Source organism: Phacochoerus africanus, chromosome 2, assembly GCF_016906955.1.
Source record: "Phacochoerus africanus isolate WHEZ1 chromosome 2, ROS_Pafr_v1, whole genome shotgun sequence".
NCBI classification, from domain to species: domain Eukaryota; kingdom Metazoa; phylum Chordata; class Mammalia; order Artiodactyla; family Suidae; genus Phacochoerus; species Phacochoerus africanus.
The window spans coordinates 112,493,315-112,565,403 of NC_062545.1; positions in this window are offsets into that span (position 1 = coordinate 112,493,315).

Here is a 72,089-nt window from a genome sequence, read left to right on the forward strand (position 1 = left end):
ATTAGGCCATTTTCAAACTCTAAGAAACAGAGCTACCACCCTCTGAGAGGTGGCATACTGTTTGAACATTCAATCCTGCTGGGAAGTTCAGCTTGAGCCCAGGTGCGATTCCTCCAAGATAGCGATAACCCTGATCCTCACCTCATTTCCTTCTGTTCTCCCTCTGGGGGAGCACTTACTATTAACAAGGCCCCATTGTAGGCCAAAATCCCTGCCCTCTTAGAGCTGTATTCTGGATAGCTCAGTCGTGGGACTGGTGGATTTGTGCTGGAATTCATCTACCATTAGGAATAGGCACCTTGAGTCTAGTTGGTGAGCCCAGGTGCTTGGGTCCATGGCACCCATTGGTGAGAGCATGCCTGAGGGCAGGGTATAGTTCATGAGTATAGACACTGAGAAAAATGAAGATATAAGCCCAGGGCTTCTTAAGCAGCAAGTAGGCACTCTCTCATGCATTCTCTCACTGGCCATTTTTTAGAATGCTTGCTGTGTGCCAGGGGATAGAAAAGGGAGTAGAACTCACTCCATCCCCATACGGAATTTCAGTCCTTCAAATCTTGCACAACTACTGTGATAGAAATGGGTAATGAGAGCTCCAGGAGCACCAAGTAAGAAGAATATGCTAACCCTCTAGGTCTGAGTGTCATCTGAGAAGACTTCACAGAGGAGGTGATTTTTAGAAGAGGAGTCTAAATCTACAAAAGGAGCTTTCCAGAAATGGAAGTTGAAAATAGCTGTCATAAGATTGTTGTAGGTAGAGTGGGTGAGAAGAGAAGGCCGGGCTATGAGACATCAATAGAGGGTAGGAGCTTTGATTCAACCATGTTTGGCTTTCATCTCATAGCAGTGGGGCACTACTAGAGCAATGGGCTCAGATGTTCACACTGTTTCTCATACGATGCTGGTATTGGTATGAAGGGTGAACTGAATAACACAAGCCTGGTTAACAGTGAGCCAGATGGAAAGGGCTACAATCATTCAAGTGAGGTACGATGGGGCACTCAACTGACTATGACTGAAGAAATTAGAGATGGCCTAGCCCTGAATTTGCTGTTACTTTGTAAAATAAAAACGCATTAGTTAGGAGTGTGATAATATTGTATGAACACACTTTCTCTGTATTAAAAATTATACCCTATGATTAAAAAGAGGGGCCTTTATCCTTGTATTCTGCTTGAAGGTGACCTGTCAGAACCTGGGATAGCGGCTGCTAGGGAGTTGCAAAAGCCAGTCTGCAGGCCCCTCTTCTCTCACAGAGATTGCCTGAAGATGTATCTGGATGCTGGATAGATCGTGCATCTTTTGCTGCCTCTCCTTAATATGATGAGGTCCCCAAGCACAAGGGGGAAAGTGGGCCATTCGGCAGAGAAGTGATTAGAAAAATTGACTTTTCTGTTGGTTGTAGACTCTCTGACATGCTTCCCACCCCACACTGTGAGAGAAGAAAAAGTGTCACAGGTCTTCCCTGAAGGCAAGATGTGGTGCTTGCTGGGAACTTCTGCCAACCCAGCAATCTGATGCAGTGGCCAAACATGTCCTCCAGAAACACAGAGCCGAAGGACATCACGGCTGGCCCTTCCCTTCCTCCTGGGAAAGCTGCTATTCAGTCCCTCTTCTAAATATTTCCCTGACTCTTTATGCTTAGGTGCGAAGTTGTTTTGCAAGGGAGTTTAGATTTTGCAGCTGGATTTTGGGAGGCCACGGAGGAAGAGTCCAATAAACTCCCTTTTCCTAAGCTACAAACACCAATTAAACAACTATGTTTGCACCTGGAACAGCAGAAATTGCTTTGAAATCCTCAATCTGTTGCCATAATTGCCAGATCATATGCAGAAATGTGGGACTGGGGAGTCGTTATGGATGATAGTGAAATGGCCCATTTATTGCCCTTTCTTGGCTAGGATGTTTCTTGAGTGAGTTGTTTTCTATTTATTGGTTCTGACTGTATAATGCCAAACATCTGATCTGTGGAGCCAGCATTTCAGCCCATTATTTGTGGAACAAAATAAAAATGAAATGATATGAAAATAATTGGGGGAAGGGTACTGCAAGTGAGCTGTCTACACCATTCCAAACATTGAGATTGGCTCAGGTTTTCACTTAATTGAAAAGCACTTTCTTAATGATGTGTTAGGGACACAGCTCTTTTAAGTGTCAGTGACTCGTAGGTCTGGTTTCAAGAAAACTCAGCAGTTCCCTCTCTTCTTTTGGGTCAGGCAATTATTTTGATCTTTCTGCTTGGGCTTTCTGAATATTTGGAATGTTATTCTGATGGTGGTGTGCTAGGCTCAAGATGTGTTCAGTGAGAAATTGGGGAACAAAGATGTGGTTTCCTCCCCATCAGATTCCAAGGAGAAGGCCCAATGGATGTTAGTGTTCTCCCCAGTCCCTTTAAATCCTGGAGATTTATGATAAATATCCAGGAACTTAGTTGAGTGATGTAAGTAGACAGAGTCTGACCCGACCTTTTATCCACCAAGCATCATCTGATCTGCTATAGCTGTCCCTCTTTTGTCTACTTCTAAATAATCCGTCATTTTTCAAAACTTCTTTAAAAATTGAAGTATAGTTATTTTACCATATTGTGTTCATTTCACGTGTACAGCAAAGTGATTCAGTTACATATGTGTGTATAACTTTTTCGTATTCTTTTCCATTATAAGTTATTTCAAGATACTGAGTATGTTCCTTGTGCTATATACAGTGGGTCTTGTTCTTTATCTATTTTGTAGTATGTACATGGTAATCCCAACCTCCTAATTTATCCCCCCTTCCCTTTTAGTAACCATGAATTTGTTTTCTATGTCTGTGAGTCTCTTTCTACTTTGTAAATAAGTTCATTTTTATCTTTTTTTTTCTGATTCCACACGTAAGTGATATCATATATTCGTCTTTGTCTAACTTCACTTAGTATGATAATCTCTAGGTCCATCACTGTTGCTGGAAATGGCAATATTTCCTTATTTTTATGTCTGAGTAATATTCCATTGTGGTTATATATCACATCTTCTTTATCCATTCATCTGTCAGTGGACACCTAGATTGCTTCCATGTCTTGGCTGTTGTAAATAGTGCTGCTGTGAACATAGGGGTGCATGTATCTTTTTGAATTAGAGTTTTCTCCAGATACATGCCCAGGAATGGGATTGCAGATCATATAGTAACTCTACTTGTAGTTTTTTAAGGAACTTCCATTACTATTCTCTGTGGTGGCTGCACCAATTTATATTTTCACCAGCAGTTGGGAGGGTTCCTTTCTCCCCACATCCTATTCAGCACAATCTATCTTTCAAGGTCAGGTTGTTTTGTTGGTTTATTTTGTGTACTAGCATTTAATTGAGCCCTTACCATATACCAGGTGCTGCTTCACATTCATTATTTGACTTAGCCCTTCCTGGTAGATACTATTAGTATTTCCATTTCCTCTGAGTTGAAGATTGGAAAGCAGAGTGTGTTGCTCCAGAACTCTTTTCCTTAATTGTTAAGCTTAAGCGGCCTCATAATTAAAGACCTAACCCTTCCTAAAGCCTCTTCTAAGGACCTTGTCCACAGTGCAGTCTCTGTCCTCTGAATGCCGTTTAGAATTAGTGTGTGTCTGCAGCACATATCTGGGGACTTCTTATCATCAAACAAGTATTGTGTAACTTTGACGATTTCTCTTATTAACTTTACCATTTGATTCTTGTGCTTGGTGAAACTTCTCCCCAAATATATGTTTTAAATTTTGGTAAAGTGCAGGTCATATCTTCAGTGTATTTACATTTGTTGTAGCCCTCCAGATTGCATGCTGATCTGGGAGTAATGCAGAGATGGCAGGCCTACTTTCTCATCCTCAATGGCCATCATTGCAATCAGTTAGTCACATTGAGGCTGACCCTCACGTGGTGGCTAGCTCTCGCAGTCCTTCTCTCCATCTGAGGAGTGTGTGAATGGCTGCTCTGAACATCACAGTTCTGCTCAGCAATTTGGAGCTCTAAGTTAGGGGTGAGATTTACCCACTTAGTAACAGCTAGAACAGTGGACACATTTTGAAGGTCAGAGGCATTTAGATGACTTGAGTGTTAGCATTTTTGTTAAGACCCCTGCCCAGGGTGTTAAATGGGGGCTTGAGAAAGTCGGTAGGAAAGGCAGCCAGTGCACAAATGTGTAAGACTTCTTTTCTGGAGATTACACAGAATATGCAAGCAAAACTTGCAAAGTGGTTTCTGTGTTCTTGGAGTTGTCATTTTTGTCACTTTATTTGGCTGTGAAGCTGATTTTCACACAGGCCTGGTGGTTGTTAAAGTAAACACAAAGTATAGTATTAATATCCCCTGCATATATTTAGGTAAAATGACATCCAGTTGAAGTCAAGAAGTGGTTTGCTTACTCATAGTTCTTGGAAACTGCACACATACTGATTTAATACTCATGTTCTCCACATATACTTCCTGACTAGCAGTATCTTCTCCTCAACTTTAACAAATTTTTACAAATTTAAGCATAAATTTTTATGCTTAAAATATCAAGTGAGTATTTTGCAGCCACTCTACTTTGAGAATCTGCCAGGCCTACTCAGAGCATGATTCTGAAATGTTTTGCCTTGAAGCTTTGGGAATTGGGGAATTCATTCATTCCTTGGGCTTCCTAGGCCATTGACTGCTATTAAGGAGACATGTGTTTCTTCTAATTAGTCACCCCTATTTCGCAAGAATCTTCATTGGCCCTCAACTTCTTAATGGCTCTGGCATATTTTGGGAATGAAGTGATGCCTCAGCCAACATGATATTCAGCAGTAATTGCTCTAGCCAAGAGAAGGCTTACTCCAACCAAGACTGGTTGGCACTTAGATTATTTAGGTAGCCCCCAAGCTTGACTTCCTCACCTGTGACTAACAGTATCTTATTTTTATTCTTTGGTGGTGAACAAATAACAGTTATGTCATCTACTATTTCTATATCACTCCCAGTTCTCTGTAGATGACTAGTGTGTATTAAGTATTGGTGTACAAATATATAAACCTAGTCCTTGACTTCAGGGAGCTTACAGTCTATTTTGGAGAGAAAAAATGGATGACCCAGTAATATAAATTAACCAAAAATTTGATGTAAAGTAGAACTGCCAAACATTGTACAGTAAGTACCAAATGAATGGTAATTATAAGAATTAAAGAAGGAGATCACTGTGGTTTGATGTATCAGAACTTTGCTAGGAAGCAAGAGGAAGTGAGCTAGCATTTATTAAGTACCAAGCTCCAGGCTGTTTATTCTCTCACTTAGTCTTCAAAAAGGACCCAAATAATTTCATTTAAAAAATTATTAGTATTTTTATTGGGATTGCATTAAGCCTATAAAGACTGCTTCCCAAATTTCATTATTCAGCCCAGTCTTCTAGAACTATTAAACATCTCTATATACAACTCTTTTGTATCAGAGTAAAATATTACACTTTTCTTTATATCACATTTCTCACAGAGTCATTTCTAGGTACTTTATATGTTTAGCACTATTATGTATGGATTTTTTCCTTCTATATGGCTAAATGGTCTAAATGGATATGGTTGGAAGTTGTTTTTTTTTTTTTTAAATATATTGATCTTGTATCTGACTACTGTCCTGATTTGATTCTGTTTGATTCTAAGAGAGCTCATCGTGAGGGGAGTGTTTCATCATCTTGAATTTTCTCTGTTTAATGAATGACCATCTTAAAATAACAAATATACCTCCACCAGCTGTATTATATCTCTCCGTTCTATTTCATGACAATGGCATTGCTCACATTTTTCAGAACAATAGTCAACAGTTTGGTAATATTTTATATTCTCTTATTTCTAATTTTACCAAAAATGTCTCTAATTTAGTGACTCTCAACATTTGATATGTATTAGAATCATCTGGGAGAAGCCGCTCAGGAAGGGGTATTTGGATGTAGGAGAGAAGAATCTCCACAAGTAAATTCTGAAGTACGTCGGTTTTATTATTATTACTGCTATTTATTATCCTCATCAAAGAATTTATTTAAAATATTTTATGCATTTGTACAATGTATCAATAACAATGTACAAATACAATGTACAATGTATTAAATAGTACTTAATATAAGTATTTTTATAACACTTACTGAGTACCTCTAAGTTCCAGGTTCTGTACTAAGCATTTAGCATGCATCTTTTAAATTATGCTCACACTAACCTTGTGCGATAAGAAATTATACTACCAATTTTACAGACAGAACTGAGGCAGAAAGATTAAGTAACTTGGTGAAAGTCTCATAGGCAGAAAATGTCTATCTAGAATTTAAACCTAGGCCAGGATGATTTCAGAGCACAATGCCCATAATTACCATTGTTTATGGCTAAGTATGATGATCAATGAGCATATTAAAGATCTCTCTATTTCCAGTTTTATGAAATATACTTTAAAATTTTTACCTACTGCTTGGTTAGTGTTCATTGACATGACTTTTCTCCTTTGTCCTATTGATGATGTTCATTATAGCAATAGTTTTCCTGGTATTAAATCACTCATTCATTCCTAGATTATCTGATTGCAGAGGATAATTCTTTTAGATGCTGTTGAATTTGATTGGCTATTATTTTTAGTATTTTTCTGCCTACATTGATTAGTGTCATTGACCCATAAGTGGGGTGTGTGTGTGTGTGATAAGATTGGGTTTCAGAGTTATACTTTCTTCATGAAAAAACTGTGTTTTTCAGCTTTTCCTATGCTCTGAAACAAATTATGTGGCATCAGACTGATGTGATATAGTTCCCTCAGTGTTTGAAAGAATTCACCCATAAAACCTTATGGCCTCTTGACGTGGTTTGTAGATAATTATTTAATAACTTAAATTTTTTTTTCCATGGTAATTGATCTATGGGAAAACGTTCCTTACAAGTGAAAAAGGTGTCACTGTTATTTTCTGCAACCTGCTCGTTATTGAAAACTTAGGAAACACAAAAAGTAGAGAGAAGCAGAAAAATAATCACCAGGGTTCCACATCTGAAATCTACTGCATTACCATTAATGGATTTTCTTTCTACTTTTTTCAAACTTACAATTTTTGAATTTATTCTGCACACTGAATTTTGTATCTTGCTTTTCTCAATTCAGGTGATAACTTTTCACTTTTTTATAAAAACTGGCTTATAATACTGAATAATATTCTCCCATTTTCAAGGTATTCTATCTGAATATAAGTTCTGCACACTTGTTTAATGATTGCATTCTAACTCAACTAGCTATGGAACAGAGGAAGAAATAAATGATAATATACAAATGAATTATCAGTAGGAACCATCCTGAAGTTCCTGCGTGGCTCAGTGGTAACGAACCCAACTAGTATCCATGAGGATGTAGTTTCAATCCCTGACCTCGCTCAGTGGGTTAAGGATCTGGCATTGCCATGAGCTCCAGTGTAGGTTACAGAGGAAGCATTGCTATGGCTGTGGTGTTGGTTGTCAGCTGCAACTCCATTTTGACCCCTAGCCTGGGAACTTCCATATACTGTGGTTGTGGTCCTAAAAAGAAAAAAGAAAAAAATAATAATAATAAAAAAAGAACTGTCCAACTCGGTTAACAGGCTGTGAGTGCAAGAGAAGAGCCAAGGCAGATTTCTGTGCCCTCCAATTTAACTCACTTCTATTTTAATATTAAATATCCAGTTGATTGATAATTGTGTCATTCTGCACCAGGAAATGGAAATAGAGTGGAAAACGACTCCATTGGTGTAGAGAATTGAGGCAAGAGGATTCCTAGAAGAGGAGGCAGCTGTAGTGTGTTTTAAAGGACAAGTAGAAATTTCTAGGACAGTGGCAAATAGAAAAGTCAAAGACGTAGCAGCATGAAACAGGGATATGTTGGCGGGAAGTATAAGTAGTTCCTGAAACATCAAGAGTGCAGGACATGGAGTTCCTGTCATGGCACAGCGGAAACGAATCTGACTAGTAACCATGAGGTTGCGGGTTCAATCCCTGGCCTCACTCAGTGGGTTAAGGATCCAGTGTTGCTGTGAGCTGTGGTGCACGTCACAGAAGTGGTTCAGATCTGGCGTTGCTGTGGCTGTGGTGTAGGCCGGCAGCAACAGCTCCGATTAGACCCCTAGCCTGGGAACCTCCATATGCTGTGGGTGTGGTCCTAAAAAGCCAAAAAAAAAAAAAAAAAAAAGGAGTGCAGGACAGGTGGTAGAAAGTAGGCCCAGAGAGATGGGTGCTATTGAGATCCATGAATGGCAACCCTCATTAGATAGGGATCTAAGTCAAGGGCATCTTGGTAAGGCTGTGCCTACCAAGATCACCTCAGCCTGCAGGTGCTGTCAATGTCCAGCTTTAAAAGAAAATTTTTTTTTGGTCTTTTTGCCTTTTCTGGGGCTGCTCCCACTGCATATGGAAGTTCCCAGGCTAGGGGTTGAATCGGAGCTGTTGCTGCCGGCCTACGCCAGAGCCACAACATGGGATCCGAGCCGCATCTGCGACCTACACCACAGCTCACAGCAACGCCGGATCCTTAACTCACTGAGCAAGGCCAGGGATCGAACCCGCAACCTCATGGTTCCTAGCCAGATTCGTTAACCACTGAGCCACCGTGGGAACTCCCTAAAAAATATTTTTAAGTAGGAGCCTTTTCAATCCCAATTTCCTCAAATTCTGATTTAGTGGGTAATTATTTTCTGCTGAGTTGGCAGTAATTGGTTGGTGTCTTGGTGTTCTCCCAGAGGCAGACCCTAAGACAAGGGTTTGAGTGCAAGTCATTTGTTTGTGAAGTGATCCCAGAAGGTACAGTAGGGGGGTGTAGGAAAGGGAGAAAGGGAAAGACTGGCAGCCAGTAGCATTACTGTTGTGGGCAATTGGGAGCTTCATCCTACCTGGGAGCTCCCAGAGCATGAAACATGCCCCACCTCCAGTGTTGTCTCACCTGGGAAGCAGGGGAGCTGGGGGAGGTATATACCACCCCCTGCCAATCGTCAATCCAGGATTGCTGGGGAACTGTGGGTGGTTAGTTCACTCCGTGCCTCGCCTGCTATATATGCAAGCAGAGTGGGCTCTGGGGGGCCAGAGAAAGACCTCAGGTAAAAAGGAGTAGGTGGAAATCAGGCTAGCACACACTGAACTAAGACTCAAGGGGATATGAGTGGGGTGCTGACAACTGGATATTTTGTACTCTGGATATAATATAATAAAATGAAATATTTTTAAAGTTGTTTTGTGTCTATAGACTCTTGGTTTTTTTGACAAATACCATAGGACCTTTAAATTCATAGAGACCACTACCGTTTTTGCTCAGACCTCTTAGATGCCTACAGATCATTCATGTAGCCACATTTGAACCTCCAATGAATGCACACTCCCTCCCTTCCTGCCAAGGGAGTCCATCAAATCTGCTGACTGCTCTATGTTTTAAAAAGTGTCTCCTAATAGTCTGCAAAGACCTATCTACTATCTACTCACTCTTGGTTGCATCCTGAGAAAAATCTTATTTCTCATTTACATGGGGTTCCCAGCCCTGGCTGTATGTCAGAATCACCTAAAGGAATTTTTAAGTGTACAGATTTGGAGTCCCAGCCATGGCAAAGCAGAAACGATCCTGACTAGCATCCATGAGGATGCAGTTTCGATCCCTGGCCTCGCTCAGTGGGTTAAGGATCTGGCATTGCCGTGAGCTGTAGTGTAGGTCACAGACACCGCTCGGATCTGGCGTTGCTGTGACTGTAGCATAGGCCAGCGGCTACAGCTCCAATTGACCCCTGGCCTGGGAACCTCCATATGCTGCGGGTGTGGCCCTAAAAAGACAAAAAAATAAAAAATAAAGTGTACAGATTTACAGAGGGAGCTCTCCCTCCTGGACACTTAAATAATCTCTTGGGGGTGGGGCTGACGTGTCTGTAGAATTATTTCATGGTGTTCCTAGAGGACCAGTCCAGCTCTGGTATATGGATTATAGAGTTTGGGACCATGGCTCTAGATAGCATTCTTCAGTAAACTGTAGGTACTCATCATATCCATCTTGTTTGTTTTTTATTTTTCTAATTTTTTAACCATTTAAAAAATTGAAGTGTAATTTACAATTTTGTGTTAGTTTCAGGTGTACAGCAAAGTGATTCAGAGATAGACATAGATAGATACTTTTTCTGATTATTTTTCCTTATAGGTTATTATAGAATATTGAGTACAATTCCCTGCACTATACATTTGGTCCTTGTTGTTTAGCTACTTTTTTATGTAGTGGTGTGTATCTGTTAATCCAAAACTCCCAATTTATCCTCCCTTTACCACCACTACTGCCCACCATCACAGTCATCTTAAGAGCTCCTCTTTCCAAGGAAAAGCTTCCCATTCTGTGCAAAGATCCCTAATAGGACATGGTTTTGAGTCCCTTCACCATTCTTTCCCCTCTTCTGAATATAGCTGTATCTATTTTTACATTAAAATGTGTCACCAAAAACTGAATATAATTGTGATCCGAGAGTGTAGAGCACAGCAAAATTATCTCCTCTTACCTTCTAAACACTATAATTTAATTAATGCAGCCTCAGGTCATGTTAATGCTTTTTGAAGCCAATTTAAGCTATGGATTCAGGATGAACTCACCATTGGCAAAAGCCTCTTAGTCTCCCTTCTCTATTCTGGAGGTTGGGCTTTTAGTTTAATTTGGTTTTGACTCAAGGGCAGTACTCTTACTCAGTTTTCCCTTTTCTTCAGTATTTGTTTATACTAATTCCAAAACCTACTATAAAACAGAAAACAAGTAGATGGATTCAACAGGATTTGTTCAATTAAATATTTAGGTATGATTAAAATGAAGAGTCAAGTTTGCCTCCAAGATTCTAGCTTGAGAAGCTACATGGAGCTTTTAAGACTTATAGGAGGTGAAGCAGAGGATGAAGTAGAAGTGATTTTTTTTTTAAGGGATAAATGGACTTTATTTTTCTCTATGTATTTTTAATAAATTTATGTCTTTTTAAAAATTTTATTGGAGTATAGTTGACTTTCAGCTTTAGCCATGTTGAGTTTTTGGTGTATCATGTAGAAATGCCTGATAGAGAGTTCAGAAAGCAGGCTAGTGACGTCAATTTGGAGCCTACGGGTTTCTGTTTGGTAGTTAAAGCTATAGAACTATTCCTCCTAGCCTAGGTTATTATTCACAGATGCTGTCAATCTATTTTAGTTCTAATACAATCATTGAAAAAGACACAGGACTTCAACATGGTTTTAAAGACCTTCCTGCAGTTTGCCGTGGATTATCCAGAACATGTTTCTGTATTAAGTCCACTCAGATAGCATAAGAAATCTTATCAAATTCTAAATTAAGTTCAGATATATTATTTCTATCTCATTTCCCTAATGTCACAGATTAATAACGAGGTAAGAGGAGTGAGGTCTGACTTCAGGAACAAACCATTAGCAAATTATGTTTCTGTTTACAATTCTAGTCACAAAGTTATTTGTTCATAGTTTTAAGTAATGCCTTTTGGCTTGATCCAAATTCTTTGCATATGAATTGCATTCCAAGCCTGGCTCTCTTTTAAGTTTTTGTAAATTTCTTCAGGACCTTTGGCGAACTAAACATAGTTTCAATGAGCACTCTTTCTCCAGGAAAAAACTTTTAGTAAAAGTCCAGATGAATTAATTTAGAAAATAAAAGTAAGCCCAAACAATCTTAATGAAGGTACCAACTGCTTGTTTTTCTCAGCACTCCGATCCTGAGTTGCGACATGGTTAAAACGAGATAAAGCACTTTGGGGTTTCATTGAAAAATGGTCCCTGGGATGAAATTCTTTGTCCTGACTTCAAACAAAACAGAGCATCAGGATGGGGTTCTCCATGCTTTCGGTATGTATGTGATCACTTCCTTGTTATGAATTGCTTTTAAATTATTCCCTTTGCTCCTGTTTACTTCATTATTCTTTGAGCATAAATCTTACCCTCAAATAATTTATGCGTAAAGGAATCTGATAGAGGAACAGAAAAGGCTCACGTGTCTCCTGCTCATTACAAGTGAATAAATAAATAGGAATACCAAACAATCATTCTCATCAAAAGAATATGGTGGGTTTTTTTTTTCTAGACATCTCTAATAATTACTGAGGGATTAGGGGAATCTAACCACTGTGAAACTTGGTAGAGTCAAGTGAAAATCAGCAGTCAAATATCTGGGATTCAGCCTTGGTGACATTATTTTCTGCCATAATAAGCCTCAACTTCATTAATCAGGAATTTTATGCTGTTTGTAGTTTAGTTCTCTTGGAAATAGCATAAGGTTAGGGGTAAGGTGTGTTTTATTGGGGGAGGGGTGGTCATAGTAGAGCACTGTTTTCTCATGACATGATTTGGGAATTGATATCATCTTTTGCCTTGGAGTATCTGCTAATACATGCTCATCTTGAGTTAATGATGAGCAAAAGAATGAATCTCAATAGCCCACTTGGGTGTTATGCATACAGCTTTAGTCTTATTAGCACAGCACACCAACCAAGTGAGTATTCTCACTTCTAATAGCCTTTTTTCACCTCTGTTAAATCTAAGAGTCAAATGCCCAATCCATTCCAGCCTTAATTTATTCCCATAGGTTGCTCACTCAGTGTCTCTCAAACTGGGAAAGACGAGAGTACCAGCTCTTGACTCTTCTTTGGCATCCAGGGCTCATACTAGATAGTGAGCTTAGGGAGGGCAAAGTATACTGGGGTTCATCCCAGCCTAGATACATTGAATCCCAGCTGAAGTTTAACCACATTGTGTTAGATGAGCCCCTCGGCCCAGATCTATCTTCAGGAATAAAAATAAAATGTTCCCCCAAGTGCTGGGAGTGCTTGCAGAAGGCAGCTCTTGAGCCTTTTGGGGGAACTGCCTTGCTTCAAGAAAGCTCTCACCAAAGCTCACACCTTTGGGCAGCCCACATTCAGTTCAGTGACTGATCCACATAAGAGTATAAAGTGAAGCCCACTTCCCCAATTGAGAACACCTTAAGAAGACCCTCGAAGCTCCAGAGCCTCCACTGGTTCCCTGGGGGCTTGCCCTGGAACTTGATTGCAGCTGGCTTCTCTCTCTGCCCAGTGCTATTTACTTCCTTTCCATTCCCCAGGTGCTTCTCCCAGGAGCTTTCCCTGATAAAACCCCTGTGTGCTAATCTCCATCTCAGAGTCTGTTCCCTAGGGACCCACTCAACTTTGATGTGTGTAAAGTAGCTTTATTTTATGTTATTTCATTGGTTATGTCGCAGCCTGTTCCAAAAAATACTTAATTCCAGTCAAGATAAAGTCCGATTAAGCAAAACGTGGTGGTTTTTGGTGTTACTTTGGTGAGTCAGCATTTGGCTAATAGACGTATGGCGGATCATCAGAATGAATGAGGGAGAAGTTCATGTGATAGCTCAGTGAAAACAAATCTGACTAGCATCCATGAGGATGCAGGTTCAATCCCCAGCCCCACTCAGTGGGTTTAAGAATACGGTGTTGCCATGAGCTGTGGTGTAGGTCACAGATGCAGCTCGGATCTGGCATTGCTGTAGCTGTGGTGTAGGTCACAGATGCAGCTTGGATCTGGCATTGCTGTAGCTGTGGCGTAGGCTGGCAGCTACAGCTCCAATCAATTTGACCCCTAGCCTGGGAACCTCCATATGCCACAGGTGCAGCCCTAAAAAGACAAAAAAAAAAAAAAAAAAAGAAAAGAAAAGAAAAGAAAAAGAAAAAGAATGAGTGAGAGAGATAATTCTTTTAAAAATAGAGGTTCCCAGGCCTTCTTCTTAAATAGGACTCTCCAATGAGGCCCGGGGGTCTGTATTTTGTTCGGAGTCCCCCTAATACTCTGAAGTGCGTTCTTATTTCAGAATCATGGCTCTAGGCCATCCTGGCATCCTGACTTATTGTGGAGAGCTCAAGATACCAAGCCCCTGAACTGGTTCTTCCGGTGCCCTGACAGAAATGTGACAGTTATTAATAAGTTCAGAATGGATCACTCATGTTTTCCTCTTGGCTCCAGGAGAAATGTATCTCTGGGAAGCTTTCCAGGGTGTTTTTAGGTTTGCCCTCTAACAGAGATTCAGATCTAGCCAATAACTGATACACGCTTTAGACCTAGGAGCTCTAGTATGCAGCCTGACTGTGCTGCTCTTAGACAGTGTGGCTCTTATAATCCTTCAGCCACTAAGGAGGCCGGGGTGGTCACAGCTGAGGGCCAAGATTTGCCTGAATGTGCTCCATGGGCCAAAAGACACACACAAGCCCTTGGGAACTTGAAACAGCCTTAGGGCACCTTCTCAAGCTTTGCCAACATGAAGCTGCCCCTAGGAATCCACTAGAAAGAATGCTTGGGCACTGTACTAGGTCTCAAATGCATGCTTCATCTCCTGATGCTGAAGATCCATCAGATGCTCAGTTGGGGCAAATGCTGCCCCTGTTCTTCTGGAAAATCATCTGTTTGCAGGTTTCTTTCCAGGCTCACCTAGGGCTCTTTCTCAACATTATGGCACCCCCATTCTCAGTGCCACCCCCACTCTCACTTCTTTATCTGGTGCTCAGTTGGATAAGCTCTTTATCTTGGAAGCTGTTAAATTAATCCTGTCCTAAGGAGACTTTGGAGACCTTTGGGGATCAATCGCCAATGGTGGAATTTTAGTCACTCTGGCAGGACATGGGAGATATTTTTTTTTAGCACAACAGGCATTCCTAGTTCACCTTCAAATCTTACAGAAAAGGAGACTGCCTCCCATGTCTAACTCTGAAGCTGTCCCAGGAGGACAGGAAGGTGTGCAGGGAACTGGCCTGGGGCGGCCAAGGGAATCCACCTACCAGGCTTCCAGTACAGGGTGCTGAGCAAGGGCCCAGCGGGTGTGCTTTGAAATCCATCCGCATTGGCACCGAGGCTATGCCTTCCCTGGGTTTCAGCCACAGACTTAAGATGGCAGATGTAACACGGCCGACACATTTCTGGGAAGCACAGAATGCCTCTGACGGGCAGCTTGGGTTTGAGGGCTCCCCAGCAACCTTGCATGGCAGTCTGGGGTGCTCTTTTTCTCCCCCTTTTCCACTGAGAGATCAGAACTGCCTGGCGGTCTGACAGCTCTTTCACGTCTCCCAGCTTTGCCTGTTTTCTCACACAGGCACTTCCTCTAATAAAATCCCTGCACATTTAATCCCTTCTTGGCTTCTGCTTTTCCAAAACCCAGATTAATGAACTAGTCTTCTGTCTCAGCTGCCAATATTTGACTATTTACTAATTAACTCCCTCCACCACCACCATCCCCCATTGCTGAAGAGTTAAAAACGATCCTTTCCATTGGGACAAAGGGTTTTAGACTCAGGAAGCCTGAGAGAAAACTTGGGGCAAGAAATAACAACCACCAAATAATAATAAGGAATTAATTAGAATAGCTTTAAATAGTAAAAGGAACATTCCTATCTATTATTAATTTAATCTGCCTATTTTGTACAACAAAATGAGGAAGAGCCAGTGTTTATTGAGCACCTACCACGTGCCATGTACTTGCCTCATGATTTTCATGAGATGAGTATATTTCAGTCCACGTGAACAGACAAGACATCTGAGGTGTGGAAAGGCAGTATAATTACTCCCAGTTCACATGGCTAGCAAGAGATGAGCCAGTATTCAAACACAGCACTATTGGCCCTCAATTCTGTGATGCCCACTTTCTGGGACTAAAATAAGGATTTCTACTCGAGCCTTATAAGTATGGAGAAATGGTATTAGGTGCCTCAGCAGCTAGGCATTTCCCAGTGGTGCTCATGACCCCTCTGTGCTTTCCTGAGTGTCTCTGCATAAAACAGTTGTAAAAATACATGCCCAGAGGCTCTAAAAAGAGCAAATGCACCCAACTCCCTATTCAGGAATTGCCAGGACTGATGGCAAAGCCTGGGAAAGTCGGAAGTCGAGGAACAGCCTTGAATACATAGGAAGTCCAAGGCAAAACAGCAAAGGGTGAAGCCTTTTTCTGGAAGGCGCAGGAGAACTGTGTCTTCACTCATGTCTGAGCATCCTCTACCCAACCCCTGGCCCCCACTCCTGACTCTGAGTCACTTCCCTCTCTTTTTACCTGCATGCTACCTGGAATGTGAATCAAGGAGTTTGAGGTAGGGGGGATTTGGAAAGAGGCACAAATCCCTACCTCTAATTGGTATCTGTCTTAGTTGTCACAGGCCCTACCCTCCATGGCAAGGCTCTGCTCCCTTAGCAGGGGGAGGAGCTCATTCAGCCCAGTGAGGAGTTCTATTCCCTGGGGAAGCTGGCTTCTGGAGATAGGGAGGGAGGAGGTTTAAGTCTTCTTAGCTAATTTGAGAGGTAGTCAAGGAATTTAGGAATGACCTCTACCCTCTTTAGACCTGAAAGGTGTTCTTTAACAGCAATGACAAAATCACGTATAGAAGCTCTTAGTTTAGAAGTTTTTTGGAAGATACTCCTTTTGTTATAACTAAAGAAGGACTTAAAATGAGAAGATTATGTATGTCTTTTGCATTGTGGAATCCATCCAATACTCAGCTTATCATACCACCCTAGTCTCTGGAGCAGGGATGTGAATGCATATGCCCCAAAGTGAAACAAATGGAGCCCAGATCCCCAATTTTAGTTATTTACATAGATAGATAAATAATATAAACATGGTATGATATGCTAATATTTCAAGGCACAGTCTATGTAATGGCATCAAAGTTTATACTTCATGGGAGTACATATAAGTCCATGTTTCAGGCAGTCTTTATCACTTCTAATTTTTTTAGCTGACCTCTCATTTGTTTTAATTAGCTTGTCATGGTTTATATCATATACAAGGGCTTGTTTATTCTGGGAGTAGAAGAAGTATACGCCGAGATACCTTATTTTCATTTGTACTTCATTAATTCAGTAGTATCTTCTGTAAGACAGGACTTCCTGGGTCTCCTCTCTTTTTGTTTGTCTTGGTAGCAGAGGCTCTGGCAGCTTTCATTCTGGGGCTGTGCTTTCAAGGCTGTTTGTATAGCAAACAGCCTTGAAACATAAAAACAGTGGCTCCTTCTGCAGTGGAGAGCAGGTTTGTCTGCTGTCCACTATTAAGAAGATAATGTTTTTCTCTGGGGCAGAGTGTGGGCAGCTTTCTAGCAGTTCCATTATGGAGTATTTAGGTTCCCTTCGCTGTAGCTTTGTTCAGCCGTGACACCTAAGCTGTCCACATTGGCCCTGAGGAACTTGGGGGGCAAGGGGAGCCAGAACAGACATGAGACTTGTGTTGCCTGTTGTGCCACGAGCAGTCAAGTAGTTCGTCCCTGACCTAGGACTCTTGTGTCTTCTGCCAGTTTCCATAAAATGCGGCAAACTAACTTCGCTTGCAAGTATGATAAAATCTCAGACTCCCCATAATTTTTGGTGATATCTTTAAGACTTTTTGTTAAGTGTTGCAGGAATCCTTTTTAGTCATTTGTCTTGTTAGGTTGGTTAAAGCTAGATAGTATTGACAGACACACCTCACTGCATACACACTGACTAATCTCAACACACTGACCTGAAAACCAGTGCAAGGGCCTCATTGCCCACCTGCCCTTGTTGTGATGAGCCCACTCTTGCCTTAAGGTAGCTGGCTTGTCTCCCAGGTCACGTGGACACTCTAACACACAGACTGAAGGAGACCACAGGTCAACCCATATTTTAAGAGTTAATGAAGCTATATTATTTTCTTTGGAGATAAAATACTGTTATCGAAAGAAATCATATCTTCTCACATTTCCAGAGGATTAACTTGGTACCCACTTTGGGGACCACTGCTTCTGGGTGTATCTTTCTCAGCATTACATCAGTAGCCCTATACTGTTTGTGGAGTACTTAGGATAAACCAGTGCCTGAACTAAGCATTTCAAATGAAGTGTTTTATTTCCTTCATATGACATCTGAGCACTATCATATATGTTCTACATGTGAGTTAACTGTGGTTTAGATGTGTTGAGTAATTTCTCATAGAACAAAGTGGATACCAGCCTATGTGGCCACAACCTGAGCTCTAGTACTGTCTCTGTTTAGAAGACAGCAAGGTTGAAGGTCACGGTGACTGATTGACGAGTCCCTACACAGCCCCAGTTCCTGTGCATGGCAGTGCCTTCCTTGTCAGGATGGCATAGGATAGGCCCTCTAGTCCTCAATAAATAACTGTGGTTATGAACAAAACTTGATTAATTTCTATTGAATGAAGTTGCTCTTGTTCTGAAAGAGTGTCAGAAGAAGACTTTGAAATATGCTCTTTGTTTTTGTGTTTTGAATATGAAGATTAGAATTTTGCTCCTTAAGAATTTGAGGGGAGGGAGAGTGGGGAGATTTGGGTTAAGAGAGAGACTTAGATTAGCTTAGGAAACAAAAGGGAAGGATAGTCCATCAAGAGATGCTATCACACCCAGGGACATACTCATGCATGATTAACTACATACATGCATGAGAAACAATTAATCCAACTGGTTCCACAGTTAAGATATGATGAATTATCCTCCTCAACAGAGACTCCAGCAAGTCAGACTCATCGGATCTAAGCTCCTGAGCACTGTCACACTTCACGCCTGCAGGTCTTTAAAAAGATTGATTATCCTGACATGCTCTGAGAAGACCACCACCGCGCTCACTACTATTTTCCATGTTCTAAAAATGATATTTTAATTTAATAGAATTCAAGGAAACTTTCAAAAACTGCCAGGCCATCTCCTCCTCTGAAGTTTTAGAGGGAAAATCATCTCAGCTTCCAGAAGTAGGAAGAATGCCTGTGTTTGTGTAGATGGGGAGGCGGGGAGATTAGTGGGGAAGCTGCAAGAAAGGGGTGGGGGAGGCAGAAGTTGAAATAGGAATTTAAACAGATGTGGCAATTTGTTGTACCTCCTAACCATAAAACACTGCTCAAATGCCCCATTTGTATTCTGTAGCAACATCCTAGATGGAAATCTTTCTGGGAGTTACTAAATACATTTTTGTTGGAGGCTGCAAGGCCACATGGCAGGGAAAAAGCCCGTCCTGAGGATGGATGGGTGGTGGAGAGAGAGGGAAGGTAGGTAAGAGTAGCAAGATTTGGGGTTGAACAGCAGCAGTAGGATTTCTGGAATTATATGACTTGTAACTCTTTCTTACTCTCACATCCTTTGAAAGCCCTGTAATATTTCATTCACTCATCAACCATGTCTTTGCCATTCCCCAAGATAATTCTGGCTCATGCTTGTTTTCTGGTTCATGACAGTGTTAGAAATTTGGAAACAATGGACACCCATCTGCCTCCTGAGACTGTGTCTCACAAAAGGATGGCTGCGTGTTTGTGGACCTTTTGTGGAGGGAGAAGCAGACATGCATAAAGGTATCAGTGAAAATAATCCAACTCACTTGTATTCTAGGTAAATTTAAGCCCACAATTTTTCTTGACCACTAGTTAAGAAAATTTGAAATTAGTGAATAGAGTAAATAGGAATTTTACTTATCCTTAGAAAAAAATTTCTTTTTTTTTTTTTTTGACACGCCCAAAGCATGTGGAACTTCTAGGGCCAGGGCTCAAACCCATGCCACAGCAGGAACCTGAGCCACAGCAGTGACAACACCGAATCTTAACAGATAGCTTCCAGAGAACTGCAAAAAATTGTTATATTTTTTTTATCCTTGATTATATTTCAAAATTTCCCAGCTGTAAATTAGAGGTGAGCATGAGATCATAGGACTGGCATCTAGCCCAACTTCCTCATTTTATAGAAGAAACTTGAGCTCAGAGACCTAAAGGGTCTTACTGGAGATCACACAACACCCCAGAGCCAAAATCAGGCCTTAAACCTAGGGGCCAAGCATCAACTCTCTTTTTGAAATGCAAAATTTTCTGGAAGGATTAAAAGTAAGTCTTTAATATCTCACTCAAAATGAGTTTTTCCCTTGGCAGGAGAAAAGTAGACAGCTGAAAATCTTTGGGTTGTAGAGAGATAGAAGGCATAGAGAGGGTCGCAAGAACTCTGAAAACAAGCTGTTCTTTAATGTCATTGTCCAGAAGCATGCAATCCACACAGTCATTTTCTCAAAACTCTGCTGTCATTATGTCACTCTTCTGTTCAAAAATCCTCCACAGGCTCTATCATCACCTATAGAATGAAAAAACCAAACTCCTTACCTGCACAAAAACCAGCTTCAGCTTTCATATCCACCCCTCTCCTTTCATGACTTCACACTGGGTCAGGTACTTACTTTGTGCAGGGTACTATGAAGACTTGGGGTGGGATGGGGACATAGTAGTACTGGTCAAACAAGGTCACTTCCCTCTTAGGGCTCACATTTAGTAGGGGAGCAGTGACCAAGTAGGGAAAGGGATGGGCAAAATAATTATGGCTTATGTTGACTTATGAGAAAAAAAAACGTAATGAAGTGACAGAAGTAGCTGGTGATGGTGATGGAGGGGAGAGGGAGAGAGTTTCTGACAAGTTTATCTGGAAATGACACTGGAGTTGAGATCCAAAGGCAGTGAGGAGCCAGCCCTATGAAGAGGTAAGGAAAGGACTTTCTAGACACAGAAACTGTCGTTTCTTCTACGAAAAGACTAGCTAATGCTTGCTTATCTTTACTTCTTTGCTAATGCCATTTCCACTGCTGGAAATGCCTTTCCCTGCTTGCCTAGGCGGAGCAGTCCCACTTGAAGCAGTGCTTGCAGTGTCAGCTCTGGGCTACATGTGATTGGTTCTCTATTCACCACCTACAAGTTGGGTGGCCTTGGCCTAGTCATTTCATCTCTATGGGGCTTAGTTTCCTCATTTTTAAAGTGGAGATGATAATAAAACCTACCTTAGGGAAATCACTATGAAACTCAAGTGAAATATATCATATAAAACACCTAACACCGTAAAACATGCAAACGGCAATGGATGTTGGTTACTATCTATCCTTCCAGACTCAGCTCAAATCACATCTTATCTCTGTACTTTCTGAATGATAGCAACCCAAAGTAGAATTTATTTCATTGGACTTCCTATGTTTTGGGACCTGAATGCCCTTTGACCCACCCATAATTCTTTGTGTTAGTATTCTCTGATATAAATTGTGTATTTTTTTCTTTCATCATCCCTAAAGTGCTGTGAAACCTTTCACTATAAGTGTGGCTTATCCTTGTATTGCTTTGCTCAAAATAAGGTATACTCTGTGTGTGTTCAAAGCAGATATGAATGGGTGGCCAAGGAAAGGGGAGAATGCAGAGGCAGTGCTTATTGTGAGTTGTAGATCTGGTTTTATTTGCTTGATTGTGGTGCCAGAATCTAAGATAGCTTTCCAATGATTTACTCCTGATATTCATGCCCCTGGATAACCCCCCACACCCCACACCCTGCTTTCAGGTGTGGGTGATACCTATGGCTTTCTTCTATTCAGTAGAATATGGCAAAGATGTGCTGTTTCTTCCACAATTAGGTTATAAGAGTGTGACTTCCATCTCCTAGCAGAGTCTTTGTCTGTCTGTCTTTTTCTCTCTCCCCTCCTTCCCTCTTCCTCCCACTCTATCTCTCTCTCAATACATGTAAAAATTTTTATTATTCTATTCTTTTTCCTCTGGCCACTCCCTAACGTGGGAAGTCCCCAGGCTAAGGATCAAACCTGTGCCACAACAGCAACCCAAGCTGCTTCAGTGACAATGCCAGATCCTTAACCCACTGCACCAGAAGAGAACTCCACCTCTCTCTCTTTTAATTGAGTTATAATTAAAATATATTACTTTATTAGTTTCAGGCATACATCATATTTCTATATATTATGAAATGGTCATCATAGTAAGACCATCCATCACTGTGCAAAGTTGTTGCAATATTATTGACTGTGTTCCCATGTGTACATTATATTCTTGTGACTTATTTATCTTAGGGTGGGAAGTTTGTACCTCTTAATCTCCTTTATTTATTTCATCTTTTCTTTTGTCCTTATCTTTCCTCTGGCAACCACCAGTTTGTTCTCTGAATCCATGAATCTGTTTCTATTTTGTTTTGTTTTGTTTACTTTTTTAGTTTTTTAGATTCCACATATAAGTGTGATCAGATAACATTTTTCTTTCTCTTTCTGACAGTTAACATAATACCCTCAGGCCCATCCATGTTGTGTCAAATGGCAAGATTTTGTTCTTTTTGAATTAGTGTTTTCAATTTCTTTCAGAAGTGGAATTGCTGGATTATATAGTTTTATTTTTAGTGTTTTGGGGGAACTTTCATAGTTTTCCATAGTGGCTTCATCATTTTACATTCACACCAACAGTGAACAAGGGTTCCCTTTTCTCCATATCCTCATGAACATTTGTTTCTTGTTTTTTGACAAGAAAACCATTCAGACAGGTGTAAGATGGTATCTCACTGAGGTTTTGATTTGCATTTCCTTGATGTTTAAGGATGTTGAGCATCTTTTCATGTGCCTTTTGGCCATCTGTATGTCTTATTTGGAAAAATGTTTATTCAAGTCCTCTACCCAGTTTTAACTGGGTTGTTTGGGTTTTTTAAATATTGAATTTGATACTTATTTGATCTGGATTTGATATTGATATTTTAGTTATCAACCCCTTACTGGATATATTGTTTGCACATACCTTCTCCAGTTAGGGAGATTGCCTTTTTGTTTTGTCAGTGGTTTCATTTTCTGTGTAAAATCTTTTTAGTTTTATATAGTCCCATTTGTTTATTTTTGCTTTTGTTTCCCTTGCCTAAGGGGATATATATTTTTTAAAATGCTACTAAGACTGATGTTAAAGAGGTGACTGCCTATGTTTTCTTCTAGAAGTTTCATAATTTGGGGTCTAAAATTTAAGTCTTTAAACTAATTTGAGTAATTTTTGTTTATGGTATATGAAAATGGTCCAGTTTCATTTTTTTTTTTTGCATGTAGCTGTCCAGTTTTCCGAACACAACTTATTAAAGAAACTGTCTTTTCCTCATTGTGTATTTTTGCCTCCTTTGTCATAGATTAATTGATCTATATGAGCATGGGTTTATTTGCAGATTCTCTGTTCCATTGATCTATATATCTGATTTTTTGTCTTTTTTTTTTTTTTTGCTTCTAGCATACTGTTTTGATGGTTATAACTTTGAAGTATAGTTTCAAGTCAGAGCATGATACCTCCAGGTTTGTTCTTCTTTCTCAAGATTGCTTTGGCTATTCAGGGTCTTTTGTGGTTCTGTACAAATTTTAAGATTATGTGTTCTAATTTTGTAAAGATTGCCATTGGTATTTTGATAGAGATTGCATTGGAAGTGTAGATTGCTGTGGATATTTCAGTGATACTGACTTTTCTACAATGAGCACAGTGTATTTCCATTTATTTGTGTCATCTTCAGTTTTCTTGCCTCAATATCTTAATAGTTTTCAGTGTATAGGTCTTTCATTTCCTTGATTAAATTTATTCTTCAGTATTTTATGCTTTTTGATACAATTGAAATAGAATTGTTTTCTTCATTTGTCTTTCTGAAAGTTCATTATTAGTGTTGAGAAGTACCACAGATTTCTGTATATTTTGTATCCTGTACCTTAATTTAATTCATTTATAGTTCTAGTAGTATTTTTTGGTGGAATTTGAGGTTTCTATATATGGTGTCATGTCATTTGCAAATATTGACAGTTTACTTCTTCTTTTCTAATTTGGATACCTTTAATTTCTTTTTCTTGCCTAATTGCTGTAGCTAGGACTTCCAATGCTATGTTGAATACAAGTGGTGAGAGTGGGCACCATTGACTCGTTCCTGATATTAGGAGGAAAGCATTTTGCCATTGAGTATGATGTTAACTGTGGGTTTGTGATATATGGCCTCTATCCTGTTTATCTATATTTCCTCCATACCCTCGTTTGGGAAGGTTTTCATCATAAATAGAGGTCAGATTTTGTCAAATGCTTTTTGTATATCTGTTCAATATCTATTAAGATGATCATACAGTATTTATCCTTTGTTTGTTAATGTGGTATATCACATGATTTGATTTATGGATGTTAAACCATCCTTGCATCCCTGTTCTTTTAATGTATTATAGAATTCAGTTTGCTTATATTTTGTTGAGTTTTTGCATCTATGTTCATCAGGGATATCGGCCTGCAGTTTTCTTTTTTGGTGGGATCTTTTTCTGATTTTGGTATCAGAGTTATGCTGGCCTTGCAAAATAAGTTTTAAAGTATTATTCCTTTCTCTTCAACTTTTTGGAATAATTTGAAAAGGATAGGTATTAACTCTGTCAATGTTTTGTTGAATTCACCTGTGAAACCAAGTAACTGGACCTGTGCTTTTCTTTTCAGGTGGAGTTTTGTTTGTTTGTTTGTTTTGATTACTGCTTGATTTTTGTACTAGTAATCAGTCTATTCAGATTTTTTTTATTTTCTGTTATCCCCAGTTCCTTATTTTTTTTAATTGAAGTATAGTTGCTTTATAATGTTGTGTTTCAGGTGTATAGAAAAGTGATTCAGTTTTTAATATATATTTGGAGAGAGAGAGAGAATAGATAATTACAAAATATTGAGTGTAGTTTTCTGTGCTATATAGTATGTCCTTGTTGATTATCTATTTGATATATAGAATTGTGTATATGTTAATCCCAAACTCCTAATTTATCCCTCCCTGACATTCCCCTTTGGTAACTGTAAGTTTGTTTTCTGTGTCTCTGAGTCTGTTTCTGCTTTGTATATAAGCTCATTTGTATAATTTTTTGAGATTGCACATGTAACTTATATCATATGATTTTTTTTTTTATAACTTTTCATGATTTAGTCTTGGAAGATTGTATGTTTCTAGGAATTTATCCATTTATTCTAACTTGTCTAAATTCATTGGCATTTACTTGTTTATAGTATTCTTTAAGAATCTTTTGTATTTCTGTGGTGTTGGTTGTAATTTCTCCTCTTTCATATCTGATTTTATTTATTTCGGCTCTCTTTTTTCTTTTTTTTTCTTTTTTTTTTATTTTCCCACTGTACAGCAAGGGGGTCAGGTTATCCTTACATGTATACATTACAATTACATTTTTTTCCCCACCCTTTCTTCTGTTGCAACATGAGTATCTAGACAAAGTTCTCAATGCTATTCAGCAGGACCTCCTTGTAAATCTATTCTAAGTTGTGTCTGATAAGCCCAAGCTCCCGATCCCTCCCACTCCCTCCCCCTCCCATCAGGCAGCCACAAGTCTCTTCTCCAAGTCCACGATTTTCTTTTCTGAGGAGATGTTCATTTGTGCTGGATATTAGATTCCAGTTATAAGTGATATCATATGGTATTTGTCTTTGTCTTTCTGGCTCATTTCACTCAGTATGAGAGTCTCTAGTTCCATCCATGTTGCTGCAAATGGCATTATGTCATTCTTTTTTATGGCTGAGTAGTATTCCATTGTGTACATATACCACCTCTTCCAAATCCAATCATCTGTCTATGGACATTTGGGTTGTCTCCATGTCCTGGCTATCGTGAATAGTGCTGCAATGAACATGCGGGTGCACGTGTCTCTTTTAAGTAGAGTTTTGTCCGGATAGATGCCCAAGAGTGGGATTGCGGGGTCATATGGAAGTTCTATGTATAGATTTCTAAGGTATCTCCAAACTGTTCTCCATAGTGGCTGTACCAGTTTCCATTCCCACCAACAGTGTAAGAGGGTTCCCTTTTCTCCACAGCCCCTCCAGCACTTGTTATTTGTGGATTTATTAATGATGGCCATTCTGACTGGTGTGAGGTGATATCTCATGGTAGTTTTGATTTGCATTTCTCTTATAATCAGTGATGTTGAGCATTTTTTCATGTGCTTGTTGGCCATCTGTATATCTTCTTTGGAGAAATGTCCATTCAGGTCTTTTGGGGCTCTCTTTTTTCTTGATGAATCTGCCTAAATGTTTGTCAGTTTTCTTTATCTTTTCAGAGAATCAATCTTAGTTTATCGATCGTTTCTTTTCTTTTTTTCTTAATTTGTTTCATTTATCTCTGCTCTAGTTTTATATTATTTTCTTCCTTCTACTGAGTTTGGGCTTTGTTTTTTCTTCTTTTACTAGTTCATCTAAATGTACTTTAAATATATAATTTGAGGAGTTCCCGTCGTGGCACAATGGTTAACGAATCTGACTAGGAACCATGAGGTTGCAGGTTTGGTCCCTGCCCTTGCTCAGTGGGTTAACAATCCGGCGTTGCCGTGAGCTGTGGTGTAGGTTGCAGACGCGGCTCGTATCCTGCGTTGCTGTGGCTCTGGCGTAGGCCAGTGGCTACAGCTCCGATTTGACCCCTAGCCTGGGAACCTCCATATGCCGTGGGAGCAGCCCAAAGAAATAGCAAAAAGACCAAAAAAAAAAAAAAAATATATATATATATATAATTTGAGAGTTTTCTTGTTTCCCAAGATAGGTCTTATTTGCCATGAACTTTTCTCTTAGAACTGCTTTTGCTGCATCCTGTAGATTATGGATATTTGTGTTTCCACTTTTATTTATCTCAAGGTATTTTTTGACTTTCTCTTTGATTTCTTTGTTCACTCATTGGTTATTTACTCTACACATACTTTTGTTTTTCCAGTTTTCTTCTTATAGTTGATTTATAGTCTCACTCCACTGTGGTCAGAAAAGATGTTTGATATGAATACAGTTTTCTTCCATTTATTGAGACTTGTTTTATGGCCTAGGATATGATCTATCTTGGATAATTTTTCATGTGAACTTGAAAAGAAAGTTTATCCTGATAGTTTTGGATGTCTGTTAAGTTAGTCTAATGTGTCACTTAATACAAGTGTTTCCTTATTAATTTTCTGTCTGAATGATCTAGCATTTGATGTTAGTGGAGTGTTAAAGTCCCCTGATATGTTGTATTATTGTTTCACCCTTTATCTCTGTTAAACATTTGCTTTATATATTTAGGTGCACCTATGTTGGGTACATAAATTTTTACAAATGTTATATCTATATCTCTTGTTTGATCAACCCCTTCGTCATTGTGTGATGTGATCTCTTATTAAAGTATAACTTTTGTTATAGTCACGGCTTTCTTTTCTGTTTGTATGGAATATCTTTTTCCATACCTTCAGTTTTAGTCTGTATGTTTCTCTAGATCCGAAGTAAATCTCTTACAGTTTACGTATAGATAGGTCTTGTTTTTATCCCTTAGACTACCTTATGGTCTTTTGACTGGAGCATTTGTTTCATTTACATCTAACATAATAATTGAAATGTATGGGCCATTTTATTGTTTTCTGATTGTTCCTCTGTTCCTATCTTCTTTTCTTGGCTTCTTCCCTAAAGGTTTTGTGAATTCCTTCAGTGTTATGTTCCTTTTTCTTTATTTTTTGTGCACCCATTGTAAACTTTTGATTTGTTGCTACCATAAAGTTCACATATATGTATGTGTATGTACATATGTAGCTATATGTGTGTGTGTGTTTGTATACAAATCTATTTTAAGCAATTGTGACTTCAACTGATAATGCAGACATTCTAAAAACACAGCATTTTTACACCTCACCACCATGTTTTATGGTTTTATGTCATATTTTACAGTTTTATTTTGTTTCCCTTAACTGCTTACTGCAGTTATAGTTAATTACAACATTTTTGTCTTTTAACCTTCACATTAGCTTTTTTAAGTGACTGATCCACTGCCTTTATTATATATTTGCTGTTGCCAGTAAGATGAACATATGAAACCTTTCATATGATTTTAAAAGTTTTCTAGTGCCTTTTCCTTTTCTGCTTAAAAAAGACTCATTAACATTTTTTTTGTAAAGCTCATTTAGTGTTGTTGAACTCCTTTAGTTTTTTCTTGTCTTTGGAACTGTCTATACTTTAATTCTCAATAATAACCTTGCCAGATAGGGCTTTTTTAGGTTTTACATTTTTTTTCCTTCCAGCACTTTAAATATATCCTGCCACTCCCTTCTGGTCTATAAAGTATATGATGAAAAGTCAGCTTAAGGGGTTTCTCTTGAATATAATTAGGTATCTTTTTTCTGGCTTTAAAATTCTCTTTATCTTTAACTTTGCCATTTTAATTATGATATGTCTTAGTATAGATATCTTTGGGTTCATCTTATTTGGAACTCTCTGGGATCCTTGTACCTGGATGTCTATTTTCTCTCCCAGGTTAGGAAAGTTTTCAACCATTAGTTCCTCAGATGAATTTTCTCCTTTCCTCTTCTCCTTCTGAAACACCTGTAATGTGAATATTAGTACATTTGATGTTGTTCCAGAGATTCCTTAAACTCTGCTCATCTTAAAAAATTCTTTCTTCTTTTTGTAGTTCTGATTGGGTGTTTTTCTCTTATCTTACAGATAATTTTTTCATTCCTTTGTATTATCTAATCTGCTGTAGATTCCCTATAATGTATATTTTTATTTTAGTTATTTTATATTTGGTTCTGCTTGTGTCTTTCTTATATTTTCTGAGTCTTGCTTGAAGTTACCACTGAGTCACTCCCTTCTTCTCTCACTGAGTTTGGTGAGCATTCTTATGACTGTTTCTTTGAACTCTGTATCAGGTAAATTGCTTATCTCTGTTTAATTAGAGGTTTTTGGAGGGGTTAATTTTATTCTTTTATTTGGAATATATTCCTCTCTTTCTTCATTCTGTTTGACTTTGAGTTTTTGTTTCTACAAATAAGGCACAACTACTATCTTTCCTTATCTTAAAGGAGTGGCCTTGTGGAGGAGCATCTCTTATATAGACCGCTTGCACCTGGAAGCTTTGGCAGGCCAGCTGGAGCTGTAGCAGGTGGCAATCCCTGGGGAGTGTTATGTCTGAGGCCATCCTGGCAGGCCAGTTGGGACTGGAGTGGGCCTAAACTAGGGCTATTCCATGGAGAGATATTAGACTGACTTGGCAAGGCAACTGTGCCTTGATCTGATGCTGGTCAGGGGCAGCACCTGGGCTGAACCCACCTTGGTAGGGCAGGTAGAGCTGGAGCAGACATGGGCCAAGGGGAGTCCTGAGGGAACTCAAACAATAGTACTCACCAGTGCCTCTAACCCTAGAGAGGGCTTTAGAAGTTCCCTGCTCATTTGACAGAAGCTCTAGGGTTAGTTCTTGGATTTCCTGGTCATATAGTCCATGTGCCCTTTAAAGAGCTGTTTGTTTGTTTTTTTTTTCACTGTACTCCAGAGCCAGGGAGTCTGCCCTGGAGCCCCTCAGCAATATCCCTCCTGAATGCAGGTGACCGTGTTGGGTTTGGGTTCCTATGAATACTGTGTCTACATCTTTCCTTTGCCTTTCTATATGGTCCTTCTATGTGCAGTAGCTGTTCACTCAGTTCTCAAGTCTTCTTCAAGAGGAATTTCTCTATGTGTAAGTATAGATTCAGTGTGTTGATGAGAGAAGGTGAGCTCAAGGTCTTCCTATGCCACCATCTTGGACCTCTGTCCCAGTCTCTCTCTCTATTTTTTTTTTTTTTTGATGAAGCAAGTGACCACATTTTGGAGAGGCCTGAGGCAAAGAATGGAGGGTGGCCTTTGGCCAACAGTGAGCAAAAAACTAAATCCTGCTAACAAGCAAGTAAGAGAGCTTGGAAAAAGGTCCATCCCCAGTACAGCCTCCAGATGTAATGCAGTCCTGGCTGATACCTTGATTGCAACTGTGAGCAACCCTGAAACAGAGGACCCAGATAAGCTGCACTTGTGTTTCCTGATCACCAGAACTATGAGGTAATGCATGCCTGTTGTTCTGTGCCCTTAGGGATAATTTGTAATAAGTTTATAATAATTTTGTATGTATTTGTTGTGTATTTGATAATGCATACTCTTATAGAGTAATCTTGGAAAGATACCTTTATCTCTTGAACTGCAGTCTCCCCATTAAGGACCTTCTTTGTGTTTGGAACTGGAGTGGACATCAGGTGCACAGTAGCAAATGACCCAGGTAGCATCCTGCTCTCATGAAGCCACTAGCCCAGCTTTCGTCCCCATGGGATAGTGCTGTCACCCTGCTGGTTGCACACAGAAGTTAAGCCATTCTAGGCCTTTCTATTAGGAGGCCAACTTCACTACTAGATAGAGAAACAAAAGCTTGAGCCATTGCAAAGGAATTTCTTTTCTAAGAAAGATCATATCAAACAGATAAGGACTTTCAATGTAGGCAGATGCACTTAGGCCTTTTTTTTTTAATTACTATGATTTTAAAATAAAGGCAAATGTGGTGCTCCTTCTCAGTAATGAGTATATGACATGAAAGGCATTCTGTAACCAAATGACATTCTGTTTACTTTCCAGCTCGGACTGGAAACCTTCGTTCTTTTTTAAGAGAAACATGATTGTAAGAATCATTTGATGCAAAGAGTACCAGGACATGATCTTAGTGCTGGGTCAGTTTTCGACTATAAGAAGGAATCCCCGTATGAAGGCTTTTTTCTTTCAGTGAGCTCTACATGAACTATGAGACCGTTGTCAGAAGGGAGGGCTCAGTGTCCTAAAGCTGGACCCCTGAGCCCTGCCCTCTGCTCCTTTCTATCTCTTCCCCTAGCCTTCCTCCCCTAAGTAACATTCCCTTCACCACATTCCCCATAGATACCACTTCTGCACTTAACTACAGAATTTTTAACTCCGCCTCTTGTCTTCTTTACTAGTACTCAGTGGCCTATGTGAAATCATTCTCTGAAAGGACTCATAGCCCTTAAAGAAATAAAACTTGTTCATCTCCTTTCAAGACTAAGAGAAGACCTCAAAAATAAATGGCCCGTTGGCTGTCCCTGGAAAGGAGATGCAGGCATTCTCTTTTTTCTTTGAGATGCACACCTCCATGCTCTCCCAACCTTTATAAAGAATGGACAGAATGTTGTCTTGAAGAGCAGGAGTCATTCACTGGGTTTGTAATCCTAGCTCAGCCACTTATACCTGTGTGACCTGTGGCAAACTATTTGACCTCTCTGGTCTCTGTTTTTAAAATGCGGACAATGGTAGCACATACCTCATAGACATGATATAAAGTACTTAGAATGGTGCCTGGCACAGGGCAAGCACTCAGGAAATGTTAGCTATTACTATTAAATTACCAAAAGGAGCAAACAAAAACTGTTTTCATTTCTGATTGCATTGAGTTCGGTCAGGACACTGCTAGGGAAAATAGGAAAGATGGACATTTGTCCTCCATGCTTTGCATTTTTTATTCAGACCTTTCTTTACCCAGTTCCCTTCTTGGCCAAAGCCCCTTGGGTCAGTACCCCATCTGGGGTCACCTCCCCCAAGCCTCAGATTTTATTGTCCCACTTCCTTCCTCATCACACCCCTCCTCTCCCTTGTCCTTGTCCCTAGGGCTTTTGCTAGCATCTGATCAACTAATTTGTGCCAAAATGTTAATCACTCTTGGTTTAAAACAATCGTTCTCACTTTTAAAAAATATTTCCACACTGTGCACATGAAATACATAATAAGTCCCTATTTGTAACAACATCCTTCACCACCCCTATGATTTCAGCTCAGCAGTGAAAGTGGAGATTTAGTGTAGAAAAGCACAGCACCCCAGCAGGATCTCGCCCCCAGCCCCTTATGACATTGAGACTCACAGAAAGTGCTGCCTCCCAGATTTGTCTGTTGGCAGATACCTTCAATGTCTTAACCCAAATGGTAGCTGATGATGAAAATTTCAGATTCTATAGCAGAGCCATATTAAAAGCTTGAAAAGGTTTTTTGGGTGGGGACTTAGGAGAAGGCATATTTGATCACCTTAATTAGATTACATTCTAATCACAAATGTATCTATCCTCTCCATCTGTCTCCCCCAAAAATGAAGTAACTTTGGTTTCTTAGCCTGATTTTCCTCTGGCTTTCAAACAAAGTGTTAGACCATCTCTTTCCAAGGCCATTCTCTACTAGTGTGTTTAGAGCCGTCCTTGGGAAAAGGGCAGCATTTTTGTTTAGAAGTAGGAATGATTTGGAAATTCTCCTCTCTGCTTATTCAAGGCAGTATATTAACTCTTTGACAGGGGAAGCATCTTGCCACTGAGGGCTCTGGTTGGCATGGAGGGCAAGACTGTCTGGGAAAGTCAGGACGGGCTTTTCTGCTTCATTCCCTTAGGTCAGTCAGGGAACAGTGGTGTTGATGTCCCAGCCCAGGGAGTCTGTGATGTCCCCAGTTACCAGTCTTCCTTGGATGACCCAAAAAGCAAATTTCTCAAGGAGGAGATATACCTCAAGGTCTTGTTCTCGTTTGGCTTGAGTCAGGGAAAAACATGGTCAGTCAGATCAAATTCCAAGGATTTAATTCTGTCTCCATAAAACCATCTAAGATGTTTAATATTTTGGCATCAGAATGAAGTCTTCCACCTTGATGTGGGTAGTGGTTCATGGATGTTGCTTTAAAATATCCTGGAAATGACAGTTCTTTTCATGGCTCAGCAGAAAATGAATCTGACCAGTATCCATGAAGACACAGGTTCAATCCCTGGCCTTGCTCAGTGAGTTAGGAATCCACTGTGGCCATGAGCTGTGGTGTAGGTTGCAGACATGGCTCGGATCTGGTATTGCTGTGGCTGTGGTGTAGGCCAGTGGCTGTAGCCCCGATTCACCACCTAGCCTGGGAATCTCCATATGCAGTGGCTACTGCCCTGAAAAGACAAAATAAATAATAAATATCCTGGAAATAGTACATCATGTGTGTGTGTGTGTATACTAGAACAGTGCTTCTCAAACATTCCCATATATTTGAATCAGGTTGTACCTCAGACCAACTAAATGAGAATCCCTTAGGCATTGATATTTTTAAAGTTTCCCAGTTGGTTCCAATACACTACCAGTTTGAGAACCAAAGTGCTAGAAGAAAGAGATCTACTGGAAAACAAAACAAAACAACAACAACAACAGATTTCAGCCCCAATGAAGGCTTATCTTTAAGATCCTTTTTTTTTAGCTCTGAGTTTCTATGATTAAATAAATCTTTGTTGCTTTACTAAAAAAAAAAATATATCTGCCAGACTGTCTCTTGCACTTGACAGTTGAAGAAATATGAACAAACAAAAAAACCTTTGGTTCAGAAAACACAGTTTCTAGGCTGGAAACTTTGAGACTGGCCAAATACAAGTTCTGAGAATTTCCCAATTTTCCTATGGTCTGGCTCTGTCTAGTCACATGCAAACATTCTTAGATGTACATCTGATTTCTCCGGGGAAGGTACCCTGCCTCACACCAGCAAAGACTAAAACATAGAGGCCAGGTGGAAACCAGATTCACTGGCCGAGTATTGAGTCCTGCCTGTTGCATGTGCATAGACGGAGATCTGGGACTCGATCTCAGCTGCTGGAGGCATCATTAATTTCAATTAGGTAGAAAGTCTTTGGAGTGGGTTGTTCCAGTGACAGTCATTTCAGGATGTCCTGCTTGCATGTTTTTTTTTTTCTTTTTTTCTCCCCCCAAGGATACTGCTAATGGAGTTTAAGGTCCTTTCATCTCAACAGAGGCTTTATTAAGTCTCCTCACGTCTCTAAGTACCTGTAGCTGCCCTGTTCCCTCTTAATTCATTTTCCATGCCACATTCAAGAGTATTTGGAATCTCCACAAGAACAAATAAACCTCTGAACTCTGGTACACGTGTAATCTGCCAAGGTATACCCCACAACTCCAGACTGTCCCCAAGCACGGCTGAAACGACTTCAAAAAGCATCAGTGTTTCTTGTAATCCATTTGCCAAAGACAATGCACCAGATGTGTCACGTTTCCTATTTCAGCTGTGCCCGGCATTGCTTTCCCTCCAGTAACTGGGCCAAGGGGTCAAGGGAGACTCTCAAGGTGACAGATTTGTTAAAGAAAAAAAATGCAGTCACTTTAGCCCCCAGGGCTCAGCACTAACCACTCCTTATCGGCTTTCCTTTCTCATCTTTATTTTCACTCAGTGGATGAGCGCAGACTTTGTGTACAGCAGAAAGCACAACTGAAAGTTCTGACAAAATAGCTGTGTGACCTTGGGCCTCAGTGGCTGCTTCTGTGAAGTAGATAACTCCTCAGCAGACTCTTAAGTTGCTCTGATTCTATTCTAATAAGGATGACAAAGTAAAAATGAGGTTATTTCTATCACTGCAGGTACCCTTCTGATTCAACCTCCTCTTGACAGCAAGCTTGTGGTCCTGAAGACATGCAGACAGTTTTCCAAATACTGGGCAGAGCCTATCTCGGCTTTATCAGGGAGGCGGGGAGACCAAGGACTTGAGAGTTGCATGCAGTGTCCCTTCCCCGCTTTCCATGTAATCTCAGGAACCAGAGACGCTAGGGACACGTCTCCCTCTCATAATTACTTGGGAAGGAGTGTCATTGCCTCAAGCATAATTAACAGCATTTTAATTCATTCTCTCTTTTTAGGTTCTTCACATACTTGCTGTTGCAAGAATGAGCACAGCATTATGGTGTGTTAACTTTTGAAAACGAGGCCAAAGATGTCAGATTCTGGCCATCCCCATAAAGAGTCTTGCTCTTGGCTTAAACATGGGTTGGGGGATCCATTCTGTGGCTGTGATGAGGATGTGTAGGCTTGCTCCGGTCTTCTGCTCCCCAAATGAGATACAAACAGCATTTAGCTGTGCTTATCCAGGGGAGCACCCACTGATTATGTGGCCAGCCAGAAAAGATTCCATAAATAAACTGCCCACTGAAAAGCGACGCTGTCCCCCAGGAGACTGTGATGGCCTGTTTGTGGGCTTGCCTGCTCTCCCCCATCCTCCTTATCCCTGGACCAGCACCTCTCCATGGCAGCCATACTCAACCTCTCCAGTCCAGTTTCAATGAAGAGAAAAGGTTCCTGTGGATTTGCTTGTGACAGACACTGCACGCTGTTCCAGAAACTGGAATGTGATGATCTTCTTTCTCAAAATGGTTTCAACTCTCTTTCCCTCACTTAAAACCCACAAAGACACACACCCGTACACATGCACCTGCACACGTCGACCTCACAGTAGCCACTAGTTCTGTCCATCTTTTAATTTCATGCTGGATGATAATGAATTATTTCAAACAGAGGCAGTAAAATGTACAACTGACATTGGTTGAAATTTAGGGCATCCTGCTTTCCTATACATTATTCTTCACTTCTAAAATATTCATAACCACTTAAAGATGATTTATAGGTGTATATCTAGGATTATATCCTGATAATAAGAGCTTTACAAATATAGTTTTATTTCTCTGAGTGTAGATATATTTGATAGTAATTGGAGACTAAAATGTAGTAAAAATAATGTATGTGTTAATTATGTAATATAAATATACATGTAATATATATACATATACATGTTGGCCAAAGCTCTACAATGAGAGATACCATGTCAAAAAGCAGTAAACTGTCAGGAATCTATGAATATAAATAGTTTTTAGCAATAGCATATTATCAAGGCATTCTTAACTACATTTGGCATTTTTGGAGCAAGAAAAATGCTGGGGTTTCATTAAACTGCAGTGCAAAGGAAATGGAGAATTTGGATCTTATACTGGAATGTCCTTGAAATGAATAGATTTCAGAGAAAAGCTGAAAGGTTTGATCATGTAAAATCGCTCCCCCCAAAAAAGAAATCTCAATTAATTTTTAAGTGCCCAGAAATTAACAGAAAAACGTGGTTAATAATTAAGTGTATTTTTAAATGTCATATACAATATTATTCATGATGAAAGTGAAGTTCATAAAAGATTCATTTGTTTTCTTACTCATGTAAAATAGTGAGATCAAATAGAAAGTGAAAAACTATTTTTGTGATTTATCTCAATTGTGTACATTGTTATTTGATCCTAGGAAAATTACAGATGATATTTAGTGATTTACTGTTAGAAAAATATTTTTTTTTCAATGATGTCGGCTAAAGGTATATAGCAAATTGAAATTATAAATGATTCTTATTATGAAACACCAAGGCAATATTTTTGCTGTATTTTGGGTGCCAAGATATCACCCCAGGTACCTCATTTAAGCCAGCCAATCTGTGCTGTTCTCAGAAAAGAAGAATGCATTTCTGGGAAATTCGCCATTTGAAATTCCAATGGTTGCTTATCCCCTTTTTAGGCTAATGGTGCCAGTTGCTAAGATAACAGGGCCTCTTGGCTGGCCAGAGGACGTAGCTCTTTCTCTGTGTTGCTGCAGGATCAGGGATCAACTTTGAGACACTCATTCTCCTGGAAAATTAGTGTATTGTGAGCTTTCTCAAACTTGGCATCCAAGAGGATAATCCGTATTGCTTGTTTTTTGATCCCAGGGTAGGTGCTGATAACAGTTTTGAAGTCAGTGTGTGCTATCTCCCAAGATGCTCGTATTGTAAAAACCTTGAGGTCTGGCTGGCTTGTAGGAAGACTTAGGGGAAGAATTTCCTAAGACAAAGCCAAAGAAGTGGAGCTGGCTACAGCTTTTAGTCATATTTTTATCCCCCACCCCCAAGCATTCTTTCTCTTCCAACCCTAATGATAAGGTACATTAATTTAGGGGTATGCTCTCTGACTTTTTATGCTTGCTTGGACTCTGTACTGGACCCCTGACGGTGATGCTGAAAATGCACTGTTAGAAAAGGATCCCTTCATTTTCGTGCCTACACAGGATGCCAGATTTGTCCGGAAACAAAATGGCTCACTGTCTGAAGATGAGACTCTATTATAAACAACAGTTAGGATACCAGAGGTCATAGTCAGATCTGTGGACACCATCTTGAATCAGTTTTTCTCCAGAACACAAGACCTTGTTCTCTTTTAGGAATTATATTCTTTCTTCAAACCCTTCTCGCTGTGAGATCCAAAGTGTTTCGGGGAGTTCCCATTGTGGCATAGCAGAAACAAATCTGACTAGGAACCACAAGGTTGCAGGTTCGATCCCTGGCCTCACTCAGTGGGTTAAGGATCCGACATTGCCGTGAGCTGTGGTGTAGGTCACAGATGTGGCTCAGATCCTGCGTTGCTGTGGCTGTGGCATAGGCTGGCAGCTGTAGCTCCAATTCAACCCCTAGCCTGGGAGCCTCCATAAGCCATGGGTGCAGCCCTAAAAAGAAAAAAAAATAGGCATTTTTATCTAGGATTACTGAAGCAAAGAGTATGCTAGATGGAAGAAGTTGAATTGAAGGGAGGAGAGTTCTAAAGGAAGCTAGTGACCTAGATCTGTGCAGTGAATGGTAAAGGAAAGCAGAGTGGACACTGTTCTCTACCTGAGCAGTTGGCTCACTCATTGATAGAACTTGCTGACTGTAAACTCTAACCTGCCCCCCGACTGCCAGTAACATCCCCTCCTCCTTGTGGCCATGATGTTTGTCCCTTCTACCCCTCTTCTTTCTTTGCAAAAAAATCATACAAACTTTATCGTAAATAGCTATTTATTGTCTATTATGTGCCAGGCCACATAGGTATGTTATTAACCATCCTTGCATAGGCCATTCAAGGATCAGGAAACTGGGCCTAAGAGAAGTTAAATAATTTAGTCAAGACCACAGAGCTGGTCAGTGGCATAGCTGGTTTCCAATCAAGTTGGTTTCAAATCCAGTCTGTCTGAACCCAGCCTCTATTTTAACCACTGTACTGTATTCCTGCCTCTGGAGGGGAACAGATAAAGCCTTTATCCTTGGTTCCTTTTTCCATCTCTACTCAATAGTAGCAGCTCAGGATCCTCCCCAAACCGGAGGCCCCAATTCCAGGTCTTGTTGATGCCAGAGCCTCACCATTTTCCACTTTCCACCAAAGTTGCACTATCCAACATAGCAGCTACTCACTGCATGTGGTTACTGAGTACTTAGAATGTGGCTACTCCAAATAAGAGATGCTCGAATGGTAAAATATATTTCAAAGTCTTAGTATGAAACAAAGAAGGTGAAATATCTCATTAATATTTTTATAGCTTTTGTATTCAAATGGAACTATTTTAAATATATTGGATTAAATAGAATATATTATTAAAGTGACTGTCACCCACTTATTTTTACTGTTTATAGTGCGACTGCAAGATAGTTTACAATTACATGGGGGTTTGCACTGTTTTTCCACTGGGCAGTGCTGCCTGAGCTCATATAGCATCTACATAGAAGGGTATAGTGAGAAGTGCTGCCAGCCTACTCCAGGAACTTTACCACCTCTCTTGTTCCAAGCCCCCATCTCCCTGCTTTAATATTTCAAAAGTTATTACTTCCTACTACAAGGTTGGGGAACCCTGGCATATCATAGAATCTCAAGGTTGGAAGGAAACTTACAAATCATCCAGTCTCAACCACTCTAGTAGTACTTTTATAATCTCTATTTTGGCATGGACATTGTGGAGATTATGTCACTGTTGCAAAGATTCACTGCCCCTTGTGCTTTTCTGCCCATTGGTGCCAAGCTTGGCCCAGGACTTGTAGTGCCCTTCCCTGAGGGAGGACTATTGATCCCCACTCTTTTATTTTTATTTTTTTTTTTTTAGGGCCGCACTCACAGCATGTGTAAGTTTCCAGGCTAGGGGTCGAATCGGAGCTACAGCTGCAGGCCTACACCACAGCCATCGCAACACCAGATTCAAGCCACATCTGCGACCTGCACCACAGCTGCAGCACTGGATGCTTAACCCACTGAGTGAGGCCAGAGATCGAACTCACATCCTCATGGATCCTAGTTGGGTTTGTTACCTTTTGAGCCATGACGGGAACTCTGATCCCCACTCTTTTTTTTTTTTTTCCACTGTACAGCAAGGGGGTCAGGTTATCCTTACATGTATACATTACAATTACATTTTTTCCCCACCCTTTCTTCTGTTGCAACATGAGTATCTAGACAAAGTTCTCAATGCTATTCAGCAGGATCTCCTTGTAAATCTATTCTAAGTTGTGTCTGATAAGCCCAAGCTCCCGATCCCTCCCACTCCCTCCCCCTCCCATCAGGCAGCCACAAGTCTCTTCTCCAAGTCCACGATTTTCTTTTCTGAGGAGATGTTCATTTGTGCTGGATATTAGATTCCAGTTATAAGTGATATCATATGGTATTTGTCTTTGTCTTTCTGGCTCATTTCACTCAGTATGAGAGTCTCTAGTTCCATCCATGTTGCTGCAAATGGCATTATGTCATTCTTTTTTATGGCTGAGTAGTATTCCATTGTGTATATATACCCCCTCTTCCGAATCCAATCATCTGTCTATGGACATTTGGGTTGTCTCCATGTCCTGGCTATTGTGAATAGTGCTGCAATGAACATGCGGGTGCACGTGTCTCTTTTAAGTAGAGTTTTGTCCGGATAGATGCCCAAGAGTGGGATTGCGGGGTCATATGGAAGTTCTATGGATAGATTTCTAAGGTATCTCCAAACTGTTCTCCATAGTGGCTGTACCAGTTTCCATTCCCACCAACAGTGCAGGAGGGTTCCCTTTTCTCCACAGCCCCTCCAGCACTTGTTATTTGTGGATTTATTAATGATTGATCCCCACTCTTTTAAACTCAGAAGTGGCCATGGACTTGCTTTGGTCAAGGAAATCTGAGCACAAATGTCCCTTCTGAGCTGTCGCTTCAAGAAACAACTTATGGTTTGTCATGACTCTTTTTCTTCTGATAGGAGACCTGCACTGTCCCAGGTAGGAGCCACTCTGTCAGCCTGGGTCTCTGAGGGAGATGATGAAAGAGAGATTCAAGACAACCACAGTGGGCATGTAATCCAAGTGAAAAATAAGCCTGAGTTGTTGCAAACCACTGAGGTTTGGGGAGTCGTTGTTACTGTATCAGAACCTGAATTCAGATTCTGTTCTTGCCACATCCTCACACAATTATACTTGAATCCCTTTAGTGGCAAAAATTATTCCTGCCATGCCAGGGAGAGCATCCAATCTTTGAATAGCCCTGGCTGCTAGAAAGATTGAGCATCCAATCTTTGAATAGCCCTGCCTGTGTTTCTTCACACCATACCTTCCTCGTATGGTGTGAAGAAACAAAAAAGTTTGTCCTGGGACAAACTTCTTCCTGTGCAACAGAGTGGGCTCCCTTTCAACTGTCAGCACGAGTGAGGGACTGACAGGCTGAGCCCTGGTCTTGGCTGATGTCAGACACTATCAACAGCAGAAGAGGTCACTGTGGCTCCCTCCATAGGGTCAGTAGACTTGGGGGTGGGCCGGGGACCATGTGCACAGCAGGAGGGAGAGCATGACAGGCTGAGCCCAAGACAGGCGACCTCCAAGCCATGGGGCAGGTGAAGAGGGAAAGCCAGGAAGAGTAGAAGGTCCAGACACAGTGGTCTGCTCAAGGCTGTCAGGATGGTATCATGATGGGACAAGCTGGCATATAAGCCCTTGGAGCAGGCTCTAGTAGTATGAGGGACCCCAAACTCTAAACCTGTCATGGCACCATCAACTGACATCACCGTCAGACCCACAATGTAAGGTTTTCTCCTTCTGACACCCGACAGTCCTCCCTATATTTGTGGACAATTTTATTTGTCACCCGAGCAGACTAACACCACTGCTTTGTAATTCAGCTGCACATTGGTTCTGAGCTTGCATTTCAGAGGCAAATTAGATCTGAGTTCAAATCCTGACCCCATCATTTGATAGCTGTGTGACTTAAGCAGTTTTCTAACCTCTATAAACCTCATTTATCTATACAATAAGGATATTTTACAATATCCCGCCTTGAAGGTATATGGTTTTGAGGATTCAATGAAATAATATAAAATGCTTCCTATTCTATCTGCCCTTCAATAAATAGTAGTTATGTATTTTCTCTCTTAAAAATAAAGGGGAAAAAATCCACCATAAGCTGGCAATCATACCAGTAATGCACACTGTGCTTTTAAGGACTCGTTTAGAGTCTTGCAAAATGCTCAATAATCATATTGGTCCTTATATTTTAGAGCAGATCATCTGCTGTTGAAATTTTGCCCCATGATCCCTTAAAGGTTCATGTGAGGTAATTCAGAAAGAGGGGATGCATTCCTTATTGCTATTTGTGTCCTGTTTTCTGCTGTATTTCCTTATCTGATTTCTCCCTTCTTTTCTATTGAAGTCAGTGCTGAGAATCAGCACCTTACAAGAGCAGTACAGCAAGGGAGTGTAGGAATTCCACAGCCAATTTCATATAAATATTTGAAAGCAGAGGAGAAGCAAGAGGTGAAGAGAGCACTTATCATGCAGTGTGCAGTCATAAAAGCATCAGAAATGCTGCAACAGAACTGGTCCAGCCAACCATCCAGCTCAAGATTCTCTCCCTGGCATCCAAGGTGTCCTTCCCTGTGTCACCTTGAAAAGTTTGGTTCTGCCGCAAACAACTCTTCTTCCCCTGAATATATTATTAAGCCCATTAACAGAGTATGATGTATGACTTATAAAATTTCTACCTGAGTCTATGTGTGTGTGTGTATGTGTATGTATAGGGAAAGAGAAAAGAGAAGGATGTAGAGATAGGGAGGAAGGGAGGAAAGGAGCGAGGAAGGAAGGAAGGGGGGAAGAAAGAAGGAAGGAAGAATATCAGTAAGAAAATTATTGGACCTCTAAAAATCACTAGGCAGTGTTTGAACTTACACTCTACTTTCTCCAGGTATTCCTCAATTCTTTGAGCAGGAAGCCTTAGTCTCTTCAGTTGTCCTTCTCCAATCTTTTCCAAGGTGCTTATATTTTACTGAGGTCTAATAACTGAACTGCTTTGGGTGATAGGGCACAGCATGTGGTACTTGATTTTTCCCTGTCAGGCATGAATTCCCTTGTTGACGATACCCAGGATGCAGACCTCCTAGTATATTCATCTCACAGCTCCAACCTACAATAATGTGTACACAGATTATACACATAAACGAATAGTATAGATACAAACAATACAAACTTGGGTCCTATAGTTCTGTAAATATGCCGGGGATCTTATATGTACAGAATCCATTTTGTAGTATATTGCCAAATTTCTAACCTGATTCAAAAGTGTCGCAGCTATCACCCTTTGTTAATAGTGGTATTCCCCAATTACACTGTGCTTACTTACCTTCAGGGGGTACCGTGAAATAAAGTGTCTACATTTCTGCAAAATGAGAGGTTTTAATTCCCTTGTACCACTTTCAATTAGCCCATTTTCTCTCTTTATTCTTTAACAGACTTTAAACCTCTAATACATGTATGAGTGGCAGATTTTGGAAATGTACTCATGCATCTCAACTTCTGAGTTGTCATTGTGGTAAACTGGATGTGCCCAGTAAACCTTGTCCCAGCTTCCTGTCTACATGCTCCAAAGATACATGAAAAAGATAGAAACTGGTGACAGAATTGTCAACTAAACTTGCCATGGTAAGGGATTTACATTAATTTTGTCACTGATGATTATGGGTGGAGAAGCCTATTGTAGGACTATGTGACACAAACCATATATCTTACCCTGTGAACCAGAGCAGGCCAGAGACTCACTAAGAAGACTGTACTCACACCCACTGTATGGTCTTAACCAGCACTATTCTGAGTAAAATAGGGAGGTGCCACCTGATTAAACGCCGACCTCCAAGCTCAGAGCCCTGCTCTTCCTTGCTCATATCAGCTGTTTTGCCACACGCATTCAGTCACTGTAACTCAAAGTTTGCATTGCACCATGAATGGCTCTTAGTTGTCTGTGGAAACAATATCCCAGACAAGAGTAAAGACAGGAAGAGATTTGTGAATGGTGGATGTTGTTTCAAACTGTGTCTGATTCTCCATGTCATGTCAAAAAAGCAAATAGCAAATCAAAGTTGAACCACACATGCCCACATTGGAAGAAGCCTGTCTGTGGCAAATTGAGCAAGGCCACATCAAACTCAAGCAAGAAGGAGCTGCCAGTACCCAAATGAGTGGCAGGGACATATAAGGAGATCAAAAGAGGCCATCATTTTTGTTGATGAAACAGTAGCCCCAGAGAGCATTTTCTCTCTTTAAAAATGATAAAGAATGGATGGATGGATGGATGGATAGATGGATGGATGGATGGATGGGAGGAAGAGAGGGAGGAAGGAGGGAAGGAAGAGAGGGTAGAAAAAAATAGCATGAGGATATAGATAAAGGTATAGATTATAGATAGAAACATAGATATAAGTAAATGTACTTATGAACCAATAATAAGACATAAAATAAAGGGCCATTCTCAAGACATGGAGGAAGAGACTCATTCTGTAACTAAAATTAAAATCTTAAATTTCTCTCATTTCTTCAAAAAGATAGAGGAAGACATGGCTTCTTTGAAACAAGATCAGGTTGTCGTAACAGAAAGTGACTAAGACGAGGATAAATATGCCAAAATGTTCTGGTCAAAACAAGAAAAGGCTATATAGATCCATCCAAATTTTAAGATCAGCTTAAAAATTCTCACTTGAAGCCACAAAGCACAGCATTGATACTGCAGAAGTAGACTCAGTGATGTAGTGACAAATATAAGTAAATAAATCACCCTGAATGTATGTATAGAAAGTCTGGGGTAAAAATCAGTGAATAAGAAGCTGTTCAATAGGAGGTCAGAATCTGGCTTTACAATAAAAGAATTACAAGTAACTTCAAAGATTAAACCAAAGCAATAGAAACAGACAGTAATCAAAGATATAATAGAAGGTGATTTTCCTGCACTAAACAATGAATTAGAAGAACTTAAACAAAGAAACAGAAAATAAATCCACTTTTGGCTTAGCAGTGGCTTAACATCCTAGCAGTATTTCTGAATTTTGAAAACAAGGAAAAACATATAAGAAAGTAAAAAAGTTACCTATAAACCAGGTTTACCTCAGACTCCACCTGCACACAAAACTAACAAAATCGCAGAAAACAATGGAAAAATGCCTACAGATTTTTAACAAAGAAAGTTTGTGATACATTTCTAAACCCAGAACTCTAGTACTTATACGTGACAGCCATAGAAAGAAAATTCTAGTGATACCTCAACAGATAAGACACACAACTTATATCAAAATGAGAAACTCAAGAATTAGGAAGTTACATAATAATAAATAGTGGTCTTGGGCCCTGAAACCACTTGAATACTCTAAGGGGAACAAGCGCTCTCGATGTCTGTCCATATTTTTGAAAGTGTTAAGCAGGTTCTTACTCCCACTTCTGATCTTGTGAATCAGAATCTTTGAGAGCTAGGGCCTAGACATTTGTGTTTCTCAAGAACTCCACAAAGGATTGTGATAGGCAGCCAAGTTGGAGAATCTTTGTGCTAAATGAGCAATATCTCTGCTTGAATTTGCCTTCTTAATCAATAGTAGACTTAATTTTTATCTGTTTATTAACTATTTTTATTTCTACTCTTGCGAATTATATGTGTTTCTGACAATGCACCTCTGAACATGTCGATATTTTTTCTGACAGTTTTGGAAATCTTTGTATATTAGGGACATTAAGCATTTATCATAAATGCTGCAAATGCTTTTCACAGTTCATCAGTACCTTGGACTGTTAAAAAGTCTATCCAGTCATTCACATTCACAGACATGGATTTTAACTCTTCTAGACTCTTGATCTGCATAATTTTAAAATGCTCACATACCTTTCCTGTGTGTCTAGCATCATACATTAAGAAAAGCAAATAAAAATATGCACATTTATAGGACCGCTGTCACACTGTGCATAGGAAAAATAACTGTATGTTGTAGAGACATTCGAAAGTAATTGGGACAAGAAAACCAATATGCACACATTGGGCCTTTTAAGGCTAGTCCGTGTTTAAAAAAAATATGTCAAATCCTTGTTCAAATGTAGAAGGGAGAAAAGGGCTTTAAGGGCTTTTTTAAGTCCATAATCCCACACAGCTCACCCAATTCTGATTGAGAACTTCCTTTCTAAACTCTCTGAGGAGGACCCACTGATCTTGTCCTTTTTGGGGTTTCCTTTGTTTTCATGTTTAGAAAAGCCTCTTTCACCCAGAGTTAATTTTTTAAATTGCTCTCTATTCTGGATTGATTTCTCACCTTTAGCTTATTAATTCATCTTTGTAATTGGTATACTATTATCCTTTCCATTTTTTAGATGACAGTATGAAAACTCAGAAATAATTTTAAAAACTTGGCTCAAGATCAGGTCTTCTGATTCTAAATCCATTATTCCCAGCAGCTAGGATATAAACTTGATTTTCAACCATGGTAGCCTCCTATAATTCTTGCTATCTCAGGGACTAGGCTAAAGGACGTGGCAAGAACAGGATAATGTCTGGCTTATGAACCCCTACCCTAGCCGGTGCAACAGCAATGGTTGGAGGGATGCTCTGACACTGTACAAGGCCACGGGGTTGCCATCTGCCTTGGGGACCAAGTGGGGGCCACCAATGTGTGTATTCGAACTTGAGTGTAAGAGTCTTTTCCAGGGGGATCTGTGGAACCTTCTAATACTTTACTTCCAATTATTTTTTCTATATATCTTAGTTTCCCAAGGAGCTATAGAACTAGTGCTCTTTCAAATATGAAAACAGAATCATTTCCCTATACAGTAGATACCAAAAAAAAATCAATCTCAGTGGTATGAATTGAATATTTTATTCCAGTATTTGTTTGAGCCTGTTAAGTGAAAAATAATTACTTTGATCTTTCAGAAAGGTGCTTGGTTCTGTTTTGAGAATTATTGGTAAACATTATAATGTGAGAGAAAATTGGGCTAGATATTGCCACACATTTATTCTACCTTCTAACATCTCTTTAGTAACTCTAATTCAGAAACATGGGTGCCCACAAGTACATTTTGGACCAAGGTTGACCCAGTATTAAATATGTCAATTTCTAACTACAGAGATTTACAAAAGGACCTAGGAGGGATTTATGTGTGTTTTTTTTTTTGAAAAATGATAAGTCCCTACTTGGTATAGTGGATTTTTATTAAGGCAAAGGAAAGTGATGCCAGTGTACAGCCTTAATTAAAAAGCTCAACTCTGCCATTTGTTCTTTCTTTCTTTGGAACAGGAAAAGGGAAGCGATCAAATAGAAAGATTCTGTTTTACAAACACTCATATTTTTTCTTGACAGCTCATTGATAGGACTACACTGTTCTTAAAGTATAAACTACTCACCTTGGCTTTCCATGTTTACATTCTTTTGTGGTAAGGATAAATTGCAAATCACTTTGGATGCTATCTCTTAAACTTTCCCTGTGAACAAAGCATACTTTTCTATGAGATGACTAAGATAATTAAATTAGTAAAATGTAGTTTAATGTGCCATGGTCAGTGTACCAAATTTATATGTATTGTCTACATATCATTCATTCATTCGTCAAACACGTATTGAATACTTAGGTACATGAAGCACTCTGCAAGATATCTGGAACACAAAAATGCAGACAGCTGCCCTCACAGAGGTCATAGGCTAAGGGACTGCAGTGAGTTAGATCATTGCAATATGATATGATCGATGCTTTCACAGAAGCACATATAAAGTACTAAGACAGAATGGACGGTGGAGGGGCCAATCTGCTTGTGAGAATCATGGAAGGCTTCACAAAGATTCTAATGTTGGGGCTGAGTTTTAACAAAATGGAAGTTTAGCAGCATGAATGTGTGTTTAGAAGTAAATAATCTTAGAAAACAGTGGTATGTTTGGGCAATGGTAAGAAAATCAGTCTTATTTTAGGATCTAGAAACTTATGTTGGGGACAGACATAAAAAGAGACTGAAAAAGTGGATCAAAGCCTAGATCGAAGTTATTACGCTTTTTCTGTACAGATAGTAAACATTTAAGGCTTGGGGGAGACTTACGGAACTCTATACCTATAGTCTGAAAGCAGTCATAGAAAATATGAAAATATGAAAACAAATGGGCATGGCTGTGTTCCAGTAAAACTGTATCTACAAAAAGAGTTGGTGAGGAGTTCCCTGGTGGCTCAGTGGTTAAGGATCCAGCATTGTCACTGCTGTTGGCTGTGGTGTGGGTTCGATCCCTGGCCCAGGAAATTCTGCATTCCAAAAAAGAAAAAAAAGACTTGGTGGGCCACATTTGGCCCACCCATGATGTAAAATGTGAAGGGTAGTTTAATGCCATATTATCTTTGGGCAGGTATAAGCATGGCATGATCAGATTTGTTTTCTAGGAGATGAACTGTCATATCATGCTGTGACAATGGAAGTAGAGATGGACATTAAGACTATAGTCTGGGTGCTGAGAAAGAAGGAGTGGAAAAGAGAAGAAAGGCTAGATGCTTTGAAATAGTTCCAAAGCAAAATGAACAGAAACTGAAAATAGAGTGGAGAGGGAGAGGGCAAAGTTGACTTTGACTCTGAAGTCTCCCCCATCAATACAGGGAGGATGGAATCATCCCCTTCTGTATCCTAATTATCCTGTTGTCTGTTTTGAAGATGAGACACAAGGTAAGCCCCAGAGGTTTGTGTCTAGGAATAGGAATTGTCCCATCTCAGGTCTTATTCTAATTGTCGAACCTTAAATAATAAAATTCTGGCTACACCCAAGACTGGTAGATCCATTCCCCTGCTAAATCCCTAGTGTTAAATGCTGTTATTTTCTGGAAAATCCTTAGACATCTTAGAATCTAAAGACACAGTGTAAGTACCCAGCCGCAAAAAAGAACAAAGTAATGCCATTTGCAGCAACATCGGTGCAACTACAGATTCTCATACTAAGTGAAATAAGTCAGAAAGGGAAAGACAAATATCATATGATATCACTCATATGTGGAATCTAAAATGTGGCATAAATGAACCTGTTCCTACACAGCAGAAACAGAGCCACAGACATAGAAAACAGACTTGTGGTTGCCAAGGGGAAGGAGGAGGGAGTGGGAGTGGGATTTGGGAATTCTATTACATTTAGAATGGATGCGGGAGTTCCCATCATGGCTCAGTGGTTAACGAATCCAACTAGGAACCATGAGGTTGCAGGTTCGGTCCCGGCCCTTGCTCAGTGGGTTAAGGATCCGGTGTTGCCGTGAGCTGTGGTGTAGGTCACAGATGCGGCTCGGATCCCGCGTTGCTGTGGCTCTGGCATAGGCCGGTGTCTACAGCTCCTAGCCTGTAGAACCTAGCCTGGGAACCTCCATATGCCTTGGGAGCGGCCCAAGGAAATGGCAAAAAGACCAAAAAAAAAAAAAAATAGAATGAATGGGCAATGAGATCATGCTGTATAACACAAAGAACTATATCCAATCTCTTGGGATAGACCGTGATGGAAGATAATATAAGAAAAAGAATGTGTGGGCATATGTGTGTGTGTGTGTGTGTGTGTGTGTGTGTGTGTGTGAGTGACTGGATCACTTCACTATACAGCAGAAATTGACACAACATTGTAAATCAACTGTATTTTAATAAAAATTAAAAAATAAATGTATAGTATAAGGAAAACACATGAAGGATGAAAAAAAATCCAACTTTTTTTTTCTGTTTTACATTCTTGTTTTATATTCTTTTCATGGATGTTGAATGTTCCAAATGGTTGTATCTACAAGATGTCCAGAGTACATTTGAACTTAAAAATAAATCACTGCCACGACTCAGAATAGAAATTACCATATCATAAATTTCTTAGTAATTTGTGTATCCCTGGGCACCTGGCCTTGTCACCGTGTATTTAAATCCTATGATTTACTCCTCACCTCTCCTCTGCTCTCTCACCTCCGTTTTTACTGTAATAGACAAGAGTCAACTCTTTTAGACAGAACATTTTTGCTCACCGTTAGTGTTTTGGCTTAGTCTCATCGACATGGATCAACTCAGAGGTTTCCTAAAGTGGCTTAAAAACTGAAATACTTTGTCTAGTCATTGTTTTTAAAGTATAACTTTCCCATGAAGCTCATTTAAAGACTTTTCCTATATCCTTGTTGTGACTCAGTGCTGGCTTTAAGACCTCAGTGTTCCTTGTTTGGGCTTCCTTGTGGAGCCATCATGCTTTGTGGGATTGCTGAGAACCCAAGACTTCTCTGCCTCCTCAGGGTATCACCTGGTGACCCCAAAATTCACAGCTCTGCAGAGTGTGCTTCACTGGCTTGCCTTGGAAATTACGGGTCATCTCACAGCTCCAGTCTAAGCCATAACACAAAGTGATAAATGAATTAGGTAGAATTTGTACTCCAGAAATCTTCCCACTCAAAGTTGTCTGCGTGTCAGTAAGGAAATTATAGCTCAAGTTCTTACATGTGTTTTGTTTTCCTGATTGGATGTATAGGCAAGCCAAGTACTTGTTCCCAGGGACTTTGCTTTCAAAATGAAGGGAACATTAAACACATTCTAGGCTTTTAAAAAACAGTTTAATTTGACTAAAAATATTATGGGTTAGGAAGACTTTTAGACTGCCATATACTAAAAATATTTTAGGGAGAAACAGCCAAATGTAATTAAAGCACAGTTAGGAATTAAGAGAAGTAGGTTCTTGTTTTGATTACTGCCAAAAAGTGTGAGCTGTGACCGAGTAAGTAATTTCTGATCTGTAAAATAATAAAGTTGGATTAATGCTCACTGTCCCAGCCAGCTTTTAAAGCATTATATTTTTGTCTATATAATTACAACAACTTTTGACTTTTGATAGTGCACCTAAGTAACTGTACTGAAGATGTGATTAAAATCATTATTATTAAACCTGATCAAGGAATTCAACATTAGGTTGCAAAAGTATTCTTAAATATTTATGTGATGGATATAGGAGTTCCTAAAAGATAATGCTCTGCAAAAAAATAAGATATTCCAGCAACTCTTCTTATAGTTTCATAGCAGTTTATCTTATTGCTTCTTTTCCTGTTTCTAGGGTGGAGAAGCAATCCAGATATTGAGAAAACTAAGAGGGATGAAATTCAATGTTCCTCAAATTGTGACCATAGGACCATCTTCATTAAAATCATCTATTTTTTTTTTTTTCAGTGAAGAGTTCTGGATCTGTCCTAGCTCTACAGAATTAAACTGCCCAAGGATGGAGCCCAGGATTTTGTATTTTAAACAAGAATTCTGGGTGAATTTAGTATAAATTCCAGGTGGAGAACCAGCAGCTGTGTTGTGAAGGTTTGGAGTTAAGTGGTTGAGAGGCTTTGGAGTCCAGTAAAGTCATTGTAAAAGTGACACTAATGAAATACACATCACAGGATTGTGAGGATTGCTAGGCACCGAATGCCTGGAACATAGTGTGACAATTACTGATGTCATAATTTTTGTCTGAATTGTTTAAACATTTGACTCAATTTTCCATTTTACCAATGGAAAAAGAACTGTTTTGTGGCATCAATCTTTATTGTTCAGAGTGGGACATTGGCAATTTGGCCTACCTCTTATGACTGTCATCTTTCCTCAGAAATGAGCTCTGTCTGGGATTGGAGGTGCAGGTTCTGAGCCTGGCTCTTCCATTGTGTTACTAGATTCAGAGACGGAGTTGCTGCTATTGCCCATCTGTACAAAGATGAGCCCTTATCACTTTGGGGAACCTTTGTCTCCTTTCCTTTGCTGGATCTAGATCTCAGAGAAGAGAACAGAGGAGATTCTGGGTTGGGTTGTCATTCTTTTCTTGCTTTCGTCTTCTTCATTGAGAAATAGAGGGATGGATGGAATGGTCTCTTAGACCTTTTCAAGTTCTGAAGTTCAAAGATAACATATAATCTAATGTTTTTGAATCATAATGTTTAAGCACTGAGAGAATTTAGTAGTCCTATGACAATAAATGACATACTGTCTTTGTGAAAACTGGTAAAGCAGAGAGAAAATCATAATGATTTGGGAATATTGGAAAATACCCAGTTTCTTAGATCAGCACCCCTCATTTCAGTCCACATAGTCAGCTGGCCTAAAATGCTTTTGTGACAGAATCTGACTAGATATGGTTATGTTGTGTTATTATGTAGCAATGACAGGGAGTATTTTCTCTTAGGAATAATCTGGTCAGAGAACTTGACATTGAGATTTCCTCAGTGTCTTTGGTTGGGCTTCCTAGAAGCAGAATCAGAGATGTGGTTTCTTGTCAAAGTGATTTATTGAGGGGAATTGCTCTCAGTTGAAACTTGCAAGGGAGTGGGGAGATCAGGAGAGGGCAGTGGAAGTAGCTGGGCAAATATGTGCGTTGAACCGACACCTAGGCACAGTGCCAACCCCCACCCCTACCTGAAAGCTCTGGAGCATACCGGCCCATCCCAGTTATCCTGCCTGGAATCAGCAGAACCTGCCTTTTTTACCCCTGTCAGTCAGTCATGGGCTATAGGTCATCATCCTTGCCCGCTACCTGTTGTATTCTTGATCTTAAAATACTTCATCACCAAATAAATATGTTTGCCCTAAGTTTTTAATAACTTTTTAAAGAAACATGATGGTATTTATTCTTCTTCTGTTCCTAGTTTTCTAAGAATTTTATTTTAATCGTGTGAGCAGTCTGAGTTTTATAAAATGCATTTCCGTGTCTGTTAAGATAATTCTATATATTTTTCCCTTAAGTTGTTCATGGAGATTAGCAGTTTTTCTTCTGTTCAACTACCCTTGCATTTCAAAGATAATCCCTTCCTAGGTAGGGTATATTATTTTTCAGGATGCTCACATTCTGTTAGAAATTTATGTATCTGTTGCCATAACTGAACTTAGCTTATTTGGCATTGAGGTTGTACTAGGCCCATCAAAGGACTTGCAAGCTTTCTCCCTATTTTCCTATTATTTAGAACAGTTTTAATAATACTGTTATCTGTGTATTAGTTTCTTGAGGATGCCATAACAAATTAGCACATACATGGTGGGTAAAAACAGCCAGAAATTTATTCTTTACAGTTCCAGAAGCAAAGACTAACATCAAGGTGTTAGCTGGGCTCTGCCCCCTGCAGAGGCTCTAGGGAAGGTGCTACTGTCTCTTCCAGCTTCTGGTGACTGTTTCTGCCTTAGCAGTCAGCCTCCGTGGCCGTTGTGTCCTCCTCTTCTGTCTGTGCCTTTCTGTTCTGTGTACCTTGTATAGGACACACCATTGGATTTAGGTCCCACCTAGATATTCAAGAACAGTCTCCTAATCTCAGGATCCTTAACTTAATTACATCTGCAATGGTTGTCTGCTTAAATAAAAAGTTAATATTCACACGTGCGAGTAATTTGACATGGACGTAACTTCTGGGGAGGCACCCACTTAAACCCACTGCAGTCTGTTTCTTGAAAGTTTAGTAGATTTCATCTCTAAAATCATTTGTTCCTGGAGGGAGTTTTGGGTTTAAAGTTTTGAATACTGGTTCAACTTCTTTAATGATTTTAGCCTATTCACTACATCTTCTTGAGTTTGTTTTGATACTTAGTTTTTTTCCAAAAAAGCATTAGTTTTGACTGTGCTTTCTAATTGTGTGAAGTAGTACATTGAATTCTCTTGAGATTTTCTAATCAAAATATATTTTTTCTAATGTGATACAGTGCTTTCCTAATATTGTTTATATATTTATTACTGTTTGTATATATTCTAGATATGATTACTTTTAAAATATTTGTATTATCTATTACAATACTATTATTTTGGTATACACTGTTGCTCTTCTTTTATTAATTTTTGATGAAATTTTTCAGACTCATCCAATTGTATCATTTTTAAAAGAACACAAGTCACTTTCTTTTGAGATCTTCCAGAGCCATCTCCTCTAAGATTTTTACCTCCCAGGCCCCATACTATTTTGGTATGAATGTTGTTGCTTCATTTTTTCTCGTAATACCTATCAGCATGTAGCATACTATACTTTTCATCTGTCCATCTTGTTTATTGTCTGTCTTGAAAGAAGAACATAAGAGCAGAGATTTTTATCCATTTGGATCACTACTGAATCCCTAGTACTTGGAACAGTCAACAAATGTTTGCTGAGTGAATGAACAAAATGTGTCTTAAATATGTCAGGCTTTATTGTTGCTTTGTTTTCTGTTCATTAATTTCTGTTCTTTACCAGTTGCCCTTTATTTTCTTTCCATTTCAGTACTTTTTCCTACCTGTTCTAACTTCCTGAGTTGAATACTTAAATCATTAACTTTTTATCTTCTTTTCTAATGTAAGCACTAAAGAGAAGCAATTTTTCTCTTGGTACCTCTCTAGCAATATCCTAAAAGTTTTTATTTGAAGAATTTTCATTGCCATTCAGTTCTAGATGTTTTACAGTTTCTTTATGATTTCCTCTTTCATCCATGAATAATTTAGTAATGTGTGGCTTATTTTTAGGGTTCTTTAGCTATTATTTTGCTGTCCGATTTACAGTTGCACCTCAGTGGAAAAATATGCTACTTGTAATATTAATTCACGGAAATTTGTTTATTTATCATGTGACCTAGTAACATGTAAATTTTGTAAATATGACATTTTTATGGTATAGTGTTTGTGGTATTACAGATATGGTAGATTCTTCGGTTATAGTTCACTTTCCTTATCCACAGTTTCTGCATCCACAGATTCAACCACCTGAGGACAAAATTTTGGTTGGTTACATCTACAGATGCAGAAACCATGGATACGGTGGGCCAACCATACGTTACTGTCCCTGAACTGGGGCACGTGATTCTCTTTAGGGTCAACATTTGTACTTCAAACTTTATTAACATTCCCTCTTATCACATTTATCTCCTAGCAATATGGTCATTGCATTGCAGTTTATCAAAATCCAGTGCTTTCAATAAAGACATTATGCATTTTTTGCAACATACACAAAAAAATCAAATAGTAGTTGAATATCACCCATCAGGCTGTTCATGTCAGTGGTATTGTATACTACTCCAAAGTATGAAAGTTAAATTTCAGGAAAAAAAAAATCTTAATTTTTTAAAATAAAATATTGTGAAATATCTAAAATGTTTTCTCTAAATGTGTCAATTGAAAAAAAAAAACTTTTTCTGATCTTTTTTAAAAAATTGTTTTTGGAGTTCCCATCATGGCTCAGTGGTTAACGAATCTGACTAGGAACCATGAGGTTGTGGTTTCGATCCCTGGCCTTGCTCAGTGGGTTAAGGATTTGGCATTGCCGAGAGCTGTGGTGTAGGTTACAGACGCAGCTCAGATCCTGAGTTGCTGTGGCTCTGGTGTAGGCTGGCAGCTACAGCTCTGATTAGACCCCTAGCCTGGGAACCTCCATATGCTGCAGGAGCAGCCCTAAAAAAGACAAAAAAAAATTGTTTTATTCTAGTTGATTGATAAAACTCTTATAAACATTATTTCCCTTACTTGATGAAACTAGTGACTCAAAAATGAAAAAAACTGGCTATCTCAAATGTACATGAAGCCATAACTTTTTAAAAGTTTATTTTGAACAAAGCCTTTTTTTATGCTAAAAAGGTTATCCTTGGAAGTTCCCTTGTGATGCAGAGGGTTAAGGATCCCGAATTGCCGCAACTGTAGTGCAGGTTTGATCCCTGCCTAAGAGCTTCCACATGCTGCGGGCATGGCCAAAAAAAAAAAAAAAAAGCTTATTCTTTTCTGAGAGGAAGATATTTTCATCCTGAAATGAGAATTTTTAACCTAAAAGAACATTTTTTTCCATTTAAAAATTATTTTCCTCAATCTAAGGGTTAAAACAAAATGTCCAAAAAATTAAACATCAAAAATGTCAGCAGCACATGGTGACCCAAAATGTGAATATTTAAATATATGTGTCATGTGTTATGATATTCAAGATAGTAAAGGCAAGCCTCAATTCACAAAGAAAGATGCCTTTATAAAAACATTGTTTTGTAAACCAGTTTTTAGAACTTGAACCACAGTGGTCCCCAAATAATGTTATAGAAAGATAGTGAGATCCTAGGCTAGCACAATCCCTAATGATCTGTTAAGTCCCAAGGCACTAGGAATGCAGATTAATGTTATTTAGTCACTGATAAAATAATGTTTCTGAAAAAAAAAATACGTTTAGACTTCTAGCTTTGGATGTCAAGCACCCATCTCCCCATTCAGTAGTCGGACAGAGCTGCCCCTTGCTCTTCCCCGTTCAGCCTCAGGCTGCAGGGGAGGAAGTGTTGAGGACAGTTACAGAAGCAATGTTTGCGAACCTGGGCTCATTGCTGGTGCAATACCCTCCTTTCCCAGCCCGGACTCCTGTGCCCTTCCCTCTTCTTTTCTTTTCTTTTTTTAAATGAGTTTTTTTTTATTATTATTATAGTTGATTTACAGTGTTCTGTCAATTTTCTACTGTACAGCAAAGTGGCCCTATACACACATATGTATGTGTGTGTGTGTGTATTCTTTTTCTCACATTTTCCTCCATCATGCTCCATCACAAGTAACTAGGTATAGTTCCCTGTGCTATACAGCAGGATCTCATTGCTTATCAGTTCCAAATGCATGGAAACAATCTAAATGTCCATCAACAGATGAATGGATTAAGAAGACATGGTAAATATATACCCTCTTCTTACCCCATTGCACATACTCATTATGAATTAGTAGGAATGCACAGGACTAAAAATAGCAAAGCAAATCAGGAGAAGGGCAGCTTTGCCTTGTGGTTGGAATCTTTCCTTTGCCCCTTGCCCACAGTCAAGTCTTGGTTTTCAGTGCTCTCTTGAAATCAAAAGAAAGTTTTCTTTGAGCAGACTCCTGCACCACACTTGGACTACAAGATTTTCAGGCCTCTGCTAGCTCTTTGAACTGTAATTCTCTCCCCATGAGTTAATTTCTACCAGCTTGTTTTTGTGAGCCCTTGATAGCCAGATTTGTAAGAATACTTCATCTAGTTCAGCCTGATGTCCTTGATTCTCAGACCTGTCCAAAGGAGAGCAGTTTAGTCCGTGTTTCAGACAATGGAATATGTTTGCCTTCTTCAACTTTAAATGCAAATTTCTTAAGTCTAAAACCCAGCTCAAAATTTTGGGCAAGTAGGGGATGCAATATTCCTAGATCCCCCTAATTACTAGAACAAAATAGTGGTTATATTAGTTGATAATTCATCAGCTACTAGGAACAGAAAATCTGACTGCTGTTGCTTTCACAAATAGAGGTTTGTTTTTCTCAAATAAGCAATCTAGGGTAGACATCTGTCAGTGTTGGTTCAGCTGCTCAGCATGCCACTGGGGATCTGGGCTTTTCCTCCAACATTCCCCATAGTGTATTGGATTTTTGTTCTCATACTTGTCAACCATGTTCACAAATGACCACCCCAGAGTCCAGGCATCACAAGCCAGTATGCTCATCCAAACCTACCCTCACCTGCCTTCCAAAACACTACTGTGATCTCCAGTCCATCTCTGCTTCCACAATGCTCCCACTCCCAAATCCACTTGCCATGTTATGGCCAGGATGATCTTTCTAAAATTAAAAGCAGATTCTATTTTTTCCATGACTCCTATGTCCCTAGTAGAATTGGAAGGAAATCCAAACAGGCTGCAAGGTTCTAGGGATTCAGCCACTGCCCCCTTTTGTCCTTCATTTTCCCTCCTTTTGCTCGATAACCCTGCTTTCTTGCTGTTCCTTAGAAATATATGCTTCATCTCAGTCTAGGCCCTCTGCACTTGATAGTTGCATTGCACAGAATATATTGTTGCTTCTTGTATTCCATATATAAGTTCCAAAGCCATATATTCAGTGAAACCCTCTCTGACCATCCAAAATAAATTAGCCATGCCCTCTGCCCTCTCCCCCTGCCCCTTAGTCATTCCCCTTTTCCATTACATCATGGCTACTCAGGGATTCTTGCTCCTGGCTGCATATTTGAATCACTTGGGAAACTTTAAAAAATACCACATTTCAATCCCTATTTCGTAATTCAAGTTTAATTGGTCTGGGATGGGCCCCAAGCACTGGTGTTATTTTTAAAGTGTCCTACGTGGTTCTACTGTACAGCTATAATTGAGAATGACTGGGCCACATGGTTAAAGGTAAGGAACCATGAACAATAATTATAGATAGTCCTATAATACTGACTTTTTTTTCTTGATATGATTTAACTTGATGAGGAGGAATTAGAATAATACTCATTCTTATTATATATCCCCTGTGGCATCTTGTGGGTATTTGTGTTAAATCAAGACAGGGTCAAGAATTATTTTCTTAGAAGAAAATGATCCAAATGATAAAACAGCATTTGCCTTGTGTGTGTGTGTGTGTGTGTGTGTGTATGTGTTTGGTTTCTCAGTTAGTTTACCCTCTGCACCCCCTCAGCTAACTGTGTGGGAGTTGTCAGTTTTGGGGAGATGGATGGTGGAGGCAGGGACCTCAGGGGGCTCTCAGCAAGCCTGGAGCCGGCCCGAGTGGTCCATGAGAGGGAAGGCACGGGTCAGAGGCTGACAGATGGTCTTTCTGCCACACGGATGGCAGGCAGATGGCTCTGACAGTTTGGACAAGGCCGCCACTTTGGGCTGCTAAGGCGGAGCTCGGAAAAGATCTTTGAAGAAGCCGCCGATGACAACCCTCTCTCTCGCCCTGAGCAGATGTTGAGCCTGAAGACTCACAGGAGGTGGAGAGGGGGAAGAGAAGCAAGAAAATGAGGAGGAGTGAGAGACTGTGGCTTGCTTGCTCTGTGAAGGCAGTCCTTCCACTCACCCTCTCCTGTCATACTGTGGAGTGTGGAGGAAAGAGCAGGAGGCAGGGTGTGGAGAGGTTAAGCACACGGCTGTCACTGTGCACAGCTGCCTAAGCCCTGGCTCTGCTGCTCACTCAGTGCATAACCTTCATGGGGTACCCAGCATCTTTTCATTCCTATTCTTAAGGACTGAGTCTAACTCAGAGCATTGCCTTGGGTGGGGGGCACATCTGCACTGTACTCAGCAAAAGACCTGGCCCCCATAACAACTCAAAGCAAGTGGGCTACAGCTTATGCGGCCCAAGGTTGAAGAGGAAGTAAACCAAACCACGAGGTGAGGTGTTCTGAGAAGGGAGCGTCATGAAGTGATGGGAAGCTAATCCTATGTTTACCTCTAAATTAGTAATCATCTTTACTAATCCCATGAGGCCCAGGATCATTACTTAACCCTCTGCAACTGTTGTTTGCCTGGGCAGGATTTCTTTGTTTCTGGTTATCTCTGCCAAAGGCCCAGAGGAGGTTTTTTTGACTCTCCCACTTTGTCAGTAGACATTTGGGAATGGCCGCTGCAGCAAGCACGCCTGTCCTCTTTTCCCCACACACTGGATTTTGCAAGGCCTCTTGGCACAGTACTACAGCAGACATTTAATTAACATAAAACACTGTATAACACCAGCAAGACAGTAGCTAGATTGGGAGCTGGCAATTCCCCAACCTCTTGGCAGCCAAGTTCTCAGATTCAGGTCTGTCCTTCAACTTGCTCAGAGTGGTTGAAGATGCAGGAGGTCTCTCCTACCCCAGAGCTATGACCTCTGAAGCTCCTCCACCAGCATTTTCTAGGGTTGGTGCACCCCCTTTTCCCACCTATCTTTAAGGACTCACCATCTCCTTTGCAGCCACTGGGTCATTTCAGCTTCAGGTTAAATAACTTCTGCAAGCTACAGGTCCAATTCAGGACACCTGTGGCCTTTAGAGTCTTATCTTTCCTTGCTTATGTCAGTGTGTCTTCTTTGAAGCCTATTGCAAATCCTCACTCTCCAGCTTTCACCCTTTATAGGACCAGAGCCTGATGTTCCCTTGGAGGCCTTCTTGTCTCACCTAATTTGCATGTCATGCCTTATTCTCTACTTAATTGAATCATTGCTATTTTAGCTCATGTTACATGGGGAAAAAGGAACATGTTCTATTGCTCAGCAGAATGTGATCAACCGCTTGTTGTGGGCCCAGCAACTAAACACATAAGACTAAATGAGGTGTTCTCCTTATTATTGAAAGGATGTGTGGTCTGATGAGAAGTGCCACACATATGCCTCACTGCAATGCAGGGTAGAATACCCTGGAAGCCAAAAGTGTGGCCTGTAGAATCAGAGGACAACAAAGAATTCTGAAAGCAGCATTTTCCAGCCAAGATTCTCTCATGACCACCCTCCACCCCACCCTGGCCTTTGTTGTTCCAGGTACAGGCCTTGGGGCTCCCAGATGCATGAAGGTGAATGATGAGGGGTGTCAGGAAGGGCTTTCCTAGGATCGCTCTCTGTGGCCTTGGCTAGAGCTGAGATGTCAGCGTTTGAGATTGGTTTGAATTGTCATCATTTAGGGAGCAAGCATATCATGCCTAGATGTCCTTTTGGATTCCTTTATCCTACTTTTCTTCTTTTTGATCATTTCTTACTCCTTCTAGGAGAGTCTGACAAACTCTGATTGAAGGTAGGTACACATGGAGGCTTATTTAGGATTAGGCCTACACGTGGGCAAATTTCCTTTTCTCTTTAATTTAGCCAAGAAAATTGCCTGATTTTCCAAAAGTTACTTTATTAGAAAACCAGTGACTGGGGTGGGGGTGGGAGTGGTGGGTAAGCGAGGAAACACAGCAGATGGAAGCACAAAACCCAAACCAGAAATAGTAGCATTTACTCATGCCATTTGCAGCAGCATGGATGGACCCAGCAATTATCATACTAAGTGACTTGAGTCAGAGAAAGAAAGACAAATATCATATGAGATCACTTATATGTGGAAACTAAAATGTAATACAAATGGACTTATTTACAAAACAGAAACATACCCACAGACATAGAAAACAAACTTAGGGTTGCCAAAGAGGAAAGAGGTGGGGAGGGATAAATTAGGAGTTTAGAATTAGCAAATAAAAACTACTATATATAAAATAGATAAACAACAAGGTCCTTCTGTATAGCACAGAGAACTGTATTCAACATTCTGTAATAAACTATAATGTAAAAGGATATTAAAAAGAGTATATATATATACACACACACACACACACACACACACATACATATATGTGTATATATATATATAAACTGAATCACCTTGTGGTACACCAGAAACTAACACATATTGTAAATCAACTATACTTCAATTTTTAAAAAAGGTAGCAAAGATGGAAATTCATAGGTCTACTAGGGCATTTTATTTTGGAAATATATATGAATGTGTTTTTAAAAAGGAGAGAGAGAAATAGTAGCACTTACAGAGATGATATGAAATGATGGTATGACTGAGGGAAATGATTTTGAGTATTAGGAGACCTAGGCTCAGGTCCTTGTGTAACTACTCCCTAGTGTGCAATTTTCTCTGAACTTTCATTTCCTCCCCTGCAGTACCTACCTTTCAGGTTTGTTTCACAGATCCAGTTCTATGCTGTTATATGAATGCCCATCATTTGGTTAGATGAGCACAGCTTATTTCACACAGATCCTTTTCCAAGTGTGATCCGTGGACCAACTGCATTGGCCTTACCTCGGTGTGAGAAATGCAGACTTTTGGACCCCACCCCAGACCTAATAATGAATCAGAATCTGTATTTAAACAAGATCCCAAGTGATTCACTTTTAAACATTAAAGGTTGAGAAGTCCTGGACTAGACCACTAGTTCTCAAATGTGGTGGCACATTAAAATCACTTAGGGAACATTAAAAACACTGGAGGTTGAAGTTCCTTTCCCAGAAATCGTCATATAATCAGTATGAGGGTCAGCCTGGACATTGGGGTTTCTAAAAGCTCCCCAGAGTGATTTTCATATGAAACAAATTTTGAGAATCATGGTTTTCAACCAGTGCGTCTCAAACCATCTCTGATGAATGACCATTTTGCTTGTAACTTTCCAATCCGTCTGGTTGTAAAATTAAAAAGTGTCGCATGCCTTAAATATAACAGCAAAGTCAAATTGGTATAGAAGTGGATAAATTCTTATTCTTGATTTGTTCCTTGACTTGTCACAAACCTGTAACAGAGAGTTTCCAGGCCAACAGTGGTGTTTGGGCCACACTTGGACTGAGTCACACTGCAATCCAGGCCACCCTGCACAATTAGGAAACCAGCCCCCCTCACCCCATCACCACTGAGTTCCTTCCTGTAGGTCAGAAGCTTGGAATAGATTCTTTATTTTATTGAATGCATATTATATGGCACCTGTCTTGTTCCAGGTACAGTTCTAAGTGTTTTACACATATTTACTAATATCAGCATTAAACTAACTTATCATGAACTCCTTCCCTTTTATAGGAACAGAAACAGAGGTATTGGAACTTTAAGTAACTTGCCCAAAGTCAGAGGTGGTCCATGGTAGAGGCAGGATTTTGAACCCAGGCCATCTGGCTCTTAATCATTATGCTACCTCACCCACAGGTACTTGTGGGAGAGAAGACTAGTCTCCCATGTACACAACCTCTCATTGGTCATCTGCCCTGTCCCTTTGACCCGTAAATGTCTCTTAGTCCCATCCTTCCATCTCCATCTCTTCATCCTCTTCCTACTCACTGCCTCCATCCAGGCTCTCATCATCTCTCTCCTGCATTATTGCAATAATCTCACCTCTCCCTTGTAACGTATCCTCTGAACTTTCATCACAGTGATCATTTCCAGATGCAAAGCTGAAAAGGTTATAAATCCTTCAATGGCTCTAAATTAGTCAAGTTCATCTTCCTAAGAACTGCACAGCAGCCGCTTTACAATGGAGCATTGCCTGTCCAGCCTCCTTCTTGTCCCCACCCCTTTGCTCACCCTAGCCAGGCAGAACCAACTACACTAGTCATGGACTTTGCTTCAGCTACCTATGCATCACTTCCATTGTGCATTTGGTTTCCTCAGTGGAGGTCCTCTCTCTAAGAATAACTCATCCTTCAAGGTATAGTTGTAGTGCTTCCTCCCCCAGGAAATCTTTCCTGAACACCCCCTGCTATACCACACGTGGTAGCTTGTCATTTCCCCTTTATGCTTCTCCCATAGCATTTGTAACCCTGTAGATCAGTGTGTTAGCATTCCTCTTAACTATGAGCTGCTCCTAGCAGCAGTGGCTATGCTTTAATCAATTTTGTATCTTTAAAACTAGTACAAATCCAGGATCACAGCAAGTATTCACAGTTTACTTGGAATGAATAAGTGAATGAATGCAAGCAGAACTATTAACCTCTTTAGGGACACAGTAGATGCCCCCTTGTTCCCTCCCTTACTTCATTACTCTGCTCCCTTGCTCCCACACTACCTTCTGCCTTTGTACAGGAAAGCTCAGTGTCCTCATTTTGGCCTTGCCAAACTCTTCAGACTGTCAGCTTAGGGCATCTGCCCCTTCCTCCTGAGAGCATCAGCTGTTGGGCAGCTGGCACCAAACAGTGGTCTAGCTTCTTCTCGTAGCTTCCTTGCTCTCTGTGCCCTGGAAAGAATGTTAAATGTGTACACAAAATACATGGTAAAATATTCATGAATATATTCAGAAGAATTTTGTTTTGCTTAAGCCCCTTTTGTCTGAAAATAGAGCAGAAGAGACAGAGAGGCATGACACACAAAAGCATGGAGAGAAATATACAGTCAGCAATTAGGTGCAACTGATCCCTTTGTACCAGGTTATCTAATGACCAGTCTTAAAACATACCTGGATATCAAAGAAGAGACATCCTCCCATTGTTGGAAGAATATGCCTTTTTAAATAATGATTTCTATTTTTTCCATTATAGCCGGTTTACAGTAAATTTCCACTATAGCTGGTTTCTGTCAATTTTCTACTGTACAGCAAGGTGACCCAGTCACACGTACATGTACACATTCTTTTTTCTCACATTATCATGCTCCATCATAAGTGATTAAATGTAGTTCCCAGTGCTATACAGCATGATCTCATTACTTATCCATTCCAAAGGCAATAGTTTGCATCTGTTAACCCCAAATTCTCAGTCCATCCCATTCCCTCCCCCTTGGCAACCACAAGTCTGTTCTCCATGGCTATGATTTTCTTTTCATTTGTGCGTATTTTAGACTCCAGATATAAGTGATATCATATGGTATTTGTCTTTCTGTTTCTGACTTCACTCAGGATGAGAGTCTTTAGTTCCATCCATGTTGCTGCAAATTGCATTATTTCATTCTTTTTATGGCTGAGTAGAATTGCATTGTGTATGTATACCACATCTTATTAATCCAATCATCTGTTGATGGACATTTAGGTTGTTTCCATGTCTTGGCTATTGTGAATAGTGCTGCAGTGAACATGTGGGTGCATGTGTCTTTTTCAAGGAAAGTTTTGTCTGGATATATGACCAAGAGTGGGATTGCTAGGTCATATGGTAGTTCTATGTATAGATTTCCATCGTGGTTGTACCAACTTACATTCCCACCAACAGTGCAGGAGGGTTCCCTTTTCTCCACAACCCCTCTAGCACTTTTTATTTGTGGACTTATTAATGATGGCCATTCTGACTGGTGTGAGGTAGTACCTCATAGTAGCTTTGATTTGCATTTCTCTAGTAATCAGTGATATTGAGCATTTTTTCATGTGCTCATTGGCCATCTGTCGCTCTTCTTTAAAGAAATGTCTATTCAGGTCTTTTGCCCCTTTTTCAATTGGATTGTTGGCCTTTTTGCTGTTGAGTTGTATAAGTTGCTTGTATATTTTAGAGATTAAGCCCTTGTCATGTGTATCATTTGAAACTTTCTCCCATTCTGTAAGTTGTCTTTTTGTTTTCTTTTTGGTTTCCTTTGCTGTGCAAAAGCTTGTCAGTTTTATTAGGTCCCATTGGTTTATTTTTGCTTTTATTTCTGTTGTTTTGGGATACTGACCTGAGAAAACATTTGTAAGGCTGATGTCAGAGAGTGTTTTGCCTATGTTCTCTTCCAGGAGTTTGATGATGTCTTGTCTTACATTTAAGTCTTTAAGCCATTTTTTGTTTCTTTATGTGCATGGTATGAGAGTGTGTTCCAGTTTCATTGATTTACATGCAGCTTTCCAGTTTTCCCAGCACCCCTTGCTGACAAGACTGCCTTTTTCCCATTTTATATTCTTGCCCCCTTTGTCAAAGATTAATTGACCATAGGTGTCTGGGTTTATTTCTGGGTTCTCTATTCTGTTCCATTGGTCTGTATGTCTGTTTTGGTACCAGTACCACACTGTCTTGATTACTGTGGCTTTGTAATAAAAATATAACATTTTTTTGTGTGTGTGTGCTTTTTAGGGCCACACTCACAGCATATGGAGGTTCCCAGGATATGAGTCTAATTGGAACTGTAGGCATCAGCCTACACCACAGCCACAACAATTCCAGATCTGAGCCGTGTCTGCAACCTACACCACAGCTCATGGCAATGCCGGATCCTTAACCCACTGAGGGAAGAATATGCTTTTTAATGACTATCTTCCTTCTGTATTCATGACCATGAATCATAACGTTGTTCTGCCTTCACCCCACCTTTCTAACATCTGTCCCATCATCCCTTTAGGCGACCAGGCTTTAGTGAACATGGAGAATTGGGTCAATCCGATGGCATTGCCTCAGCTTGCCTGGTGTTGTGCATGAGTGGACTGTGGCAAGCCCTCAGGGCAGGCAGCTGGGTGGTGATCATGGCTGGTGCTATCAGGTAGCCTTAAGCAAGCTGGGATTGGTCCCCCCTTTTGGACCTTCCACTTGTGTTTTCCATCTCATTGGTTTCCACAGAGTGACCTAGTTCCTTCCTCAATCAGCCCTGTCCATAGGCATGCCTCATACTTCTAACCTCCCATTTTCACCTTTTCCATTTTTTTCCTCCCTTCCTTCCCTATTTCATTTTTTCCATCTGTCTTATGACCACCTTTTCTTCCCTCTATGAAGAATAATTTTTGGAGTTCCATGTTGGCCTAACATGGATCTGGCATTGTCACTGCTGTGGTGTAGGTTTGATACCTGGCCCAGGAACTTATACATACTGTGGGTATGGCCAAAAATACATGCATACATACATACATACATAATTTTCCTATCACTGCCAAACCTGGAACAATAGATATGTAGTAAGTGCTTGTTCATCATTTACTAGAGTCATGGAAGTTATGCTTCAGTGAGGAGACCCAAAGCCCATTACCCATCAAACCCATCGAATGACAGACCTCATGAGACATTTCAAAAGCCAACAGCTGTGATATTGTTCTGTGTTCGGTACTTTCATTTTTCTCATCTTTGGTTCAGCTCCCACTTGAAGTCACCATTATTCTCTGTGGCATGTGGAAAGCTTGGAAGAAATCAGTGTCCATGTCTAGGTGTTGTGGAGTGTAGGGAAGCAGCATCTTCTCCCTGAAACAGGGGTAGGAGTAAGAGCAATTCCACCATGCTCAGCCAGGGCCTGGTCTCAGCAGGGCTATTGGAAACCAGTTAGTGCATGGTGAGGTAGCGTAATGAGGGGGTCCAGAAAAAGAATTTAAGTGTTCATATCATGACCATGAGGGGCAGAGGCGTGGACAAGCTCTCTGATACAGCTGAGGGCCGTTGAGGAGGCTATCTCCCAGTGCAACATGCTCAGGGGGCTGTGTCTCCATCATCTGTAGCCAGAATAGATTTGGATGGCTCCAATTTGAAGGAAGACAGAGCCTGATACAATGAATAGAGCCAGGGTCTTTAAGTTAGGTGGAGCAGAGTTGGGATTCCAGACCGACTCCCTTAACTTAATATTCCACTACCTTAATCATGATTTTCAAAAGTTACAGTGTCTCTGAGAACCAGTGTGCTATTAGTAACATAGGGATTAGTAACAGGTAAGAAGTCTGATGAGTATTAACAAAAATAAAAGCATAAAAAGCAAAATAATTTCAGTGCCTTATGTGTATCGTTAGGTGATCCAATGATCATGAGTGTTAGTTTCTTGTCCCTTCTGTCCAAAATGGGAGCTTACAGACACTTGACCTGTCCCAATGATGGGCATTACCAATCATACTATTTTTCACACTACCAACTTCACAAGCGTCAGAGGAGCGGATCCAGGTAGCTGCCTCTTATCCATGAAATTGGTGTGAGATGTGACTTTTTCTGCCATTTTGCCTGCAAATCATGCCATTTAAGCAATTGCTTGGCTCCCTTGCTAATTGTTAAATCTGTGTCTAAGTCTACCAAGAGATGCAGGCAATCTGTGTGAAGGTCTCCTACTTCAGAGGTCTAGAGGCTGAGGATACTGAGAATAGCCCCTGATCTCTGTAGCCTAATGACAAAGACAAAATTTCAACTTCATAGCAGGTATGCTATGGCAGAAGGATGGCTAATGTTTTCTGGAAGCAGCAGCAGAAAGGGAGTGACATAGCCAGAATGCTTCCTAGAAAAGAGAGCACCAGAGCTGAATGAGAGTTGAGCAAATGAAGAATGGAGTAGGTCATTGTACAGGTAAGAAGACATACTGAGAAGGGAAACAGGGGTTGAAGAACGTGGTGTGTGCAGAATACTGTTTCTGGAGAATAAAATTGAAAGGATGAAGTGAGAGGAAGTGAGGGTGGAGTGTTAAAAATGAGCCCGGTCATAGAAAAGCCTGCATTCTATGCTAAGGAGCTGGTACTTTCATCTCTAGACAGTGGTAATCACCAAAGTATGTTTACCAAGGAAGGAGCATGGCCAGAATGAAATCTTAAATCTGAAGAGGGGTGTGTGGCCTGGAAGGGGAATGCTTGGGAAGCAAGTTAGGAGGAGGTTGGTGCTGTAGGGCCAGGGGTAGAGAGGAGGGGACTGAACTGACAGCTATTTAGGAACTGAAATATATGGTGTATGACTGACAAAAGGTCATAGGAACAAGTCTTGAAAATGAGGCACAGAAGGCCCCAGAGGTCCTGCTTGCCTGGAGTCCATTAGGAAAAGTCCATTGTAAGGAGAAACCAAGGCACAAGCATGAACCGGATAGCTTGGGACACCTGAACTAAAAAGAATAGTCCTCCTTATGTGGAAACCCAGAAACTCTGAAAGAAATTCTTCTGTTCACAATAGCCAAGACATGGAAACAATCTAAATGTCCATTGACAGAAGAATGGATAAAGATGTGATACATATATATATTCAATGGAACACTACTCAGCCATAAAAACAATGAAATAATGCCATTTATAGCAACATGGATGGACCGAGAGATTGTCATGCTAAGTGAGGTAGGTCAGTAAGAGAAAGACAAATACCATATGAAAACACTTGTATGTGGAATCTAAAATATGATCCAAATGAACTTATCAATGAAATAGACTCATAGAGAACAGACTTGTGGTTGCCAAGGGTGGCAGGGGAATGGATGGATTGGGAGATTGGGATTAGCAGATGCAAACTATTACTATAGAATGGATAAACAACAAGGTCCTACTGTATGGCACAGGGAACTATATTCAGTATTCTGCAACAAACCATGAGGGAAAAGAGTATTTTTTTAAAAGTATGCATAACTGAATCACTTTGCCATACAGTAGAAATTAACACAACATTGTAAATCAACTATACTTCAATAAAAAAGAAATTCTCCTTGCTAAATAAAACCAAGGAAAAGAAGCAGTGGCACCTTTTAAAAATAAATTGATCTCTGTGGTCAGTAATCTAAGATTATGGGCTATATGATCACAGAGTATCCAATGCCTTCTATTTACTTTAAAGGTAATTTTCATCCTAAATTTTTTTTTTCTTTTTGCCTTTTCTAGGGCCGCTTCCCACGGCATATGGAGGTTCCCAAGCTAGGGGTCGAATCGGAGCTGTAGCCCCCAGCCTACACCAGAGCCAGAGCAACGTGGGATCCGAGCCAGGTCTGCAACTGACACCACAGCTCACGGCAACACCGGATCCTTAACCCACTGAGCGAGGCCAGGGATCAAACCTGCAACCTCATAGTTCCTAGTCGGATTTGTTAACCACTGTGCCATGACGGGAACTCCGCATCCTAATTTTTTTAAGACACAAGGTCCGCAAAAAAATAAGGATGGTGTTATTTTACAGCAAAAGAATGAGGGAAAGGAAAAAAGGGGAGAAAATTGAACCTGAGTCTGTAGGCTCAGTGAGGTTACTTAGACCCATTTTCCAGACCCTGTTTTCCCAGCTGGGGTAGAAAGTCAGCCAGCTTGTTGGTCAGTGCAGTACACTCACTGGGCCAGCAAGCACGGTCACTGTGCCTGAAAAGGCCAAGCCCCCTGCTCTCCTTTTGCTCAGCTCCTGCACTCCACCTTCCTCCACGCCCCTGAGTGGTTAGATCATAAAAGTTATGATCTACTCAAATCTTTTCGGGAAGGAGAGCAGTAAACAATATATGGATAAAAAGGAGCAGAAGCAAGTCTATGCTTCGAGTCCCTATTATGTGCTAGGCGCTGTGCTGTTGTTTTACTTGCATCGTTCCTTCATTAAGAATCATCAAGAGTGTGTGTTGCACTTCACAAGACACTGTTTTGATGTCATGTACACCTATTATAATAGAGGGGAAAACATGGATTCTAGTGGAAAAGACTCAATTTTACATCCCAGCTCTGGACTTACTAGCGATGTGACCTTCAGCCACTTCCTCATCTTTCTGGAAACCTGCATCCTCATAGTAAAAACGAAACAAAGAATGACTGGATCTATCATGGCTGCGATAATATCTGCAAAAGAACTTTATAAACCACAAACACAGTGAAGCGTTTTCAAACACGTAGATTATTAATTAGATGTCCTTTGAATGCGTGCTATTGCAACTTGAACTTGCACTGTGAACTGGCATCTGGTGAAGGGGCACATGGGGAAGGACCACGCAGAACTATGTATTTTGCAGGGTCCTCAGATGATTCCTCTAAGTGTTTTCAGCTGTAAATAAGTGCTCTAGCCTTGTAGGCTCCGGATTTTGCTAAGTCATTTAGGAGTTACATGCCTGCCAAGGAGGTGCGGGAGGAGCGTAACTTGCTGTGCTGCTCCTGTGAGTGTGAACTACACTTCTCAGGTACGACAGGGCTGGCAGGACTATTATAATATTTGGTGTGATGTTGCCTTCTATTATCACCACCTTCCCCTCTCCTCTTTTCCCAAGCTGTGAGAATGGGAGAGGTGCTATATGGTTCATATGACTGGGCTGTATTTGAGGGTTGGAAGAAAAGATGTATACATGCATTGTACCTTAATAAATTGCCCTTCATGATGTTAGAGTACTTTATACAGAGTTTGGCGGTCCAGGACCACCCACAATTTACCAGAAACTGGAATGTGTACGTGGGATTTTTTTTCCCAACTGAAGACAAGTAGTATATCCTTTTTCTTCACTACATCCCCAATACATTTTTCTTTGTCATATTTAGTCATTTCACCCCTCAAAGAGCTATCCAAATGCTTAAGAATGGAACCCACGGTTGTTGAAAATCACCAGGAGGTATTGGCAATGCTGCGTGTGGTGGCTGATACCATCAGAAGGCCTAAAACTAGTGGTTCTCATCCCTGTCAGCACAGTAGAATCACCTGGGGAGTGTTGGAACTAATCACAATGCCTTGGCTTCCTCCCAGGTTTAATTGGTTTGGGTGAGGGCTCAGAAAACTTAGTAATCCACAGACACTGAAGACTCGGCTTTACTTGGAGCAAAGGGTCTCCACATTGACTATGTATTGGAATCACCTGGGAAACTTGGAAAAGTACTGATGCCTGGGGCCCACTCTCAGGGGTTCTCATTGATTGGGCTGGTGTGCCCTGGGTATCAGGATTTTTTAAAGTTCCCTGCTTAATTCCAGTGGAACCAAGGTTGAGAACTGGAGACTTAGAGGGAGACAGAGGAATCTTCTCTTACAAAAGAACAAGTTGTAATTGACACAGCCAAACTTAAATGAGAAGATATATAGGGCTACTCTTAGACCGTTCATTGTTTAAGGCTCGTTGAAGTAAGTACCTTTTATTTTTAAAAAGTTTAATCAAATATCTCGACCTTTTGCATAAATCCTAGCCCTGAATATAATCTTAAGATGTGAATAAATTGCTTCTTCCTTAACTTAAATCTTGGTTCAGACTCTCACTGAGATGACTCATGATTTTTTTGGCCAGTTTGTTGTCAAAAGTCTCTGGAAATTTATTCTCAACCTTCTGCCCCCCTTTTCTTGCCTCAACCATAAAACCCTCTGCCCCCCCTTTCCATATGGATTTATAGAGCTCTTCCAAGGCACCAATGATCCTGCCTTTCTATCCAGGCATTGCTTAGGAACATCAGCTCCTCTTGACTTCCCAGGATCCCCTCTCTCCATACAGTTAAAACACATGGCTTCTAGCCCTACACATTTTGGTTCTGGCTTTTAAATTCAACCCCAAACCCTGTCTGGATTTCACTTGGGATGCATTGACGATATAGATCAGTTTGGAACAAGTAATATTTGAGTTTGGGGTTAATAGATGCAAACTATTGCATTTGGAGTGGACAAGTGATGAAATCCTGCTGTATAGCACAGGGAACTGTAATTACTTGTGATGGAATGTGATGGGGGATAATATGAGAAAAAGAATGTGTATATATATATATATATATGTATAACTGGGTCACTTTACTGTACAGCAGAAATTGACAGAACATTGTAAATCAACTGCAATAAAAATTATAAAAAAGACCATATACTTTTCTAATTTAGTTATTCTTTAATGTCATTCAGTAAAGTTTTATAACCTTCTCTGAAAGATCCTGAACATATTTCATTATATGCATTCCTAAGTTGTTAAGGCATTGATTATATCTTTTAAAAAAAGATTCATTGCCAGTATATGATTTCTGTATATGTAGATCTTTTAACCCAGCAAACTTAACTGTACTCTTAATAATTCGAATCATTTATCTGTAGATTCTTTCAGATTTTCTGAATATAGAGTCACATCTGAAACAAAAATGACAGTTTTATTTCTTCATCAAAAATTATGCTATTTCTTTTTGTTCTCTTGCTGTGTTAGGTAAGATCTCTGATGTCTAATGAAAATATTTAGTGAAGGTGGTAATAAAGACATCTTTATTTTCTCCCTATCTCAAAGGGAAACTGTTCAATCATCACCTATGTTAATTGCTGAGATTTTTAATATATTTTGTAGACATCCTTTATCAGTTAAAGGAAGTTCTCTTCTTTATCTAATATGATAAACTGAATGATTATTCCTAACTTTCCCCCTTTTCGTGTGTCCATGACTTTGCAAAAAGTGCAACGTGACATTGAAATTCTTCCCATTTAAGGTGGCATTTCCCCACACCCAGGGATACTGAGTTTGACTGAATGCTTATTTTAACTAGTAGAATATTCACAGAAATGACTGTGTGCCAATTCCAAGGCTAAGCATAAGGAGATAATCTGTGTTTCTGCTTACTCTTTTGTTGCTCCTGCTAGCAAAAGAAAACACATCTTTGATAGTCTAATAGTCCAGATATGAACATAATTGAATCCACCAAAAACTCAAAATAAAGCCTGAATGAACAATTTTAGATTAGCCCACTATCAGGTGACCTGGCATTTTGTTACATTGCATTATTATGTCAGTAGTTCACCAATATATATATAATTTGCTAGTAATTTTTTAAAATTACAAATGAATTATGAATTCTATAAAGGGTTGTCACTTTATTGAGTTGGGTATTTTTTTCCTTTAAACTGTTAATATGGTGATTGCATTAATTTAATTTGTTTTCTTGATGTAAAACAGCCTTGTATTTCTGGAATAAATCCTACCTAGTCATGATATATTCTAGTAGTTTTTATGAATTTCTTGATTTGGTTGGTTAATTTTGTTTCAGACATTTTCATCAGTATTTATGAATGAGATTCTCTGAAATTTTCTTGAATTGTCTTTGTCAATCTGGGTAGCAAAGTTATGGTGGTCTTACACAGTAAAAGATGGGGATAACTTCCTATTTTTCTGTTCTTTGGAAAATATCATAGAAAATTGATATGATCTTTTCTTTAAATATTTTTAGAACTTATAGGTGAAGAAATTGTGTCTCAACTTTTCTTTGTGGAAAAAAGTTTGACTACTACTTTACTTTTATTCATAGTTATGTCAATATTCAGTTCTTCTGCTTATTCTTGAGTCATTTTTAGTTATATTTTTTTCTAGAAATTTGTTGCTTTTATCCAAATTATTTATAATATTTCCTTATCTATTTGGCATTACCACAATTAGTGTATTTCCATTTCATTCCAGATAATGATTATTTGTAACATCTCTTTTATTTTAATTTTGATCAATCTCACTAGTTTTACTAGTGAGATTTTAAATATTTTTAAACTATTAACTTATTAAAGAATAAACTTTTGGCTTTGTTGGTGTTCTGTTATGTGTTCTTTCTGTTTTTCATTCCTATTCTTGTCTTTTTAACTTCTTTCCTTCTTTGTAATTTCAGTACTTTGAAATTTGTTAAGCATTGCTTTATGGCTCAATATAGATTAAATTCATATTCTGTCTATCTTAAAAGAATGCACAGTATACAGTTGCTAGGCATTGTGTTCTCTATTTATCAGTTAAACCAAGTCTGTTAATCATGTTCACATCTTCCATATATTTACTATTTTATTGTTGGTATTGTTATTGGTTTGGCTGTCAGTTACTTCTACAATTATTGTAGATTTTTCTTTTTCTCTTGGTAGTTCTGTAAATTTTTGCTTTGTATACCACTACAAATTTCAAATAATTCTATCTCCCTGGTTAGTACAATCTTTTATCTTTATGAAAATTTCCTCTTTATCTTTAG